Below are 72089 nucleotides of genomic sequence, written 5' to 3' on the forward strand. Positions count from 1 at the left end.
TTTTGCTGTCGAAATTTTTTAACTTGGTTCAAAATAAAATAAAGATACTTCATTTTTTTCCTCTTAAATGACCCACAATTCCAGAATATAAGGAAAGGCATAAACTTTTAATCTAATCTAGAGTTTGATAAGAACAAGTGGAAATTCTTACAGTTATACACGTACGAGACATGGTGCATCATCTTTTATTTTTTTCATTGGTCAATTAAATTTGGGGATACAACACCACCAAGTAGAGGAGCCCTCTTCTTCAATCATACTGTCATTTAAAAGGCGTACCAATTTCCTTCTTTTATAACAGAAAACAGACTCTACCATTTCAAATTATAAAATCCAGAACAAGTAAACTAGAAAAGCTATGTGGTCCACAAATCTGCTTTCAGTAGCACAAATACACGTATGTATCGTATTCGATACGGATCAATGACTTGTACACATATGTCAAAAGCTACTAAGACCAACAGATCATTTTTAGTGATCATCCATCAATTCTTGATCCTTCATTTCGATTTTCTACCTTTGCAACGTGTAAGTCTAAATCCTACATATTATTTCATCTCTTTTCCTCTGATTTTCCTCGCCCTCTCTAAAATCCTCTGATCTCCAACTTCTATCTCATATACCAATCAACATCATCAGATTCAATAAATGCTGAAGCTATGATAAAGGTCTAGGGAAACCCGATAAGACATCAGACCATACTCTTATTACAGGAAATAAGGAAGTTATAACCACTAAGACCCTCGACTCGAGAAAGAGCTACAACTAAAAACAAAAGATCCAAAATATGTCATAAACCATTAGACTACAAAGCGTAAAGTTAACATCAACATAGTGCTCCACAATTTACAAATAGAACTAGCTAATAGCTTACATGTTACAGTAAATTCCCTTCAGCTAAAAACAATGCTTGTGGGGATATCACATGGACCATGGTCAATAAACATGTGCAAGACAATTGTCCAGATGCGCTAGTTTATTACAATACACACAGAAAACAAGGAAATTTTGTAGATACTGTTGATCTTTTCTACTTCTTTTCTGGCTCACTACTTGCCAGTTCTTTTTCGAGCTCATCAAATTCCCAGCCACCAATTTCTTCAGATGTATAATCTTCACCAAGTTTACCGAATTCAGATTCCAGTTTCGCCAACTCCGCTTCATGATCAAGCGTTCGTTCTTTATTTACCGTTGAAGGCTCAATATGCTCTTTCTCAGCTTCTGGACTTACAGATGGTTGTGATACAGTTTCCTGCGGTTTCTCACCAGTTGGAATCTCTGGTACTCGACTTGGTGATTCCATCTCCAGAACTGGTCTTTCAATTGATTCAAATTCCCTTCTCAATTTCTCAATATCGTCAAGAAGCTCTTTAACTATCGAATCGTCTTTCCTGGATGGAAAAATTCAAGACATGGTATCTGAGCCAAGCTGAAACAAATATAAAACGGACTTGATTCCAGAACGACATTCTTCCTATGTTTTAAAAAAGGTCTATAATGAGTAAAAAATTATGAATAATAGAAATTCAACCTGACAAATTTTCCGTCTTTGGAATACATGTGCTCTTTCATGTTATCCACTACACTGAAAGTGGTCACGATCTGAAAATAACCAAACATAAATAAACCAACAAAGAAATATCACCTATTGGTATAGAGTCAGCCTCTCATATCCAGAAAGGCCAATAATTTTAGTCAATATTACAAGAAATAATGAGAAATTCAGGGACCTGGGCTTCATAATCCAGGTATTCCTCCTCCAAATTTCTTCTGGGGTCCGATATTCTGGAATCTTCATCATCTCCATGTGATGCTACATTTGACCTGTCTCAACAAACACTGAACAGTCAAAATCAATATTCTTTTACTATTCCTTGAAAAAAATGAAGAGACTGATAACAGTTTCGCCATCTAAGAAATCAACAGCTTTAAAACTAAAACATTACCCTCTACTTAAAGACTTAAGATTCTCCACATATTGCCCAATACGGCCAATGGAAGGCTCCAGTTCTTTCTATAGAAACAAATGGAAGAGGGCTTAGAGCGTAACCATTATTATTTAACTAACATTAGATACAAAATCTACTGAACTTCATAAAGGTATAAAGTTAAGCTAATTGATATACATGGGTAAACATTACAAACCAGAGTGCTGGAAGCTCAAATTTACCTTGTACCCGGAGAGAAGTTTAATGGCCAAGTCCATGAAAAAGCCCTCATGTCTCTCCAATTCATCACTTGTAAGCAATAACGAAGAAAGCATATAATCAGACACCACTCTTTAAAAAAATGAAAGCATACAATCAGACACCACTCTTTAAAAAAATGAAAGCAAACATCATAGTAACAAAAGGGATTAAAGGCAAAGGATGTGGACAGAGATTGAAATATAAATTCCTCATTACACATAAAATCCACCAGCAAGCCAGCCGATCACATTTTGTCATTCTAAGTCTGGTTATAACATTCCATTACCCAAATACCATTAGCTCCCACCTAAGCATTGTTTGGGAGGGAAGTTAGATGCACCAACCTTACCCATGTTAGTGATAACAAAGAGGTTGTTTTTTATTGACCCTTGGTAACAAATATCATCTACAACTTCACGTAAATAAGAAATGCACATGATTTAATGAGTCATTTTAATATAGTCCTATAAAAGAAATCTTTTAGTCCACCGAAATAAGGGACATGATACTCAGACTTGTTAGCAAAAGCAAAATCAACAGGAGAACTTTCTTTTGGGCAAATGGTATTAGTGATTTAGATTGTAGAGAGATAAATAGAATCTCGGCATCATATATACAGTCCGCCAGCACACTCACTGGTCAAATCCGTAATATTCAGTCTTTTCACAAAAGCAAAATCAGCAGAAGGAAAATTTTATATTGGGCAAGGTAATAAGTGGTTTAAATTTGACACATACTTCGTCTGCTTTTCCTTCGATTCCATGAATTTGCATTGAAGAGCCCAGGTATCTTCAAGGAAATTGATCCATGTTTTCAGGACATCAGCTTCTGCTTTACAAGAGCCTACTGATCTCGATAGCTCATCTTCCTGAGAAAAGAAACAATCAAATAAATATCTCTGCCTTTTTTCTAAACAACAGCATTGTTTAACATGGTGGGGTCAGCGGAAAAACCTTTGTTTTTAGGTGTTCCAGAATCTGATTGTTAGCCTCTTCGAATTGATCTCTCTCTTCCCTTGCAATTTGAAGACGTTTGCGAGCAGCAGTCAAGGAAATGTTCACCTGAATCATATATTCACATTCAAGCCCACATAAAGTACAGCAAACAATATATAAACATGGAAAAAGGGATTTCCGATATAGGAAGTAGATACTAAAAGAGACAACAGCAATATAGAACAGCAAACATTTTTCCCATGGTTTGAGTTTAGTTAAATTAAATATTAAATAACATAAAATACTTGTTCTTCCATACTATAGAACTAACGATTCACTTAATTGACGTCTCCACACAACTATAACTTGGAGGTTTTTTGCAGGGAAAAGTTAAAAAAAATCAATAAAGAAAAAATCATCAGTAGTACATTATAAGGAGAGAGATCCTAGGAAAGTTCAGCCATCTAACTACATTATGACGGTCCATTCTCCTCTACATAGCTTATATAAAGAACAATGTTCAAAGAGGCCATTGGCCTTCCCAAATAATTTCTAAGGACAAGAATCGATCGTTAAAAAATCGCCTATTTCTTTCCAACCAGATAAACCATAGAATTGTGTAAACACATCGATAATTTCTCAAGATCTCTATTGCCACCAAACCCACAAAAATTAGTGAATAAGAAATCCTCTATTCTTCTTGGAGTAACCCACTCTTCTTCGTCAATTTTAAAAAGCCTAGTCCAAAGACCCTTCGAAACTGCAATGCATAAAAAATGATGATCATCATTTTCTCCACCAATCAAACATATACAATGCATCTACGTGGACTCAAAGACTTATTAGGTTTCCTAGTCTGTAAATTCACCATCCTATTAATCTTCCCTAAGATAACCAACCAAACAAACGCTTAAACTTTACTGGGGGCTTTTGCTCTCCTAATCAATTTGACTGCTAAAAAGGAAGATGTTGGAGGAGAAACGAGGCAGGAATAGATTGAGGCACTGGAAAAACCTTTTGATAGATCAAAGACCAAATGCAAGTGTCTGAATCAGACGGATGAAATTTTGTAGAGAAAGAAGTTCAAATACCAATTTAACGTCCCTTTCTAGTAGATGGTGCCTAAAGAAAAGATTCCAAAACACTTTATTATTTATCACGTTGAAAAAATCACAGATAGGAGCTCCGTGGGTAGATAATAATCGATACAATATGGAAAAAGAAATTTAAAAAGTTCTCCATTCATCAAGCCTTTTAGACACTTTCTATTGGTGCCCGTGTGCCAGGTGAAGAAATATGGCTAGTAAAATTGATAGGTTTTTATTTGCACAATTGATAGAATTGGCATTTCCATATCCAATCTTTGGCCATGGGATCAAGGGTCATCGCTAATTATTATCCTTTATTTCTAGAGTACGCAAATGAGAAGTAGGGTCCTACTCCATTTAGATTTGAGAATATCAGGTTGGAGCATCATGAATTACAATCACAAGTGCAGAAGTGGTGGAAAGAATTTGAGGAAGGTTGAGAATTGGTTGGGATTTAAGCAAATAAAAGCCAAATTGAATTCATGGAACAAAGAGGTTTTTGGGAATGTGTTTGAAAAAATGAGCAATTACAAAAGGATATTGATGAATTAGATCTCAAAGAGATGGAAGACTCATTAACTAATGAGAAAATAGCAAAGAAGGAAGGCTGAAAGAATGAACTAGAGCATTTGAACTTACTAGGAGACAAAAGAAGGCAACAGAAGATGACGATGAAATGCGTAAAAGAAGGTGATGGGAATTCCATATTTTTTCAAGGTTGTGAATAGAAGGAGGAGAAAAAAGTTTTATCGGGGAAATGATAGGTAATGATAATCTTATTTCGATAGAAGACGAGATCAACTGATTAAGTAAATTGATTTCATTTATGGGTAAATTCAACTGATTACAAAACTTAATTGGTTGTTCTAAACTCACTTTTAGAACTTAAATTGCAAAAAACTAGTGAAATGTCACAAACTCACTCAATTGCAAAAACTATTCCAACAACTACAAGCAGCTTGCAACTTTCACAACACTAGTGCCCATCAAATACAACACTATCAAAAGGAGGTAGGAAGAAGTCATGTGCTATAAGATGAAGAAAACGTGGAGCAAGATTTGTTGCATTGAAGTGATTTCAATTCCACATTCCGCTATCAATGGTTGGTTGTGATTTTTAAAGTTTAATAATTGATACCCATTTCAAGTTATGATCTTTTTGTTTTTAAGTTGAGGGTTGAACATTGGTGGGTCTTGTAAAAAATTCTTTTGAGTTTAATTTTTTAGGGTTTTTGGTAGACTTGTGTTAGTATTAAAAAAAAAAGTTGATTCAATACTCACTTGTAATTTTGAATTTTTAGTTGTTTAAAAATGTTCAACTTTAGTGGTTTCTAGATTTTCTTTTAATTCAATTTGTGGGTTGTTTTGTTGATTTTGATTAGTGCTAAATACAGTTGTTTTACTCTTTCCTATTTGAAACCTTGAATTATTTTGTCTATAGTGAACTTAGATGGGTTTGAGTTAGATTTTATGTGGAATTTGAATTTTTGATTCCTCAACCCATGTAGTTGGGATTAAAGTTAGGCTTTAATTGTTATTATTGTTATTATTCAATTTTTGGGTTTGCTTGATTGTTTTTAAGTCAGTGCCTTGATTTAAACGACTCATTGTTGTTGAAAATGAGTAAAGGTTGGGAGGGAAGTGCCAGGTATGTGATGGTCAACCATCCAACTTAACGGTTACAAACAGAATTCGTTAAGTGGTAGTGTTTTACAAAGGAATATGTCATATAAAGTAGTTTTTTGAAAAAAAAAAAAGAAATTAGATTAGGTAGTTTTTTTGCAAAAATGATATACATTAGGTAGTTTCTTGTAATTTTCCTGAACAATAAAAGCAAATTTAACCAAAGGAGATGCAAATGATCCCTTATTATTAAATCTTATTAAAGATCGTTTCATTAAATAAAACTTATTCAAGATAAGAGTTGATAAACAACATGAACCTTTTTAAGTTCTGCTTCAATTTCATCTCTTTTCTTCTCGAGTGTAGCAATCTCGGCTCCAATTTCCTGGAGAGAAGAGCAGTCCCTCACATTAGGTAAGAGTGATTAATTGTTATGCATGCTAGAAGCAGACTCATTTACAAAAGATATCAAAAGTTATCACATCCAAAAAAGAATAATCCAAATTAAAAGATAATGTATAACATAACAACCTACTTTAACCCCACAATAGAAAAAACAATATATGAAACTTGAAACAGATAGATGCAACAATGAATACCACAAGACTCAAAACAGTGAATAAAGTTTAAAGCTTGAAAAATGCCCCCATTCTTCAGAATAACTGCTCCAAACAAATTAAAATAGTAGAAATATTCAATAAACAATCGCTTTTTGGCAATAGTATGATGAGTACCTTCTCCATCTCACCAACTTCACTTTCCTTTGACATGCGAAATTTCAGAGCCTCTTCCTTCTGAGCTCTGGCATAACATAAATATATACAATCAGCAATCAACATTTTAAAAAGTAAATATAACTATACAGTGAGTGGAGTGTGCATAACCACAACAAGAGAACAAATATGGACCAATTTGTAATACTTTCTCAGCTAGTAACAACGCACATTAAAATTACGAACCAATTTGTAATATCTCGTTGTGAGAACCAAAATATATTTCTTAATGTTGCCAGAGAAACACCAAAAACAAAGAACATACACTTGAACTAGAGAAAATTGCAAAAAAAAAAGGAAAAACAAAAGTAGCCGGAAAATCAAACAAAACGCCATAAACTAGCTGGTCACACCCAAAACTGTCGCTAAACATGAAATCCAGTTGCAAAAGCAAGTAAACACAAGTCACCCCTTCAAATGGTCACTAATTTAAGTTGGAAAAAAAACAAAAACAAAACATGAAACAATCAACATTAAATTCATGACATGACCACTAGTTACAAACGTGGACTTTGCATTCTGAACAAACCATTAAACAAAAATGAGGCCGTTACGGGCGCGTTATAAAGGATTTTGAGCTAAACATTCCGCAAAACCCTGTTAAGTAACTTGTGATTAAAATAATGGAGTAACAACCATTGTGAGGAGCTATTCTGGCATATTACCCATTATAACATTTATTTAATATGTAGTAGGTTTAAAAGGTTTATAATGAGCTTTAATTTAAAAATTTGTTCTAGAAGACTTAAACAACTATGATAAATTGGATACTTTTCAAGTTATCGATTCACATTGTAATATGGCAAAAAAATGAAGCAAGGAAGTGATAGTTAACCGGGGCGTGTTCTAGAACACTTTCATACTAGAAAGTTAAGATCAAGTCGGGTCACATGGTTGATAGAGCTGATTTTTATCCTAAGTGAAATTCATCCACGGGCACAAGTATTGTTCCATTTTAGGATGGGCAGAAGGACACCAAATCTAATCTAGATGAAGGAAACAAATTTATGCTTACAAATTGGCGCGTAGATATTAATATATCTCCAAGTTGCATCTTCAATTTCCTTTCTGACTTGTTTGACACCAAGCCAATAAGTTTCATAATAATTTTGAGTCACACAAGTCACTAAGGAAACAGAGGATGCAACCCGGAGATGAGGTCAACCTTTTTGCAAGCATAAGCATAACCTACAAAAGTTTGCACAATATGCAGTTTAAGTGAATGAACTACAGGAGAGAAAGAAGTGTCATATTGATACTGTCTAACAAAAAGTGAAACTGAAATATGAATATACTACCAAAAGCATTTTCAAAATAAAATAAGGAGAAAGAACAGTATGAAATATTAGGTAAATACATAAATACCAATTGTTACCTAGCATCTAATATTCTCTTCTCAGATTTTGTGGAAGAATTTGCAAGAGACTCGCACAACACTTTTAACTTATCAACCTGCACTTCAACATGGAAATAAAGATGCAAGGTATCAAAATGAAGAATTTGCAAGAAACTATATTGTTCCTGAATATGATTTTGCGTGTAAACAATTTATTTTATTAAATTGAAATGAGATATTGATTTCAGTGAGCAACTGAACCCACTTTTGGCGCATGCAATAAATTCTGCCTAATTTCACAGGGGATAGGACCACGTGCATTACCGCTCAAAAAATATGGGTTAAGATTGATGATGCAGTCAAATCAGTAGCACCAACAATTGAGTACAATATTTCAATACCAATGCCATCAAGTGGTTCCATCTCGGAGGAATGTGCATGTGTGGGGGGGGGGGGGGGGGGGGGGGGGAGGCATACATAAGTATGGAATAAAAACTCCCCCGTTACTTACGTAACGCCCGTTAAATAACCTGTTTGAAAGTTGCCGCGACGTTAAATCCTGTTATATAACGGTTCACGAAATTTCACGGCCAAAACGCCGCGTTGACTGTTATATAACGTGTAATGCCCGTTATTTTACCATTATGATATTTCACCGTTACTAAGTTATTTGTCTTCCCATTAAAATTTTATTAATACCCATTAGCTTTAATTATTATGATTACTTAACTTATAGTTACTCATGATTTTAAATGACAAACAAAACAATTAACTAAAAACTAATAAGTTAATTAATTATACACTAAAAGAATCAAATATTGCAATTATAATAGCTAGTTGCATATGATTGCATAATAATAGAAGTTCAACAACAAAAATGCAATTATAAGTTCAAAACCCTTTATGTGACCTTTTTTCCAAAAATCATACCGCATCGACCGCGATTCGCGTTATTTCTCCGTTATAGCCGTTTTCCGCGACCATTTCCGCAAACGCATCCGTGACCGCCGATTGTTTTCCATGTACATAACTTTATCCTCGTAAATGATAATAAAGACTTTGTTTCCGATTGGTCCTTGATAGCCAACCAAATGGAATTCAATTATCTGGTAAAACTAAATTCATCAACCCAAAACCCCTTAGCAAGATCCTAGCAGGAGAGAAGAAGAGCACATATTACTGGAAAACATAGACACCGTTTTCGGCTATTGTTTCCATGTACAGCATCACATCACAACTGAGGCTCAGGACTCAGGTGGAAAGAATAAGGATAACTCCCAAGAAATCGATACCTTGTATGCCTTTCTATAAGTTTTTTCCCTACTGATCACACTCTCTGTTCTTCAGTAATTTTCAGAAATAGGCTTTGACACATAATTATTATCAACAGTTTAATTAGAAAAAAATTGTCATGGGGCAGATTAAAAGCAAGAGCGCTATAAGGTTATGAACACAATGCAAAAACAAGGCCGCATTGCATCGCATCAGAAACGTGACGGTTTTATCTTGCATTGTAAAGGTGTAGAAAAGGCGTGTTTTGGCCATTTAAAGGGATATCTCATACTTTCAGGTGATAGTTGGCGCCGTCATAACCACATCACAGAGCCATTAACGCGATCGAGGCCGTTGCCACATTTTCGCACCATGGCTATGACTAAAGAATGGTCAAGGGAAAGGCAAAGGGTTATTTAAGGGCCAAGGGGTGGACTGAAATGAAAGTGTACTTTGGTAATATCAAAAAACTACACTGATACAGAAAAATATCCGAGTGTTATGTTGTCAAAACTCAAAACACTGCATAATGGAGAGAAATGGGAGGAAGAGGCAAAGAAGGTAGCGTAGACCTTTCAAAATCAGCCTCAATGATTTAAAATCGCATATTATTTCGAAAATAGTATTTGTCATATTCACAATTTCAAGAATTCAAAAGAAAACATTCTATCAGTCTTTATTCCACAACAGCCACTGTTAAATATAAACATTCTGGGGAGGAACCACTGATTGAGAAACTAATGTGCAAGAGTGCAACCTTTTCCACATTATAAGTGTTTCCTCCATTCCATAGAGGGTAGCGTCGAACTTTCAAAATCAGCCTCCATGTTTTTAAACTAAGTATTTATCCCAAAAAATAATCAGTATGTCGTATTCACTATTTTAAGAATTCAAAAGAATACATTGTATCAGTCTTTATTCCACAACAGTCAGTGTAAAAAACAACCAATCTAAAGAGGAACCACTGATTGAGAGACCAAAGTGCCAAACATTTTCCACATTATAACTGTTTCCTCCATTCCATCAACTCCCCGCTCCTTCTCTTGAGAGGTCAGAGAAGGTTATAAATTCAGAAAGAAAAAATGAAACATGATATCTTAAATGACATTTAAAAAAACAATTAAAAGGCGTTTAAATAAACAAAAATAAGAGAAAGCCTATCACAAAGGAGAAAGAGAAAGCCTCCAACCACAAGATCAACCCGTGATTATATATGATATCTTATAATGATACCAGACTGTCTTAAGAACACCACTGTTATATGCGTGTTGGACTTTCATAAGAGATCACTATAGGAAGATAGGGGTAGCAAAGATGTGTATAGTAAGAAAAATAAGTGAAATAGCCAACACAATCGAATTCAAAATGAAGACATAAGAAAGGCATCTGGAGTTGCAATTTTGAAGACAAAATGAGAGAATACTATTTATGTTGGTTTAGTCATGTCACATGCAAAATTCACCCGAAAATGCACCATGATTGGCAAGTTGAAACTTAAAAAAGCTTCGATAATTAGAGGCAAGTCCAAGATGATCTGGATAACGAGTGAAAAATTAGCATTTGAAAGAGCATATGACGATGCATAGGAATGAATGAAGGGAAATATATGTAAATGATCATTGGAATTGATTTTGTAGTCCTAGATTATTACTTTATTAGATAGTGTTGAGTAAAATATAATCTGAGTTAGAGACGATTTCCCTTGCCGATTTGTTTCGGTTCATGTAGACGATCACATAGAGTTGTAATTAAGGTTTTGGCATTGTTACATTCAAATGACATTCAGTGTCACAAGGAAAAGAAATGATCAGTGTCACATTAAGATGGCAACCAAAAAAAGGTCTCATGACAATATATTAACATGTAAAGTAGAAACAACCTGAGATAAACTATGTCAAGAAAGCAAGACAATAGTAGTAATGGTACAATGTAAGGGAACATAAAGCCATTAGGAAAACGAGAAAAATAATCACACCTTTTGAGCATGAATTTCAGGGGTGTCCCCAGTGTGCAGCAACTGCTTCCTACGTAGCAAACCTTCTAAAGTAGAACAAAGACGAATTTGTGCAAGTGCCAGCTTTAAGCTCTAAAAGAGATTATTACATGAAAAATATGATTAGTTATCTAATCGACGAATGACCATAGCCATAGAGCTTTTGTAGAAGAATACAAATAAAATATCAGGGAAAAAGAACAGCCCAGTTATGAAGGTGCAATGTGAAGTAGCTTAACATGCAAAGGGAGGACAAGGACACCCACATTTGATATAATTTGGTTACTACAAACTCATTCATATTTTATGTCAATCATTTGAAAGCATAAGACATGTAATTTTGTCAGCAAGGAATTATTTTTCAGCAACAAATTTAGCCAGCTTAATAAAGATTTAACTACAGATAAGAAGTTACCAATGCACCAAAGGTCAAAAAATTGAACCTAAAAGCATACATAAACTGTTCTATAGTTTAAAAAAGATTTTAATGTCCAAGGAGGCTATCAGCAAGCTGATATAACCCAGATAGTCACAATGGAATTGTAGAATTGCCACATCAAAACATACAGTATCGACCCTCACAAAAATTTTGAAAGAGAGAGATGTATATTTATCATGGTCATACACAACAATTAGCACATATATCTTTAGCCTGATGTCTGTTTAATAGTAGAATAGCAACATTCTGCAATCTAAATATATCCATACAGGTTGTCACGCTCAAAATTGCCACTAAGTGGAATCGACCATAGATTCCAACAAAATCACAAAAAAATTGTACATAATTTCACATACATTAGTATGATTCTAATAATTCTGCTTTTTTCTCTTAAATTACAAATATTTACACATCCAACCATTCAATATAGACCCTTTGTAGTTTATACTCCTCAACTAAGAGAGCAAGTATATTATTATTAAGTTTAATATGATTATATATTATCTCTTGAAATAGTGAACAACTAATTTTTTATTTTCAGTGTTATCTTTTGAGTGTAATACCATTATTAAGAAAATTTGTGAAATAACACAATTAAAAGCCACTTCAAATTTAAAGTAGGATCCCAAGTCAAATAACATGGATAACTTACTTTGACAAAAAGATGTGCATAAAGCTTTCATTTACATCAACATGCACATAAAAACTAGGTTAAGGCCGTACTGGCCCTAGATTCTCAAAAGACATGCATGGAAGAATCTAATAAGCTTAAAATGAAGCATAGTGCAAAATATCAGGAATATCACAAACACCGCAATGGGAATGCATTGCAAAGGAGACATTATCGTGTTGGCGATAGAGGCTTGTGATAACAGCAATACCATCTTCATTAACAACGAAAGTGATTTCAAGATCATTACAGTAACTGTATCCGAGGTTTTGCAGTATGAAATTAACAAATAAGTATCATATATTCAAGGGCTCTACTTAGCTCTCATATCCATAATAATTGAGTGTTTATCTAAATGATTTCAATAAAGAAACCTTAGCAATTAAAATAGAAAAATCATTCTTTGCAATATCTCCAAAGATTTGTCTTTACTTAACCAAACATATATTTAATAAATTCCATATAGTTGAGCAATATTCTCTTTTCAAGCATATTCAAGTCTCTCTTTCTCATGACGTAATACTCTATCAATTGCCTCATAAGAAGAATGGCTTTAGGTTGTCCTTGCATAAAACTCAATTGGTTTTTCAAAAAACTTGTACATCTTCAAAGGAAAATTTCGATTACCCTTTTTCAAACTTTCATTGTATGGTTCTATGTATCTCTTGACAACCTTAGTTGTTTTGAGACATAGGGTAAAACAAGGCCGCATCGCATTGCGTTGGCCATATTGTCAAGGTTTTCGAAAAAAAAAGGAATTGTTATTTCTCGCGTTGTAAAGATGTAAAAAAATCATGTTTTGGGACGTAGCAAGAAATATCTTATGGTTTCCATCGATATTTAGGCATTATGATAACCGCATCACTCATGTTACCGCATTCCCTTTCTTCACCACTATCACTATCATTACTGCCTTTTTACACTATTTGAGCAAATCCTTTGTTTCTTAGATAATGGATTAAAGAGCTTTTCCTCTAATTTCGCAACATATTGTTTATTTATTATGTTTTGTTGAATAAGGATGACAATCTATCAATACCAAAGTACTAACTTTCTTGAAGTATCCCTAAGGATACTATTACTCTCTTTAGTTTCAGTTTTTACAATGGCTTTTCAATCTCTATATTTGGTAATTACCACATATGCTTTTCTTCCCAAACATTGTATTTGTGGTTTATGTATCACCACCCCAAGTACTTACAAGAAACAACTAATAAACACATCCCCTTTAACTATCTTTATTCTCTTTGTCATGAATTAAAATTCATTGGTTTAATCTTTGACATACTTCCCAAATTCTTTGTCTTTTAAGCCATCAATATACTCATAAAGACCTTATCACGATCAGACACTATGGAAGAAGGAAAACCATGTAAACGAACCACATCTTTAACGAACCTACTAGCCCTTGTCAAAGCTGTGAAGGGATGCTTGAATGCTAAGAAATGGGCAAATTTAGTAAGACGATCCACGACAACCAAAATTGTATCCACCCCTTCGGACCTCGGTAGCCCCTCAATAAAATCCATAGTGAGGTGTTCCCACACCTGTGTTGGTTTAGGAAGATTTTGCAATAAGTCGGCCGGACTCTGATAAGAAGCTTTGGCTTGTTGACAAATCTGACATTCCCGTACAAAACGAGCAACCTGCCGCCGCATTCCTTCCTGAAACCACTCCGCCGCCAATTGAAGATATGTCTTTGATTCCCCCGCGTGTTCCACTACTGGTGAGTTATGATATTCCCTTAATAATACTGGAATGAATGGAGAGGACTTGGCGAACACATACCTGCCTTTGCAAAATAATACATCATTTTCCAACGTATACCCAGCTGGGACAGCCTCCTCCAATGCTACTGCCTCCCTGATTCGAACCAAAGTGGAGTCCCTTTTTACCTCCTCCTCAAGCAGCCCCCAATCGACGTCGTTTGAGCTCAACAAAGCCCCCAACTCAAACACTGTATGTGGTATTCTGGAAAGTGCATCTGCCACTGTATTCAATCTGCCGGGATTATATTCAATGACAAAATCATACACCATTAACTTCATAGTCCATTTTTGATAGTCTCCACCTATCTCCCGTTGCTCAAGTAAGTGTTTCAGACTACTTGATCAGTTTTCACCAAGAACTTCCTACCAACCAAATAATGTTTCCATTTCAAAATAGAAAAGACAATTGCCATCAATTCTTTTCATATATCGATTTCCGACTCGCACGTATCCCGAGTGTCTTGCTAAAGTATGCTATAGGGTGCTGATCTTGCATCAAAACAGCACCTAATCCACCATTTGACACATCCGTCTCAACTACAAATAATTTCTGAAAATTCGGGAAAATTCGGGAGAGCCAAACAAGGAACTCGCACTCGGCCTCCTCATTCCAAGCAAAGGAATCTCTCTTCAATTGATTCATCAAAGCCTTTGTCAACTGAGCATACCCCATTACAATCTCCTATAATATCCGATAAGCCCCAAAAATCCCCACAATTCTTTAAGATTCTTGGGTGTAGGCCAAGATTTCATAGAACCAATTTTTTCCTCATCCACCAATACTCCTTTATCAGAAATAATATGTCCCAAATACGCAACTCCACGCACTCCAAATTCACATTTGCCTCCATTCACCACCAAACTATGCTTTCTCAAACATTTAAACACTTGCTCCACATGGTCTTGGTGTTCCCCCCATCCCTTCCTATAAACAAGGATATCATCAAAAAAACCAATACAAACTTCCTAAGAAATGGTCGAAATACGTCGTCATTAAAGATTGGAACGTCGATAGGGCATTAGTCAAGCCAAACAGCATAACTAGGAACTCATAGTGACCTTCGTGAGTCCTAAAATTTGTCTTATGCACATCTTGGGCCTTCATAAGTATTTGATGGTACCCCGATTTGAGATCCAACTAGGTAAAAACCATGGCTCCATACAACTCATTAAGAAGCTCATCGATCATAGGAATGGGATACTTATTGGGCACCGTAGCTTTATTCAAAGCTCTATAATCTACAAAAAAACACCACGAGCCATCCTTCTTCTTTACCAATATCACGAAACTAGAGAATGAGCTAATGGAGGGTTGATGATTCCGGCTTTGAGCATGTCTTGCACCATATGCTCAATTTCATTCTTTTGGCTATGAGGGTACCGATAAGGGCGGACATTGATGGGGTCGGTTCCCTCCTTAAGGGGAATGGCATGGTCTTGGGTTCTTTGAAGAGGTAAGGGTAGGTTTTGGGTAAAGATGTCAGAAAAATCAGTAAACAAACTTTCCAAATAACAGGGTACTGCCAATTCCTTCAAGCAATTCTCTATCTCATTGAACTCCACCAAAATTCCTCTGCCTTCTTTTCGTAACACTCTTATCATTGCCTTCAACGAAACCTTCGATCTTTTTAAAGTAGGATCGCCTATCAACATTACACTCCTTCCCTTCCACATCAACTACATAGTTTGTGTCTTCCAATTATTAGTAACTATACCCAAAGTTTCAAGCTACTGAATGCCCAAGATTAAGTCCGAATTACCCAACTCCAAGGACAAATAATTTTGCACTATTTCCAATCCCTGTAACTGCAAAACCACATTCTTACAAATTCCTAGGCCAAGAATTTCATCTCCATTTGCCCAACCGAACCCCGAACTTCTCACATTCTTCCCAAGTGAGTCCAAGCTTCTCAACCGCCTGATTAGTAGCACCCGGGTCAATCATCACACTGAAGTTATTGGGAATTGTGGGTTTTATTCTGGTTAACATATTTAGAGGGGGTAATCTGGTAATTTCGCCCTGCTCCATATCTTCTTCCCAACCAAGACTGCCCTCCAAGCTTTCGCTCGATTTTTTCAGCCCATGAAATCACCTGATCAAGGATTGTCGGCCCCAAGATGCTCAATTCATCCTTCACCTTCTCCCTTAAACCATGCAAAAACGCCCCTAACATCACCGGTTCATCCACCAAGTCCAGGTAAGTTAGCCTTGTCACAAATTCTTTGCGATATTCGGCCACCGTTCCCGTTTGTTCTATCGACATCCACTGCTCATATATGTCCCCATCTCCACATGGCCGAAAATATTGAAGGATTAAACTCTTCAAGTCTTCCCAGTTTCTCATTGGCATTCTTTGCCTTTCCCACTTATAACACATCATTGCTTCCCCGACGAAACTCACCACTGAGGCCTCCATTTTTTCCTTCTCACTGAGATTGTAAAAAGAAAAATATTGTTCTGCTTTCAAGATCCAATCATCGACCCCTTCACCATCAAAAGTAAGCAAGTCCAACTTTCGCATCTTCCAATTCATTCCTCCACCACGAGACTCCCCTTCAGTGAAAGAATCTTGAAACCCACTATCCTTCCTTCAATTCCACTCATCTTGCCCCTGATTACAAGAAGGTGTTTGCCTTCTTCAATTCTTGTCTGCTTGTACTCCCATCTCAATCAGTTTTTCTTGCCCCTCCATTATAAAGGCTAATGCCCGATCCACACTATCATGTTTTTTTGCAAATCTTTCTTCCACCGCTACTACTTCAGTCCGTACCAGGGTGGTAACGACTTCCTTCAACTTCTCCAAATTCTGTTCCAACCGATCCATTCTTGTTTGTGGACTGTTGTCCGCCACGTTGTAATGAAATCCACAGAAAAAAGAAACCGCTCTGATACCTGTTGAGACACACCAAGTCTCTTGCTACTGTTAAGAGAAAGAAAAGAGCAAGATGAAAATACAAAATCTAAATGGTAACAACAGTTTCGAGCACTACAACTCCCATACTCCTCTTATTTATTTCTTTCACACCCCAAAGTACATTAGTACATGTCCTTATATAGGCCTCAAGACCCAACTACTAAAAATAGCCAACATAGAAATATAACAGAAATAACAACTAACATAACATCCTACTTACATTTCACTGTTCTGATTCTACCCTCACCCCTTTCTTGCGTCTTCTCTGATATGTCAGCATAGGACCCTTCTCTCGCGTAGTACTGGGCATGACAGAACAATAATTAGAAGAGATGATGGGAACAAAGGTAAACAACTTTCAACTTTCTACGGGCAATTGTTTGCAAAAGTTGTTCATAGACGGTCTAGAATGGAACCCGATTGATGCATCTAAGGTCGGGTGGTCATCCATTTTCAAAGAATGATATCCTACCCAACAATCCTCCCAGAAATTAGTTTTATTCCCCTCCCAACCATAAAACTCGTAAAAGGCAAAATTTTAGAGCGTAAATGTGATATCACTTTCTTTCATAGGGCCAAGGCAAGTAAAGGACGGTCCAGCAAGCACATCCCATTGAGTTGTCTACAAGCTATACATTTTGGAATTTCTCCAATGCACTATCAACAAACAATGTGTTATTATACAATACAAATTTCAGTGTAAGAAATTTGTGTTGCGTAGAACCATAGATATACCGATTCATGATACACTATGAACAGCTGATAGCCTTGCCAAAAACGTCTACTTGAGTGGCATTTGTTGTATATGGAACTAAAAAATGCTCTCGCTTTTTGAACATCATGCTTGCTATGATCAAGCAAAAAGATTACGCAAAATCTATGAAAGTCTCCTTTTCATCATTCCTTAACCTATATCCAACCATGGACCCTATCATAGACTTACTTAAACTTGTCCATCAATTGTAGGAGTGAAGAATCCCTTGTACCACTAACCATCTCATACAAATCTTTTTGAATTCCATTCAAGAGCTTCATCTTTATTACTTTGTTGAATGTTGAGCATAAATACAATCATGCTTTCTTTACCGCATATGATTTTATGTTTGATAAGCATGTCATTTTTTCTACGACCCATAGTTACATCACTACCCAATAAAAATCATTAATAATTCCAACCCAATTTATATTCTCGTCACTTCCCAAATACTTCACCTTATCTTTCAACGTCGTAAAAGTCTTGGTGTGTTCTACTCATAGTTTCCAAGAATGTTAAACGGTTCGAAACGAGTATGGAACGGGAACGTGGGACGTGGAAAGCTTCTTGTGGTAATTTCGTAATGGTTGGGTACGAAAATAAAAAATTATAATAAGATTGTGTTTTTAAAAAATAATAAAATCTAATATATAAAAGTAAAGCTATAAAAATTATTAAAAATGTTAAAAAGTTAAAGCGATTAACAAAAAGAACTATGAAAGAAAAAATTAAAATGGATCAGATATCTAATTTAATAATAAAAGTAGAAATTATTTCAGGAAAGAATTATGAAATAATAAAAGTAGAAAAAAGAGGATATATTAGGAGTGTGAAGGATAAAAAGGATTTACTGACAAATGTCGAGAGAAGAAAAGGGTTACATGGGAATTCAGAAAAAATTAAAAAAATTAAAAAAAAAAGGTTGAAATAGGGATGGTATATCTTTTCCTCACACGTCTTTTATTTCCTTTCATTCTCCTCTCTATAAGATAAGTAATTTCTCCCTCCATTTCCCTCATGTTTCTCATCAGTAATTTGTGATTTGAGGTTGCCCAACTTCTCACACTCATGTCATACCTCTCATATTCCTCCATTAAAGCACTAGATAAAAGCAGTTTTCTATGCCTCTCACTAAAGCAAAACCGTGGCTCACATACCAAAGGAGGTCTAAAACTAACAAAGGAGCATTGGGTGACGTGGCAGAATAGAGGGTGCTGGAACAACAAAATACAATTTTGTTATGACAATCTATTATAACAACAAATATTCCATTACTATTTCTGTTATAGCATATATTAGAATAAGAGAAATGAATTTGCTAGATCTTCTATGAGCTGGCATAGCAGCCAATCTAACTCTATATATAGGGTAATATTCAGTAGCTAAGTATGCTAAGAATTCTGTAAGAATGCCTTGAGGTAGGAGCAACTGTGCTCGAAAACAGTAGTTGTAATACGTTCTTCTTTTCTTTCTTCTAATACATACTTCTCTCTCTTCTTTTCTGTTTTACATTTCCAATCATAGCACAGTCCTACCGGATTCCTCACTCTCATCTCTCTCTATCCTTTCTTCTCTAGTTCATTTCTAGATCACGTATCACGTCGTTCCAAACACTGCTCACCTAGTCTTAAACATGAATTGTTTTGTATGAAATTGTTCATATTACCCTGTGAGGCATAGTTTTCAAGGAAGATAATTGTAATTTAGTGTTCAAGATAAATTCTTTCTTGATCATATACATCTACACTATAACCTTAACACCCAAGCTCATTTGACTGCACGTTTAGGGCGAGGCAACACCTAGCAACACTTTCGTACTTACCACCACACTAGGTTTAAGAAGTTATGAACCACTTCAAATTGAATTTCACTCGTTTTATTGTATGAGATTAAGAATTAAGTTGATTAAACAACTAATTACAAAAAAAATCTCCTTTACTCTAAATTGGAATGAAAAACAATGAAAAAGTAGCACCCATAGATAAGTTTGATAAAGGATGTTACCAATTTGTTTCCTTGCAAGCTTGGAGCGAATTAAGAGAATGTTGCAAAATTATCACTTCATAAAACACTCCATTAGAGTAAGAGTGACTGGAGCAATTAAATAATGCAAAAAAAATAGATTAAGCAAACATCACATTGCCCTATGGATAAAATCATGACAATGAACAAAGTGATGAGAGTAATACTTCCCCTTGCCTTGCAACACTTTCTCTCCCACCCAAAAAAATGACATGCAAGCTTAAAAGAAAAAACTAAATTGTTCATGAAGCATATCCACAAAGCCAAAAATCAAACCATATAAAAAGTACATGAAGCGATGATCTTCACAATCACGAAATAAAACTGTGTATGTTACCTTACTCACAGATGTACAATATTTATGAAAATATAATTTAATATCCGAAGAAATTGTTGCAAGATCTGTAAATGACATGGTACCATTCCAACTGAATAACTTAGATCACGTGGCAGGAGAGACAAAGAGCATGACTGACGAAGAAACACAACATTAGACATTAAGGACCATCACATTGACAGCTTGTCATCATAAGACACTTGATAATGTAGTACCTCTATTGTAGCACTAGTAGAGTCTGTTGCAGGCTGCTGCTCACCTCGAAGCTCAGGTGAGATTTTCATTTCATCAATTCTTTTTCTGAGATTTGAGGCCTGATTATCTACTCTGCAATCACATATCGTAAACAGGAAAACCAAGCACAGTCTATAAAAGATTTTCTCAAAAACAAGTTTTTCTTAACATATTCTTCACAATGAAGATAACAAGCAGACGCTAAAAAAGATTTTCTGTATCATAATCATGTAGGAACCATAAATAGTTATAATGAAGCTAACAAGTAACATTTCAAATATAAGCTTTTCCAACATTCAGTAAATAGTAATAATGAAAATAACAAGATATAATAATTTTCTTTTCAGAGAGCAAAATATCCCCTGCATCATTGCGACTGTCACATAACAAGATAACCAAGTCTGAGTGGTACTAAACAAGCACAGAATCATATCATCACCAAATCGTAAAAGGGACACGTAAATGTTCACTATACCACTTGCACCCAAAAAATATTTAAGAATCCAAAACATAAGCATCATGACTCCAAATTCTACTACTTGATAACATAAATCAAACACCTCTCTTAAAATCTTTTATCAACGAAACTAATAAACTAAAACGCTCATGAGTGTCGAGCAAAGAAGAATCATATCTCCAACCCCTATACTTCTAAGTTCTAACCTCATAAACTAGGTGCTAATGCTTCACTAGATGCTACACATATTCTTAATATATTATCCTACTCCAGAGTCCAGACCCTCACATGAGCCTCCTCCAGTCCACTGACAAGTACGAAGAGCACTAATGCATGCGGCCCTATAAGTACAACAAATTTCAAAGAAGCTAACTGCAGTTAAATCTTAACTGGAACGACATGTACTAGCTTTGACTACGAACGCAACGAAAAATTTGGATCCTTCCAAATTCCATTATAATGTGACCTCATAAATCTATTCTCCAATAGGGAAATGGAGACTATTTTAAAAATAAAGTAAACACGCAACCACTGACCAGGAAATGGAGACTATTTTTAAAAATAAAGCAAATTTTTTTTTTAAACAAAATAAAAAATAAAAAATAAAAAATAATAAAAAACTGAAAATTAACAAGAAAGTGACAACAAGAACCCTAAAACTTTCTCCTCACCTAAACAGCAAAGGGAACAAGGCACCATCATCTAGGTTTTATCAGCTAATATCGTCACCACCACCTCTCCCCTTTATGTTAGCAAGAGCTAGCTCTCTCTCTCTCTCTCTCTCTCTCTCTCTCTCTCCCTCCCTCCCTCCCTCCCTCCCTCCCTCCCTCCCCCTCTCTCTCTTTCTCTCTCTCTCAGCCCATCTTTGCAAACAAACATCATTTTCTTCTTCTTCTGTTACTCACCATCATCCATCATCTAGAAATTATACCAGTGCAGAAGGCTTAAATGTTCAATGGTAAAGTTTAACCACCAAGGTACCAAGAACCTCTTTGCACAAAACCCACCAAAAAAGGGTCTAGACTCTAGAGTCTAGACTTTGGAGCGAAGCTCAATTGACATAAAATTCTTAAGAAATTGATGCCAATCTTTCAACCTTCATTTTATATTTTTTTTGAGTCGAGAATGTATGATCATTTTTCACTCTGGGAAAGCCAAAGATGATGGCACCTTGAAGAGAGTTTTGAAAAAAGTGGAGGAGAAAGAAAAGTAGGAAGTGCTACAAGCAACGCAGGAAAACATCAATGACGCATGTGGGAACCGTTGATTATTGTTAAAAGGTTGCGACTACATGTAAACACCTGTCAAATATTTTTTTAACACAAAATCGACTCAAAGCCAAATTAGTGGGTCACAACTCAAAAATTTTTACAGCCTAATATTTTTCCGGTTCTAAGTCGTTATTTTTAGTCAAGACTCACTATAATTTTGGTAAATTAGTATTTCCATGTTGAAGCCTTAAAAGATATATATTGCTTTATCTTTATAAGAAAAGAAAATTATAAAAAATAAAAAAATTATTTAAAAAATCTTTCATAAATTTTAATGATTAGAAAACAAGTTTAAGACTTTGAACTGTTGAGACGACTCGAACCCAGTCAAATCGAAAAAGACCCACTCCAAAGTCAACCCAACTCGAAAATAAAACCCAAAATTTTCAATAAATCCACCAAACCAACCTGCCTTTTTCTACCTTTTTGACACGTCTAATTGTGACGATGCAACATGGACAAAAAGTGAGGACAACCGAGTAAAAGAAGGATAAAAAATTGGGGCTAAAATAATTTGTTTGTTAAGGATTTTCCTTGGGCTTTTTAACATAGGCACATCTAGCAAAGGCTCATAGATTTATATTTGTTCACTTTTCTCCCTTTAACACAAACCAAAAATTGGATACGTGATTCCAAAAACCAAATTCATCAACAAAATTTCCTACCAAACTCCCAATAGGTTCTAAATGCATATGTGCCACAAGCATTATACTACACGGGGACATATTTTTCTTCCTTGAGTGACACCGAAAGGGGAAAAACATAGAAAAAATATTTCCAAGCAAACAGCCAACATAAGGTTTTGTCTAATGGTCGTTCGATAAAACTTATCTTTTAGCTTTGCGGGAAATCCTAGTAGTCATTTTCCATTGTTGCTATCCAGACTTAATTCTATAAAGTGACATCTTGTTAGATGTCACTCTGAAATATGCACCCAATGTATTTGAAGAATTCACTTGGAGTGATCCTTTCTCTTTTGGCTTTATAGTGCCTCTCATTATCTCATATGTGCTAAAACTACATTTTATGCACCCAAAACAATGTCGTTAGTAAACAACATGCACCAATACACGTCTTCTTGTATTGGTCGAGTTATCTCATATAGGACCACTGCAAAAAGAAAAGAGTTTAGAGTTGAGCCTTGATAAAGTTCAATTGTGATCGGAAAATCCTATGTTGCCCCTCCACATGTCCTAATATTATTCTTTACTTCTGGATACATACTATGCACTATACTAATGTGTTTCTTAAGTACATCTCTATGTACCTTGTAGCATACTTTTTCCAACTCTATAAAAACCATGTGCAAATCTTTTTCTAGCCTTAAAGTACTCTATCATTTGTCTTAAAATATGATTTAATTCAATTGGAAATCTCCCTAACATAAATCTAAATTGATTTTTTGATATAATGATACATCTCCTTATACGTATCTTTATCACTCTTTGCCATAACTTCATAGAATTTTATTCCTTCCTTGGTAGTTGGAGCAATCCAAAACACCTCCCTTGTTCTTGTAAATGGGGCATTAGAGTACTTCTCCCGTCATTGAGCATTTTGTTTTTTCTTCAAATCCTGTTGAATACATTAGTTAGCCAAGTTACTACTATCGCTCTTAGGAATCTACATACCTTAATAGGTATACCATCAAGCCCAACGGTTTTCTTTAACTTCATTTTCTTCAAAATGCTACCACCTTTAATATTTGTTTTTTTCACATAATTCTCTATTTTCTTCTAAAGGAGTGATTATTGTGTCTCCTACAACATTTCATTGTTCTCCATCATATAGCTCCTTAAAACACTCCCTCCATCGATGTTTGATGTTCTCGTATTGAACAATGTTCTTATCCTTATCCTAAATAAATTTTACTACACCTATGCCATTAGTTTTTGCTTGCATCCTCTTTGCCATCCTATAGATATTTTTTCTCCTCTTTAGAAGTTAATTTGACAAACACCTCTTGAAAAGCTTTAATTTTCACTTGCGGTATTTTGTCTTGGTTTTAATTTCCAAAAAATTAACTAAGTTTTCTTTATTCCTGTATTTTCCTAATGCAAGAAAACATTTTCGTCTTTTCCTTGATCACTGCCTTGGCCTCCTCCTCATTCCAACAGATTGTATCCTTCTTTACCATGAAAGAACCCCTTGATTCTCCTAGAAGATTTAACATAGAACAATGGTAATTTTCAAGTAGCATCTCGTGATGGATTCCTAATCCGCCATATTGACTATAACTAACGACAATCTTTTGCAATACATTGCAGATAACTAATTCAATCATAATGGATTGCAATAATGAATGCATCAAAAGTTGAAACACAATGAAAGTTGAGTTTGTCAAGAACCTCAATAGCTCGGCATTTATTTTTAGCCCTGAAATGGCACCTTGGGCAAACTGTAGCAATTCCTCTCGCTTCACCTGCAAATCAGAGAACAAAAATTTAAAATTTTCACCAGAAGTTGATACAAGGAGTAGAATACCAAGAATTATAGAGGCAGTTGCTAGTGACAAAAAGGGTCATCATGGATAATATTGGTTGTAAAAAATTAGCACAGAAACCAACAAATCTCAATAATCCACTGCAAAGTAAAGAAAATCACCATAAACCTATAGCCAAGGAGGATTAGAAGGGTAAAAGAATCGGTAAAATATAAATCACAAAAGAAAGCATAGCATTTCACCATCGTCCTTACCAGTACTTCATCTTCATAGCTCGAGAAAACTTGTGCTAGATCCTGAATACTACTAACTATAGCATGATGCACTTCTTTTCCACCAGTGAGACAAAGCCTGCATGTAAGTAATTTTTATTTAGATAATCTCCAATTACAAATAAGAACATTTCACAAGAACAAATATAGCATAATGCATTATATAAACTAACAAGTCGAACCTATAAACCGAATGACACTATGGCAGAAAAGACCATACATTGGAAGACAGAAAAAATAAACCGACTACAATAAAAAAAAATTCATTTAACTGCACTTGTCTCTAAGGGATTGTGTCAAACAAAAATATATCTAGACGCTTTCATATAGAATTCAGTATTGGTTCTAGTACCGAGGCCTAGAGAGGAAAGCCACAGAGCTTGCTCTATATAGTCTGACGCATAAAGAGGACAGGCTCCATAGATGGGAACGAGTGTCGGAGGGGTAATTAGTAAATACAACTTTAGTAACCCACAAGCATATAAAAAAAGCTCCACTAGGAATATTTCATAACCACCATTATACAAGAGCTCATGTTTACCAAATTGTAGTTCGTAGACATTGAAATCAAAAATCGTACCTTAGAATTTTTCAGTTCATTCCATGATTTTGTGATGATTAGATGCGGCAAGTAAATGCAAATTCTTATAGTTACATAATATTTGGGCTTAAAACCAAATCACGAGCATTTTGATTCAGGGTCTCTTTTTCTAGAAGCTTAAAGCCAAATAACAAACAAAAGCCCCAACAATTTACCATATTATGTTAGACTTTTCACTTGAATTCAGAGGTCAAGGTCTTAGGATTTCTCTTTTCTTCTATTCTAAGGAAGAGTATGACACATTAATGGATGGGGTAAATTCCATACAGATCAGAATTCGTAAGGGTGTCAAGGACTTAGATAAACTGGAACAACTCAATCCCAAACCAGACGGAAGCACAATCCATTCCAAAACCAGCCTTACATATTTCCTTAATGGAAAGAGTGCATAGACATAAAAACGACTCAGTTTCCAATGTGCCCCAAGGGTATGTATATCCCACAGCTCAAACTACAACTTTACAGCAAAGCATCTTAAATATGTAGAGCTCACTGCTAAGGGTTCAAGAGGTGGCTCTTTGCTTGATCGTAGATGTCATCGCGATTGCGGTAACGGTCACGAATGCGACACCTCGCTAGTTTCATAGAAAACGCAATATGAATCATTAACTTGAAAATAACCAAATATTCATAGTAATTTATGTTCTCTAATAAATATATATATATATATATATATATATATATATATATATATGTGTGTATATATATATATATATATATATTTAAATTATAACTTCTACCAGACTTTTTAAAACCTAATACATATTAAATAAAATATAATGGATATTACGTTAGAAATAACAACTTACAATGATTGTTACCCCATGATTTCAAATCAGAAAAGACATAATAGGGTTTTGCAAAAAGATAAGCTCAAATTTCATCATGAAGCATCTAAAATTAAACGCAACAATCTCTTTTTCATTCCATGACTTCTTCACTTTAGTGTTTCACTTGGGATTGTACATAAAACATAGCTCTTAACAAATTTTAAATAACTAAATATAGCTTGAACATGAATGCATGACTACTACAATCACTTACTCCTAGGCCTTAGAATACTATAAATCCAGTAAGAACAGTGACAAGGTAAACTTAAAGCTTAAAAGTTGGTCAGATTAACTAATTCAAAACCTCACCCAAACATCTCAAGAAGCAAAGAAACCTCTTCTTCACTAGGTGCCTCAAGTATCTGAAACACAGAAAAAGTTAATTTGCCATTAGCTTCTTTCATTAACAAAGGAAATCCACAGGCTCACCCAAGGTATTAAAAGATTGTGTTCTCTTCACCTTCAATAACAAAATTCAGTTCATTTGAGTAAAACAAGTTCAGTGGAGCAAAATTAAGGTGTAGAGAACATGGCCAAGACCATGAGGCATCTAATTGACACTGCAAAATTTGCTATTAACATACCATTGATAGGGTTATGCCCTCAAGAGCTTGACTGAGAAGGAAAACATCCCGGAAGTTCATAGGTTCACTCTGGTCTTCAGAATCATAAAATAAAACCTACCCGTTCACAAAGAGTAAGACTGTCAAAAAATGCTTATGATTCCAGAAAAGATGCCAAAGAAATTAATAACACAATTTCGACATAAACAGCAAGGATTGACATATATAATTACCAATAAAGACACAAATACAACGAATCAATAAAAAGATACATAAGTGAGATATCAAAAGTTAATTTTAATTTTACAAGCTTAATAGTTAGCATGAATTGCCAATATGAACTCCCATACTCTTGACGAACACAGATAAATATATTTACCAAAAAGATTTTCTCACACATAATAATACTCCTTAAACAATAAATATATTAACCTAAAAAATGCAAAAGTGAGATATCATTGTAACCTTCTTAACGAACACATAGATAAATATATTTACCAAAAAGATTTTCTCATGCATAATAACATCCTTAAACAATGTGCTCGTTAAGAAGGTTACAATGAAGAGGATCACTGTATCTCCTAATCGTTCCTCATAATAAATCCACTAAACCAATAATGTACTTTGTTGACGATATAAATGCATTACAAGAGATCAAAATATTACATTTGAAGCAAAAAAGAAAAATACTAGAAGTGTGTATTATGTTTCAACCCTTGAGTCCTTACTAGAATAGTAAATCGACAAAACAAAAAGACAAAATGCAGATAAACAATGGAACTAGAAGCATCAAACCTCCAAATAAAATAATGAACCTGAAGAAATTTTTTTTTCTTTTTAATAACAAAAATTATTTTTTTGATAAGAAAATTTATATTAATGGAGCAAAAAAAGGTACAACAACAGAGATAAGAGATCTCAAAAAAAAAAAACAAACACTAGCTGCTAAAAGACATTCCAATCACTTCTGCATAAATCACTAAAAGAAAAATACTCAAAAAGGCCATTAGCCTCAACCCATAAAGTGGCTAGGAATTTTGCCTTGTTCCAAATGATTTCCTACGATAGAAATCAATTACAAAAAGTAATTTTGTTTCTTGCTAGCCAAATCGACCATAAGATCGCAAAATTTTCACTTATAAGGTCTCCCTTATACCATAAACCCCAATAGAAGTTATTAAGAAAGTCAACTACTGCTTTACAGAGTGATCCATAATTCACCTCCAAAATCAAAAATGTCTATCCCATAAGTCTTGCGCACAATTGCAGTTAAAGAAAAGTTAATCAATATCCTCCCTCCTCCAAACACATAATACACCTATTTGGATTCAACGTCTCATTTGGCCTTCTTTTTGGAAGATTCTCCATGGTATTCAATTTCCTTTCGGCTACCAACCAAATGAAAGCTTTGATTTTGGTAGGAACCTTAGCTTTTCAAATTAATCTTTCCACCGAAAAAGAAGGAAGAGCACTAGAGGAGGAAAAATTTATAAAGACTATTACGACCAACAAACGAAACCATCAAAATGGAGTCCAACCTAGATGTGTTTTTTTAAAGAATGTACAAAATTTCTTCTATAAAATAAAATCAAATTCGATATAAAAATATGGCAAGATGATCCCAATTGTCAACAATTGCAATGGCCATTCAACGGATGAGAACTTCAAAATCTTGTGTTAACTACGTAATCAAATCAACAGAAAAGTGTTGCATGATAAATTAGAAACAAAACAAGTACACCTTTATTGTAGAATATTAGAGCTTGAAATAAGTACGGTACAAGGTTGATATTGGAAACCTACTAAATCTTTGTGAAAGCAAGTGGGCCAGCCATAATCATCTCGTGATGCAAAGATTGAACAAAGTCTTAACATTTCTCTAAATCTCTAATGGGACACAGGCAGATGAGATAGGTTGGTAATAGTGACAGCAATACTAAACAATGGTCGCAAGTTTCTAGTTGTGATTAATAGGTCTGTAATTGAAGCAAATATTTGTGATACAAAAGAATGCATGGTGGTTTGGAATCATGTTTATGTGGTTACTTATGTGCTTACTTCACTTATTAGCTTTCAAATGTTCAAAGACTAAGAATCCTTACTGTAACAATAACATTTTATAATGTATTGCAATTCTCACCATTTCAATAAATCCCAGGAAAAAAAAAAAACTTTCATGTATAGCATGTTTAGAATTAAATACCTTTAATAAAAGAAATCAAATACCGTTCATAGATTGTTATCTTATGATTCCTAAATCCGCACTTCTAAGTTTAAAAATGGTCTAGTTAAATGTTTGATTAGACAACAAATTTGTGATGAACATTGGTAAGCAATAGTTAAACATAAGCCAATTCTAGTAAGTAATGCTAAACAGAAATAGTGAAACAGTTTGTAATGAATACGGCTTTCGTGATCACCATATAAACATATGGTGACCATTTTCTAGTAATTAGTAGGGGTGTAACTAATCTGGTGAAAAACCGAACACCGAACCGAACCAGACCGAATAAGCAATTTAGTTTGGTGATATTTTAAATATGGTTTGGTTTGGACAAAAAATTTTTTAAAAAAATTGGTTTGATTCGATTTCGGTTCAAGGTCCCAGAAAACCAAAAAAACCGAACTAGACCGAAATATTAAGGGAGTGAGTTAGTTGGCCCAAGCCCAAAAGGAATAAAACCCTAGCAACAGGTATCCAAAATATAAATAAGACATAAAAAGTCAGAGTTCATTTGAAACCCTAGGCTTACAGGGGACTGACGGCGCTCCCTAACTCCCTCTTCCATTCTTGAATTTGATACCTTCAATCGCTTCTTCTCCATTCCTGATATCTTCATCCCAGCAGTCATCTACTCATCTCAATGGAAAGCCAAAGGTAATATCCTTTATTTGCATTCGTTCACTAGGTTTTAGATTTAGATTTATTTGTTATTTTTCGTTTACTAGTTTAGATTTATCTCTTATTTTTCGTTTATTTTTCTCTCTTTTATTTTAGATCTAGATTTATTTGTTGTAATTTGTTATTTTAGATGTATTTGTTATTTTGTTTTCGTCTTCAATCGTCTGTATTTTAGATGTATCTATTTGATAGATTCGTCTCTATTTTTGATTTTTTTTGTTATTTTTCGTTTGTTTTTATCTCTTTTATTTTAGATTTAGATTTATTTGTTGTAATTTCTTATTTATGATATATTTGTTATATTTTGATTTAGATTTATTTCGTCTTCTTTGGATAGTTCGTCAGTAGTTCTGATTTAGATTTATTGTTTTTTGTTTCGTTTGTTTATTTTTCAGTATGTTCGTTAGCTTTGTGTATTTTTTGTTGTAATTTGTATTTTTGTTGTTTATTAGCACGTGATGTGTTGGTCCCGATCTCCACTATGGCTTCTGAAAGTGTATTTAGTACGGGAAGGGCTCTTGATCCTTTTAGGAGTTCTCTTACTCCTAAAGTTGTGGAGAGTTTAATTTGTGCTCAAGATTGGCTTTGTTCATCCCCTATTCCTAATGTTGAAGAAGCTTTGGAAGATCTTGAACAACTCGAAGAAGGTAACTTATTTACAAATTACATTATTTTGTAATATAGACAAAAATGAGTTTATTAATTCTTTTTTTGTGTTTTTTTTTTTTCTTTTGCAAGATTTGAGTAAAATGGTGTTGGAAGATCTCGGTGATGATGGCTCAACATATCTCAATACCATTGAAATTGAAGATTGATGAAGAGGAGGATGGTGGTTGAAGGTTTCATTGAGTATTGAAGATTCAAGTTTGTGTTTGATGTTGGAGTGAACTGTTTATAGAATTCATATTTTGTAATGAACTTTTAAATTTGTTTGAATGTTTGATGAACATTTTAAGTTGTTTTAGTCTATTTTTAATGAACACTTTAAGTTGTAATGAATGGACCTATTGTTGGAAATTTCTATAGGAATCGATTCTGTCAATGGAATGACCTACTTTTGGAGCTTTTACATTCGGCCAAAGTGGGCTAATTCGGTTCTATTCGGTTAATTCGGTGCGATTTGGACTGAAATTTTAAAATTCGGTTTGGTTCAATTTGGAATATAAAAAATATGATTTGGATTTGGACAGAAAAATTCAACACCGAATTTAATTCGGTTTGATTTGGATTTGTGTATAATCCAAACCAAACACCGAACTTTCACCCCTAGTAATTAGGCTTTTGAACTTTAAAAAGTAGCAAACAAGAAAATATTTCAGAAAACATACAGGAGTTATTTAATCTTTTTATCAAAAAACGCTTTTGAAAACAAAATTCATATTAACAATAATTTCAACAAAAAAGCAATTGTTGATAAACTTTCCATTTGTATTCTTGTCTCAAGCAATGCCAATGTAAGTATGTAACTCAATTTATTGTAGTCACGAAGGACTGCCTAAAATCTCTTCAAGCATACCCTGTAACTGTAAGGCTGCAACTGACCAAAATCGCCTATTTCAAGTATACCCCTCACAACTGATCAACAGAAAGCTAGCATGGTCCAAAAATGTTTTGCGCTTGTTAAGCAATTAAATATTAGTAATAGGACAGCTTCACTTACTAAAGATGGTTTCCTTGTGTTATCGTTGGTCTCGTCAGCATCAAGATGTTGCTCAAGAGACATAACATTATCTTCAGTCAAATCTCCAGATAGCTTCGCAATTTCTTTAAGCAGAGTCAACCATCTTCTTAGCAGTTGAACTCTTTCTGGACCCCTACAGCTAATAGAAGCCTCCTCCAATCTCTTGACAGCATGTGTAAAGCTTTTATGGTTTCGAGCTACCTGCAATTGTGTTTATAAGGAATTCAGGAAGCTTTCAATGCATAAGAATCAATAAATTAAAGCGGTCAGCTTCAAAAATCAACAGCAAAAGATCCACTAAAAAAGCTATTGCTAAACTACAATGACCCATCAGTGTACAATGATGAAAGAGAATGAATTCAAAGTTTATATTTTTTAACAGGTGACAATTCTCCACCACCACCACCACTCCGCCCACCAAATTTCGTTTCTAATATATTAAGACATATAAGGACAGTACACTGCTTGTTTATCAACTAATAGAAGGACCGTTCAATCATTAACTACATGATATTATTATCCAAACCATCAACTTACTAGTTACTACATCTTTCAACGTATGAGAGGCCATATTATAGCGACGATGTGGTGCATTAACACAAATGTGATCGTTCCTCAACCTACCAGCGCTGAAACTGAAACTAGACTTGAAAAGAAAATATCAACAAAAATTTGAAAGAAAAAAGGGTACGAAAGCTACATTTTTCTTCCAGTCACTTGCAAACTTCGTTTTAAAGGGACGAGACGCTATAAGATGCTAAGGGTCCCTAGAGCCTAGGCTCTAGCAAAAAAATCCAACAAAGAAGAGAAATAAAAGGAAGAGAAGAGAAATAAAGAGAAAACATATATAATGGGAGTTGGTATCAACCAATCAACTTTTGAAGGCAAAGATCAAAAAACGCTTTAAGACGCTCTAGGATGTTTGCCTTTAAGCGCTAAAAGGTGCTCGCCTTCAGGAATCGCCTCACTAAGCGTATCAAGGCGGCTAACCCATCACCTGCCCAAGGTGCTTGCCTTAGGTAAGATTTTTTTAAACTAAACTTGCGGACATGTCAAAACCCACATTTCTAAAAAGGTTCATTTTACTCGTCGAAATAAAAAATTGTGGCATACTCATCGGTAAGTAATGTTGCTGGCTAAAATTTAAGGCTATAGTTCATAGAAATTAAAGAATCATAGTTGAAAATCACATAGCACATCTACGTAAAAACATAGTGTAAAAACAAGATTGTCGTATCGGGGTCATATGGTAAAAATTTTTAATTATACCGTGAGGCCACATTGACCTCAAAATTCGATTCGTGATCGTTTATTCGACCGTGACCGAAACTGTATATTTTCACTATGCTTAAAAGAGACATTTTCTGTAGGAATTACTGATATGCACTACCACTTAAATCGCATTATATTGCCTCAATGCCATTAAGCGGTTCCATGTAGACATTGGTTTGGGGTCTATATATGCAATCTTACCCTTGTTGGTGAAATCAAAAAGGTTGTTTCTAATTGATCTTTGATAGCAAACATCATCTAAAACTTCACATAAATAGAAGTGCACGTGATTAATAAGTCATCTAATATAGTCCATGTTCAAAACTGAAGAACTTTTCATCCTTGTCCCCATTGAAATATGTGCAATCACTTGGTATTTAAAATTTAAATCTTTGAGTTTTGGCTTTCAAAAAGGCTATTTTTCTACCAAGTTACGCCATGTAAAAGATGGCACTCAACACACCCAATAAGGCTAATAAAACGACCATCGACCACTTAGTAACAAATCATGGTAGAGTCTATTTAATATTATGAAGTATATCTTATTCACCCTAGTAGCAATCATTTCTTGAAACCTACACCCTAGTAGAAATCTTCTGTAGCGCATATTGTTAGGCTACACCCTAGTAGTAACCTTTAGTAAAATCTACCAACCAAATAACCAAAGGTGGTCAACTTAAGGCTTAAATTAATTCCAATTTATCAATTTCAACACCTTACCCTAGAAATAGCGTATATGAACCCCCAAAACACCATTTTCATCAATACCACCCTAAACTATTACCCTAAATACAATTCAAGCAAAATAGCATAATCAATTGTAAGGAACAATAACAATGGAACCCTAAAGCAGCCTCATTGGCTGATTCCCTCGGCCAATTGGGACTTACACAAGAGAATATAAGGAAGTTTGGGATAATTTAACGAAAAAGGTGATGTATTTAAATTCACACAATTTTTCCTAAGTCCATAAATGACCCCTATTTTTCAAACCATTGACCACTTGATGTTTAGTTCATAATTCTAATCATTTGAAACCCCTCAACCAATTAAAGGAAAGAAAGTTATTCAAACCACATGATGGATGCTTTGATATTGCACAAACCCAAAATGCAAACCTACTGTCGTTTAATGTCATCCAATTCACTTTTACTATAAAATATAACCTCAACAAATCAGGCACACAAAGCTTTAAGGCTTAGACTTCCACAGTAGGATGGGACAACATATCTAATTCTTTATTCATCGTTATGAGATGCAGCTCCAATTATAATAGTAAGCAAAATGTGTTAGTTGTAGGCTAGGACATACACTTATTCCAAAATTATAGAAGACAAATTTTAAAACCCAAGCAAGCTTGTAATCTCGAAAGCAAATCAAAGAATTTGATTGCTCCGCATTCTTGAACTCTCCTTGTGGTGACTAGTTGAATTGGAATTGACTTCAATACGTTCCCCGATTCCCAAAGAAACACACGTTCTAAAGAACCTTGTAGAGCTAAGGTGATATGGCCTCAATTCACCAAGCAACCTAAAGTTGTGTTACATAGGCTCTTCGTTTCCCCTCAGGTACCGTGTCGCATTATCAGCACTAAAACAACTTTATGACACCTCCAAACTTTGATTTGGACCAAAAGCATAAAACCATTTCAAAATAGTCAAGTTTGACGATTGGACACGCGTCCAAGTTCAACACAAGTATCCCAAGTCCAAGTAACATAGAGCAAAAGTAATGGGTGCATAACTTTTGTGAGCCACCATAACATGCATCAAAGGGTGTTGCCTGAATGACTTCCAGTTACTTCCCTTTCCTAGTTCGTTACGCAATACAACAGCTGATGCTGATTATCCAAATAGTACACCAAAGTTTGTTACCTTGCTGACAAAACCCCTTCAATGTTATGAACACCAGATTTCGTAATTCAAAAAGGTCATACACTATAAGCTTAACAAAAGATTACCTTCTCATTGTTTTCCAATTACGCACTTCCATGCCAAATTCTTGAAAACACATTCGGCAAGTATCCATAAATTTTAAAATGATAGCAAAAGGGAAGAACAAAAGCCTCAACAAGATCAAGGAAATAGAAAAAGGAATTCAAGTCATAGTGTATAAACAAGGTATCATATCTGCCAAAACATAAATTTTTTCAAATCTATCGAGCTGAAACGCATTGTAAAGGTGTACAAAACCATGTTTTAGGTCAGTTTCAGGAATATCTCATTGCCTTTGACAAAAAAAGCATCAACACGCTTACAATCATTTTTGAACATAAACTATAGGCAAAGGGGTTGTTAAACCCAGTCCAAGGTTTCCTTAATTATCACGTGATGTTGCCCAACCCAAAGCTTCCTTAGTTATCACGTGATGTTTAAGAATATGTCAAAGTCATGTTTGTTAGGCCGCGTGTTAAATTCTGATAAGAGAAACGCGAGCAGCCCATTTTGAAAGAAGTGTGACTTGAGTCAAGTGTTAAATGACAATTAAAGTGTAGAAAAATTATGGCTTAAAGGTTAAAAGTAATAAAGTTACTATTAAATCTTAAGCATGTATGAGTGGTAAAGCACACTCCAAGTCATGAATCAATACAAAAACCAATTGTGTGCATAAACCAAAGCAATAGAATATTACAATGTTTCACATGGGTTTGCAATTGATAAATAAGGCAATGTAGTACACAAACAATCTAGATCAAGCTATGGTAGTATAGAGAACACAATAGGGGCTGTTGAATCACGTAAAAGCGGAACAGACAAGCAAACTAGCTGGACCTGTTGTTGGCTCGACCGAGCAGCTCGCTCGAGCGTGAGTCGAGCGAGGTATTTGGACGTTTCTGCCTGCTGTCTTCGGCTTGTACAATGCAGCCCTTTTGTCCCCCTTTGCTTATATATATGTGTACATGTTGTATGTAGTAAATAGAGCCAAGCTAAAAAGCTTGAGCCTTCCATCTATCCTTACCACTCTTTTTAATTATCTACTCAATGTATAGCTCACACATACAAACTCCATTGATGTAATTCCTTCAACATTATAATGAGCTTTCAAGCTCCTCTATCCTTTAAACACAAAATGATACACTAGCCTAGGCTGGTGGATGTAGCCTCATTAATGGTGAACCACCTTAAGTCTTGGTGTTAATGTTTGCTTTACTTTTATTGCTTAAATCACCTTAATACTTGCATGTGACCATGGTTCATTAGTGCACCTTCAAGCCATGGTCATTAACCTTTCGTGCCACCTTTAGGCCCACACTTCCGCATTCGTTAGCTTACTCTAACACATTTGTAATACAAGGACTTGTGTTGTTTCCTTTCCCTAACTCTAGTAGGAATTTATTTCTGTTAGCATTATAAAAGAGAGTGTGCAGCTTTGCACGAGACAGCAGATGAATAGCCATTGAATGAAAAACTTTTACCTGCTTAAACTTCCCCAATTTTGTCAGGGGACACTCTATCTAGTTTTCAACATCCTCAAAAAGCTTCATTCGGTCCACATTGACCTTTGTTTAAAGTGGTTCGGTTTCTCACCCTCAATATCAATCAGCATCAACAACAAACTATAAAGCCAAAAAAGAAATTGTTTGGCAGCAATAAAAACTAACCCAATTCCAGACTGAGGGGGAATTTGTGATGGTTATAGTGATATATATTAATGGTACTGATTCAGATTGTCATAATATAGTGTATATCAAGAACCAACGCTACCCTGAGCCACTTACACGGATTGACAATGTAATCATGTTTTTGAAATAACATTAACCTCCAACAGCAGAAATTTGTAAAATTAACCTCAACTAATGATAATAAAACAGCGAGATTGGCTATTTAAAATTAAACAAAATCAATAAAAACATATTTAAAAACCAAACTAAAATTGAAATTAAAAAAAAAAAAAAGAAAAGAGAAAGAAAGAGTTACTGACAATACGATCTTGAAGGAGTTTAGCACCCTCAGCAACCGCATGTCCAGCTTGCTGAACAACAGAATCAGCATAATTTTTGACGGTGCGAGTGATGTTGTTCTTGTTTCCAACCTCCACAGCCTTGCTCACCGCATTCTTTAGCCACGACATTTTCCTTTAATTTTGTCCCCAAATAACCTTATTTATTGCAGAAATCGTTAATGGAGATTACCAAAGAATGGGAATTGTAAAATTGACGGAGAAATAGGCAATTTATTAGGTTTAATTTGAGTTTTCCTAACTTGAAATGGTGAATGAAGGACAAAATGGTGGATTTTAGAGGTGGGGAGATAGAGCGCATATACATAGACAGGAGAAAATTTGGGGAAATGTTGAACAAAACAAAATTCAGCGTTTGAGGAGAAAATGACAAATCGAAAATACGACTAGTCCGACCCGGCCAGACCCTAAAGCCGGGTTTATCCACCTGGTCTTACAATTTGCCAAAATTTGAAAAAAAATAAGAATATTTAACAACTTAATTCCAAAAATAAATTTCGTGAAAACTTATTTTCCAAAATAAGCGTCCGTACATCCAAGCCTAGCCTCGGGTTAAGTCGCTTTTAATAACAACAAAAAAGAAAAAAATAAAAATAAATAAAACTCATAAGTCTAACAGCGACTTTAGCCTTTTATTTTTTTTTTTTTATGAACTAAAGTAGTCGTTGTTAATTAGAAAAATAGCCGTTAGGAACTTGAAAATAGCCGTTGTAATGATGTTCTATAAATAACTCCATTATTTTCCATACTTCATTATATCCAATCTACATCATTCTTCTTTTCAATCAATTTTTAAAGGTAACATAAGGTATTATGTTAGTTTTACTCTCAATTTATAAATGTTAATATTATTTTTGATTGTTCACTTACGTTACTATATTATATGTATTATGTAGATGTCAAAGGAGCATTGTATTAAAAAGCTTTGTGATTGTAGTTATGAACTTGAGATTAATACAGATTGGAGCGGCTTCGATCCTGAGCGTGAATTTATTGCTTGTCCTTTCTACTTGGTTGACGGATTATGATGCACATACTTTAGATGGATTGCTCTGAAGGGTACAAAATGGCAGAGAGACTTAATAATACGGCTTGAAAAGGAAAAACAAGAGCTTAAAGATGAGGTATTTAATCTAAAGAGACAAATGGATCATATGACACATAGGAAAGAAGAGACTGAATTATGAGAAAGTTTAAGAATCCTTCTTAGTTAGCGACGGTAGTTTAACTTAACCAATAAAGTATGTAATTTGATATGGATTTGTTAAACATGATTGAAATTCTGTTGAATGTTTGATAGCAACATTTTTATTTGAACATGATTGTCTGTTTGTTTTTTATTAAATTCATACTGCATTCTTGGCAGAATGATTCATCGCCGAAAAGTCTGAGTACTTAACATCATTTCATTCATAATAAACGTGTGATAATACGATAAAAATATATACATGTACATATATGTTACAATTTACACACAAAAGACCAAATGTTACAAATATTGAGTATGTACAAATGTTGAATATATACAAACAGTATTCTAATGCTAATCCTCCTCCTGTACCCTGTCTAACTGTGACGGTTTACGACGCCTCCTACGATAGTAAGAGGCCGTTGCATGACGCTCGGGTAGGAGAGGTGATTGATAATGTGATGATGTGGCACCCTGTGAGGATGGCATACAACCTCATTTATGAAGATCACTATAGATGACATACATTTTAAAATCAACAACAAATAAAAAAATTTATAATAAAAACGTACCTCAATAAGCTGTAGATCAACAAGAAGCATTAAATTGAAAGTTTATGAACCTACATTTATGTGAAAATTGATTAAAAGTTTGTAAACCCTAATTTTTTGAAAATGGAAAAACACAAAAAAGACGTACCTTAGGACAATGTAGGGAGATGACAGAACTAATTAGTCACTAACTTGAAATTTGATGAGTTTAATTGAAGAATTGAAGTTGATTTTAATGGTGGAATGAAGAAGGAGAACTCGTAAGGCTAGCAAAAGGAAAACGAATCCGAAAACTAAAATGAGAAAAAGGAAACTGGAAAAATAAAAAACCCATTAGTCGCTGTTACTAACAGGCAACAGCGACTTATGGGTTTTATTTTTATTTTTATTTTTTTCTCTTTCACTGTTACTAACAGTGACTTAACCCGATGCTAGGCTTGGATGTACGGACGCTTATTTTGGGAAATAAGTTTTCACGAAGCTTATTTTTGGAATTAAGTTGTTAAATAATCTTTTTTTTTTTTTTCAAATTTTCACAATTTGCCCTGCGAATCATGTGTCAATATTTGAAATAAACAAGTTTTTCGATAAAAGAATAAAAAAAATAAGTTTGTTTCAAACGTAATTTCTAAAATAAGTATTTTTGTGTTTGAGTTTAAGTTAAAGGATCTTGTTAGCAACGGCGGAGGTAACTAACATGTTAGGGTCAAAAAAAATTTTACCACGAGTTTGTTTGTTAGCAACGGCGAATAAAAAGAAAGATAATATTATAATTTTTAAAAGAAAAAAAACAAATTAAGGAGAAGCGGAGGTAACTATCTTCTCGATTCATCTTAAGTCTAGTTGCAGTTTACCTTATCAGAAAACCTCATGTGTGATGCCAACGGCCGCATACATACAACCTCAAGCAACTCAACCCACAGCAATAAAAAAAACTACGAAAAATTTATATATTTTTTAAAAAATTATCTTTTGAACTTGTCATGTTAAAACTTGGAATATGTATTTTAAACCTTGAAATTAATATCTAAAAACCAAGGACCTTTTAAGTCTTAGAGTAGATAATTTGAGTCTGGTGAAGTATGCAATTTTTCACCTTTTCCTCTTCTTCTCTTCCCTCCTATGATCCTATGCCATTTCTTTCACACATCAATCACTCATTAATCATTATTGAATGAAAAGCAATAAAAAAAATAAAAATAAAAAATAAAAAAGATGAAATTCGTTGAGTTAACCGAAACAAAAAAAAAAATAATTCAAACCATAGAAAACGCAATCTCAGTTTTCAAAGCACAATATGGAGAACATTCATAGAAGCCGATTTTAGTTGAAAACGCCACATTTTTATTTGCTCTCAGAATAAATCCATGTTATTTCATTATTTTTCGTCTCAATGTCATTGTTTAATGCATATCGAATCTGACATAAATTTATGCATTTCGTGTTATAAGGAGACAAAGTTCTTAGTTCGACACTCATCTAACTCTTTGCTTCTTTTAGCCTATCTCATAATCATCAAAATAAGTCCTCCAAGTTAAAAACTTTCTGCAGGGTAATGCAAAGCATTAAGTACCTGCTTGTGTACAAGTTACAGATAACCACAATATACAGCTCAGTAATTGGCACCAAAAAAACGTTGAAATCTTTCCATTGTAATAACACTCATCTGGATGAAGACCAGAGAGAGCCATAGTTTTAATAGGTAGGGAGATCACTTGATGATATGCACCTAATATCTCCATCAATAAACATGTTTCCAAAAAAAAGGGCTTACAAAGACCACAAGATCACATTTTATATCTGCAGAAAGCACTGTATTCTACTAGTTCGATAGCAGGTACAAAAACACAGCACATAATGAAATTACCACCCTCAAATGAATAGTAAAAGTAAGACTAAGAAGGCCTTCATATCTCATCATCCACAAAGTTTGCTGCCAAATCCCAGTAATGGCCAACACCTTTATCAATAAACACTTTGCGAGCAGCAGCCTCAGTTCGACAATCATGGACTGAAAACCGGTGAAAAGAAGGTTTTGCTACACTCCCTTGCCACACCAATACACATTTGTTTGCTGGTTTCTCTTCTTCATCTTCATCTTCTTCCTCATCCTCCTTTTCCATTTTAGCGGCCCAATTAATCCGTCGAAGCATAAGCTTCCCATATCTCTTGATGGATTTGACTCCACCCTCAACGACCACAACACTAAAGCCCTCAGATATTACTGCACAACCAGTCAAACGATTCTCCTGTGCGTTGATGTCAACTTTAAACCGATTTTGTTTGTGTGAAAGGTCATTGATCTTGTAAACTGAAACAATAGTCTCCAAGGTATTTAGATCTTCAAACAACTTCCTCTCTTTCTTTTCACGTCGCTCAGCAGGTGTTAGCTTTCGAGCAATGTTCCTGTCCACATGGGCCTGCTCACGCTCAGCTGCTGCAGCTCGAATCTCCATTTCCAATTTTGTTGGGTCTTGGGTTGCTTCAGAGCCCAAAACTCTCATGAGGTTACTCATTTTTACTTTAGGTTTGGGGGGTTCAATCAAACCTTGCTTAATCATCTCCTGCCTATCCTTCTCCTTAGCCAAGCGTCTCTGTGTACGAAGTTTCTTCTGTTCCTTTTTTGTAAGTTTCAATGGCTGTGGTTTTGGTGGGGCAGGCTCCGCAGGAGGCTCAATTGGACGAGGATGTTCAACATAGATTGTGATCTTCTCCATTTTCACTTTCTCTTCAAATGTGCCACCACTAGCAATATCAGCATAGTCACCGGAACGCAGAAGAGGTACATCCCTGATACATACATGAGTATAATTAATTACAGCTCTAATAACTTGCACAAAAACAGGTTAACAAGAAAATTGAATTCAACATCAAGTCCTACGGTGATAATCAGCACTTCAAATTTATCCTCATTTGGCAAAGGCTAGGGAAAGTAATTCATCCATCTAGGTCTGATTGGTACCCAGAAATCACTCGACCGTAAAAAGATTCACTTGCATTCACAGTACATCTTATTCCTTCTATCCCATTGTTTTTGCACCACTCATCAATTATGGTGAGTTTGCCCCACTACCTTATGTGGTAAAATGCCCTAGTTGCTCTTTTTGTCTCTCCTCTTCTCTTGTTCCCATCATATTACCTTATCTCATTAAATTATAGCCAGGGTCACGTGGAGCCAAATCACTAGGACTGAGAAGTAGTGAACAGGCAAATCAAAAGGGAACAGAAATAAACTCATGGAGTGGAACTCCCACCCTTACACCCTAGCTGAAACACATAATACAAAAATGGAACAAATTCAAAGAACAAAATGACATCTCTATATCCCTTATCAACGAAGAAACACATGAGGAAATTCCATGACCTATCAATCAAAGGGTTTTCCAGAGAAAAGATTTAATTAGAGTGGAGAAGGGACACTGGCACACTGCAAATGAAAATAGCTCAGCATTCAGTTCCACTTAATAAAGCAGCACGTTAATTTCCCCTCACTAGACAAAAACAAAGGGAAGCAATTATTACCATATCCAGTAGCAAGCTAACCACCAAAATGATGGCATCAATCATGTCTAGGTTCAATAGCCGACTAACACAAAGGCGATATAGAAAATTGGAATCAGTATAAAGAAAATTTCTGACCAAAACTGTATGTTGCAAGAATGGGCCTTAATCTTGCCAAACTTCAAAGTAATCTCCAAGCAAACAATCTTAAACAATACAATATTCTCTGCATCTTTCTATTCTTTGCACATTGACAGTGCAAACATTATCTTTAATCATAGTTTACTATTATCCTCGGTTATTTCTAACGGTTAAACTTCCCTCTTTTACGTATGAGCTTTTATGAGAAAAAGGGTAGCTATTGAAAAGGAACAAAGGAATAAGATGTATAAGTTTTGATAAGTGAAGATCATAACAATTCAAAACATATCCCAAAGCTTTGACAACAAAATCCTCCCCCCCCCCCCCCCCCCAAAAAAAAAAAAACCAACGCAAAAAGAAGGAAAATTAATTCAAACAATGAAACTTGACATGTAGACAACAAGAAAATAACCATATCCCAATTTCAAAGAAGACCAACAGCTTGCAACAGTGGAAAGGTTAAAAAAATAAGCAGCACCATAAACCACAGCAAAAATCAGGGGGGAAAGAAGGTACTAGCCTCCATGAAAAGAGGCAACGAGAAAAAAGGAACGCCTGACCTGTAAACGATATTCTGGCACCATGATAAAACTACAAATCCCAATTTCAACAAGAGCAACTGGACTTTCAGTTGCTCAAAAACTAGAACATGTGACATATCGCTTCACCAACCCACCCACACCCCAAAAATACATGGCCTACCCATTTAAAGCATGAAGTGAGATGATAAGATTCATATGCAGGAAAAGTGATTGGAGAATTCTACAATCTATTAGCGCACACAAACACAATAAAGAGAAACAATACGAACAATAAAAATTGTTTATGCCATTGTGAGAAACTACTATACCCTGAGTTTTATGAAAGCTGATTGAGCTAGTAGCTACTCATTAAATACAACTAAAAGAAAAAATATAATTTAGGCGATAAAGGTGGGAAGTGATCCCCTATGTAATAAAACTAATACCACAGTCACATAATCTAGTGACCCCAAGAGCGCAAAGGAGGGCAAACAGATGGTACATGTTAAGCAAATAACAATTTCATACCACGCATTAAGGTGATTTTTTTTAATGTTTTTAAAGATATACAAGGCTAACAAAGATTACATAGAACCAGCAAAGTTCATAATTAACACAGCATTCAATCTCGGGTTCTGAAAAAAACATACAGCCAGTTCTGAAAATTATTGTACAACTTACCACCATTCAACTTCAGGAATGGGCTCCTTTGGCTTCTCTTTAGTGATAACTCTTTCTGACACCTCGATCAAATTTGGATTTATGTTTGGTTCGGCCTTTGCCTTAGCCAGTTGTGCCTGCTTAGCCTTGAGCTCCTTGGCTTGGGCTTCTCCAAATTGACTCTAGACATGATAATTATATACATATAAAGGCTTACACAAAACTGAAAACCAATGGGCAGCAAAGACATTATTGCTTCAAAAAGTAGATACCTTCAATTTGATACTTTCTGCGTCTCTTGACCATTTTCCTTCCTCAACGAACTGGAAAGTCATTCTCTTTGGCCTAAGAAGTTTGTTTTTGTCAATACCCATCCTTGGATCAAAATGAGGATTCTTCTCAGGATCAACTTCCAATTCTGGCTTTTGAATCTGGAATGCGTCTTTTTTTTGTTTGTTTATATTCACCTGCAAATTAACACAAGTTATATCCACTAGCAAATAGAACCACACACGATACTAAAGAATGATAATTAACTAAACAAACCTTTAGGGTGCTTAGATTGCTTGGTTTAGACACATTGATAACATTTCCATGCTCATCAATTTCCCTACCAAGAGCATCCAAGCGAAGCACTGGAGCCTTAGCAGGCTTTTGAAGTGCTGCAACATCTGGTAGCATCTGACCGGGGAAAAGGTTAATTAAGGGAGCAAATTCTGCATCCTGGCGGAACCCCATTTTGGCGGCAAGTTCTTGTGCACGCTTTACGGCCTCATATTTTGCAGGATCTATTGCACCAATTGGATTACCAGAAGCAGTGGCTGCTGCAGGGAAGGTAGATGTACTTGCCATAACTCCAGCAGTTGTATATGGTGTCGGTAGAACCCCAGCAGCATTGGGTGCTTTATTTCCTTCTTTTGAGCCCAGTTGTGAGACAGTACTGTTTAAACCAGTTCCTTTGTTCAACTAGATACACACACACACACATCAATTCGATACATGTAGCTGAACCCTACTATACAAATGGAGGCTCTTTCAGAATTATGACAAGGAAAGCACTTAAAACTTATATCGTGAGCATATTGAACTACTAAAGGGGTAAGAAAATAACAGTATACAATTCCGCTTAGCATGAGTCTTAAAGACAAAAAGGACTTACCAAAGGAATCTTCTTCAACTTTTCAGCCAGTTCCTTCTGCATCTGTAAAGCTTTCTTTGCTTTTGCTAAAGCATCAAGAGATAGATTTCCACTCTTGCCAGCAATTGAATGTGTCCCATCTGTACTAGATTTTCCAGTAACCGCATGAGATCTGGTAATATTAACTCCCTTATTTTCATTGGTGGTAGAAATCGAAGATACCTTGGTGGAAGTATGGTTATTTCCATGTTTGGTTTCAGAAGCAAGTGTCGATGACATGTTGAGAGATTCCACATGCCCATCCTGGTGGAGAAAACAAATAGAAAGTCAGCAACAAATACACCATGGTACCTCATAATTATGTAAATACATCAAACTATCCCACAACCACGGAACCACCCCCAAAAAACAGCTACAAGCACCTTCTCACACTAATATGTACAGGGAATAAGATTACAGCACCTCCAGAGATCACAAGTAGCAAAGATATTCATCAGAAAACTAGCAATTGATAGCAAGATCAAACAACACCCACATCATAACAGCCAATCTGTTATTAAACCACTCAGCAAGCCATTATAATACATATTAAAATACATACCAAAGGCTCAAAAGCAAAACTAACATACTAGTGGCAGAATAGGGGAAACAGCAGCGCAAGCACCATATATAGCCCTTCAGATGACAGTGTGTGCTGCCCAGAACACTCAAAAGAAAGACAGGCTTACACATACATATATTCATACCATTAAACACACTCCAACATTTGGATTTCATAATAGCAAATTAAAGTGCTAAAAATTTAATCACATATAATTGTATAGTTGTAAATGAATATAAAAAATCCACACACATCATTTTATATCAAAACAACAACAATAACAAAAACCTTAATCTAAATTTGCATACCACCTAAATGAAACAAAACAAATCAATGAGTAAAATATTATTACAACTCCTGCATCAATTCATAACCAGACAGAAGTAGATGTCTATAAATAGTTTATACATCAATAGAGTGTCGTATCTTTGGAGCACAGAAGTTCCATATATCAACTGCATTCGCAACACGATAATGATAAAACATTACAAGCACCATTGCCAATGGAAAACAGATTATCTTCAACATAAACCACACTTTATTCATACGAAAGTGTGAAACTGTAAATTGATTACATAACGCAAGTCATCAGCGTAATCAATCAATTAATGAAAAACAAAGAGAAAAATTTACTTACATTTAGAATGGAACCACTCTTTGTAGTCGAATTCTCAACAGTAGCACCGCCATCCTCAAACCTTCTCCTCTCTCTCTTCCTACTACCATTACTAGACTCAACACTTTCTTTCTTCACCTTATCAACTGATTCATCCTTAACCCTAGCAACACCATTTTCAGCATCTTTATCCTTACTCCTATACCTCCTGTCATCATCCTTATCATCATGAACCCTAATCCTTTTATCATCATTAATCATATCCTCACTTTCTTCTTCCCTATCTTTCCTCTTCTTTCTATCCCTATCACGACTTCCTTCTCTCTCACGATCTCGTTTGGAATCGCGATCATCTTCAGAGGATTTCTCTCTCCTTGATCGGCGGTAATCGTCATCATCATCGTCATATTCATGGTGGCGATGTTTGGAAGATCTGTGGTGGTGACGGTGTTCCTTTCGATGGCTCTTCTTATCCTCCATTTCTTCCAATAAAGTCTATCTCTACTTCTGCTGGCTTTTGTTAGGGTTACGGAGGTTCCTAATTTTAGAGAAGTTTGGGATGCGGTACACTTAGCCCAGAGACACCCAGCCGTTTATGAAAAAGCAATGTTGTTTGCAAATTCCACATGAAAGGTAAATCGCAAGACATTTCTTAAAAAATGGTATATTTAAAACAAGAAATATAATATATTTTAAATGGTGAATATATTATTATTATATTATTAAATAATATATTAATAAAGAAAAATTGAAATCATAAGTATTAAAAAAATATTAAAATAAAGTTAGAGAAAAATATAAAGATTGTAATTATTAAAAAATATTTAAATAAAAGTAAAGAAAAATATGTGGGAATCATAAGAATTAAGAAATATAAAAATGTTAAAATAATATAAATGATAAATACTCCTATAGTATCATAAACATTAATATTAATAAACTATAAAAACAAGGATGAACTAGATTAATTATGTCTAAAATTGTGATATAGATAAAAAGATTTTTTCTGAGAATAACAAATGCAACGTCCGAAAATAAAAAATACAAACAACTTTAAGAAATAGAGAGTAGTCGATTCACCCATTAATTACCACGTTTATTGTAACATTTGAGAAATTAATTCGGAATTTAAAATAAATAAATAATAATAATACCCAGCAAAAACTGAAAATTTGAAAAAAATAACATTACTTAACAACTTAATTCCAAAAATAAGCTTCGTGAAAACTTATTTCCCAAAATAAACTTCCGTACATCCAAGCCTAGTCTCGGGTAAAATCGCTGTTACTAACAGCGAAGGAGGAAAAAAAAAATTAAAAACAACTCCTTAAGTCGCTGTTACTAACAGCGACTTATGGGTTTTATATTTTTCCAGTTTCCTTTTCCTCATTTCAGTTCACGCATGGTTTTGCTAGCCTTACGAGTTCTCTTCTTCTTTCCTCCTTTAAAATCACATTCAATCCTTCAACTAAACTCATCAAATTCCAAGTTTGAACCACTAATTAGTTCTGTCATCTTCCTACATTGCCCTAAGGTACGTTTTTTTTTTTGTTTTTTCTATTTTCGAAAAATTAGGGTTTACAAACTTTTAACCAACTTTCACATAAATGTAGGTTCATAAACTACTAATTTACTACTTCTTGTTGATCTACAGCTTATTGAGGTACGTTTTTATTATAAATTTTTTTATTTGTTGTTGATTTGAAAATGTATGTCATATATAGTGATCTTCATAATGAGGTTGTTTGTTCATGAATTTGTTGTTGATTTTAAAATGTATGTCATCTATAATGGTAATATATTTATGAACGTAATGGTGATGTTGATTTTGTATGTATTATTGTAGAAATGGATTCATTTCGTGTGACTGTTGTATGATTTTGGAATGGTCCCGTTAATTACAAACTCATACATGGATTTGAATGAATTTAAACATTTTATATGCTCTAAGATTGACATTGACACTACAAGAAGTACTGTTAATTTAAGTTTTAAGTACAATCTTAGTGAAGATTTGTTAGCTTTTCTGGTTGAGGATGAGGAGGCTATAGATGCAATGTGGGAGTATTCAAGGTCTACCCCTAGTTATTGTTGAATTGTAGCAGAGATGGATCCAGCAGCTCCAGGCCTTCTCGATCCTAGTGCCCTTACGATGCAGGCGAATCATAGGAATAGTGTGCTATGGGATGTACAGGCCCTATCGTAGAAGGCGTCGTAAACCGTCACAGTTAGACAGGGTACAGGAGGAGGATTAGCATTAGAATACTGTTTGTATATACTAAACATTTGTACATACTTAATATTTGTAACATTTGGTCTTTTGTGTATAAATTGTAATATATATGTAGATTTATATATTTTTATCGTATATATTTCATTCATGTTCAACAAATACATATCAAATTACATAATTCATTCGTTAACTTAAACCACCGATGCTAACTAAGATTGCTTCTTAAACTTTCTCATAATCCTTTCAGTCTCTTCTTTCCTATGTGTCATATCATCTATTTGTCTCTTGAGATTACAATCCTCATCTTTAAGCTCTTGTTTTTCTTTTTCAAGCCGTATTATTAGGTGTCTCTACCATTTGGTACCCTCCGGATCATTCCATCTAAAGTATGTGCATCCTAATCCTTCAACCAAGTAGAAAGGACAAGCAACAAAATCACGCCCAGAATCGAAGTCGCTTCAATCTGTATTAATCTCAACTTCATAACTACAATCACAAAGCTCTTCAATACAATGCTCCTTTGACATCTACATAATACATATAATATAGTAACGTAAGTGAACTTTCAAAAAAAGTATTAACATTTATAAATTGAGAGTAAAACTAACATAATACCTTATGTTACCTTTAAAAATTGATTGAAGAGAAGAAGAATGATGTAGAATGGATATAATGAAGTATGGGAAATGATGGAGCTATTTATAGAGCATCATTACAACGGCTATTTTCAAGTTCCTAACGACTATTTTTCTAATTAATAACGGCTAATTTAGTTCATAAATTAAAAAAAATTAAGGGCAAAGTCGCTGTTTGGCCTTGTAATATTTTTTTTTTCTCTTTCGCTGTTTGTAACAGTGATTTTACCCGAGGCTAGGCATGGATGTACGGAAGCATATTTTGGGAAATAAGTTTTCACAAAGCTTATTTTTGCAATTAAGTTGTTAAATAATGTTATTTTTTTCAAATTTTCGCAAAAACTTCAATCACCTTCCACCTTAAAATTCCAAACCCATTTTCGAAATTCTTCCTCCTCCTTCATTTCTGGTTTTCGAAATGCTTAAGGCATCAACTGTAACACCTTCTTCCTCTTTCTGAAAATTTTGAATGCCAACACAAGCAGGGTTCATTCTCAGTTCTTACTCTTGATTCTTGATGAAACAGATCCTTCATCCTCTTCCTCTTGATTCAAAATCATGCCTTCCCTTTCCTTCTTCTCTGAGACCCAACATTCATTGAGGCCACGAACACCACTTCACACGGTGGTTCTGCAACCCTAACCGGCGTCCCCTCTCTTGATTCTAGCATTGGAGTCTCTGAAATATGGTAAGGAAACAATCTCCATCTTCAATTCTTGTCTAATTCTTGAAATAAGAACAGTAGGCATTTCAAAAACTCCTAATGATTTACTCAATGAAACCGAAACAGCTGCAGCCTCGAGCAACATTCGCAATTTCGTACCACAATCGCAACTTTTAATTTTCTGATTTTATCGCCTATCAAGATTGGTAAGTTTTATTTATCAGATTTCCTATGTAATTCTAAGAGTTTTAGATCATTATTTCTGTTTTCATTGCATTTCTTTTCTGAGCAAAAAGACATGTCAAAAAGGGACCAAGTTATTCATTCATGATTTCTTAATTATAACTGATTTAGCCTTTTGATTAAACAAATGAGATCTAGTAGCAAATTATTGAATGTTGAGTTAAGTTTGTCGAGTCTTGAAGGTTAATAAGAAATTATGAAATAAGGAAATTATGGTTTTTGTTGAAGAGATGTTAGATACTGGTAAAAAAAATTAAATAATTAGTGTCCGTAATTGAAGTATGAGATCCTTTGGAAATCATTGATATTGGTAAGAATATTGGTTGTTTTAGTAATTGAACAAGGTGATATTCGTAAAGGATCATTATATTCTTTTGTGGATTATTGATTTTGGATATCAATGAACAAATTGTATTTAATTAATAAAGAGGGTGATGATTGTTGAGAAACTTTTAGCAGGGTGTGAACAGTCCTAGATTCTTGGATCATAAAGTCTTTGTGGTATATGATTGGACTAAGTGATGAACATTTTCGGTTTGCCTAGATTCTTTAATATGTGTAGAAACGAACTTATGACAAGAGATGTTGCAACGCTAGAATAGAGTTATAGTTAAACCTTGGTGGTAGAAGCAAATGTAATAAGATATATAGTAGTATCGAACGCCTTTTGTGATATTGTGATTGTTATGCTTCAGGAGGCGACATCATCGAAGAACCCTTCTAGTTGACAGCTGTGATCAGGATTTAACTCTTTGGAGAGACATTGTAGGTGAGTAGCAGCAGTCCTTTAAAGGGTTTGGCCAGACTACATTCTTGAACATAAACTTTTTACTAAAACTCTTTTGAAATTGGAAATTGTTGTGACAAATATTATTTTGAATGCTTATGTTGATATTATGATATTGTCAATGGATCGGGCTTGCGAGCTGGTCATTGACAGAGTTGAGGAACATTGTTCCCCGCTCCCTATTTTTGAATCGAGTTGTCATTCAGATATTGACTAGCTTCACCCGAAAGCGACATAGCCTTAGAGCTATGAGGCACCTCTTAAACTAGACTCCCTGTGCGCACATAGACCTAGGAAACCGATGTTGCTTTTAAACCTTTGATTGGAAATTACGGTGTTTTGTTGTTTTGGATTGTTACTTCTCATTCAGTTTAATCTAACCCTCTGTTGTTTCCAACTTTTAGCTTATTTGCAGATCGGAACCGGTCGGGAAGGATGGTTTAGCGGTGTTGATTAGCGTCCCAAGGATGTATATTGAGCTGAGCACGTGGGAATTTGTAGTTTTGTATTAGGAATTTGGGTAAATGTATATTAGAATTGATTGTGTTGGTTATTATGGACTTGTAGAGAATTGTATGATTATCTTGTGTTTTAGTTAGATGTTTGTTTTGAGATTTAGTTGAGTTAGTCACGGTAAAGAGCTGGTGACCCCTTTGCTCAAGTTTTAGAAGTGTGATTTCAGAAACTTTGGGAAATGAACCTCGTGATGACCCTATCTACTTAGTCAACGTTAAGTCGGGTTTTTACAGTTGACCCTGTTTACTTAGTCAATGGTAAGTCGAGTTGTTATATTTATCACCTCAAATTTCTCCTTCTAAATATATAACTCTCTCGCTTATTATTAATTACCCGTCCAACCTCAAAGTAGAAGCCAATAAGCTTGAGGCCTTGAGCAATACAAACTTTAAGGTCCAAAGTCGAGCCTAAATGAAGAAATGGGTATAAGTTTGCTTGAGGAAGAAAGGAACTCTAGCACATTCACTTAACCCCTCAGGCCCATCTACTTTATCGAGAAGTTCTACATGCTCTCTTACTTATTATATGCTCCAATCAGTGTTGTCTTAAACATTTCGGAGGCCCTGTTTTAAGTTTGAAAATTGGGCCCTCAATATCAAAATTCAATTTTGATAATTTATTTCAGAATACTTTGTAAAAACCGCTCATAACTTATCATTTATTTTATTGGAAATTATATTCTAATATTATTTAATTTTATGTAAAAGGTCATCCTTCTACACTTTTACAAATAATTTTTGTAAAGATCTTTAGATGAAATGGCAAACCAAAATTTTTATATGCACTTAGCAACTTAATAATACAATAAAAAAGGAAATATAAAGTATAAAATTTAGCACGTCAATAAGAAATATTCCTTTGAAAAAAAAATACTAGTCAATAAGAAATATTATTTCACTATTTCATAACCATTATACTTGCTATATTTGACTTTTTATACAATTTAATACATTATTTTGATTATTCGTATTTTTAATTATGCATAATGAAAAATTATAAAAAGTAGATATTAAAGTTGTTAGCAATTAGATAATTCAAACAAGACGATCCACTTAATTGTGCTTACATAATTACCCCTATATATATAAATAAACTTGCAGATGAATAACACCGATAATCGTAATATAGCAACAAAATTTAAATGGTGGAACTTCCACTTAAACTAAAATTATGTGAATTTCTTAAACAAATGGAACAAAACACTTTAACTAAAAATATTTGAATTTCTTAAAAAAATGGAACAAAACACCCCTCGTTGCTCTCTCTTAGTCTTTTTGCTCTTTACAACCACAATTAATTCAAATGGACAACTATAATATAGAGGGCCTGTGCCAAGCCACAACTTGCACTGGGAATTAGTCGGCATTGGCTCCATTGCACATCCCACACCATGCGTTAAACACCCAGACATCTAGACTGCGAGTTAACTTGTGATTTTTGTTCATGTTTTTATCCTTTTCTCCATCCTTCTTGACATTTTCCTTTTTATGTAAGCTCTTTTTCCTTGCTCATTATTATCCTATTTGGCCACCTTCATGCTCAAGCTTAATTTGAAATCTTACCCTTGACTTTGGCGATTTAGGTTGAATTTATGCATCCATTTTGATAGGTGATGGGTTTGCTCTTTTTGAAACATCTTATGTTTCTGATATTGAAGGTAAACTTATAATCAAGTATTTGCAAAACTCTAAAATCAAAGACAATATTATATTTTAATTAAGTAAATACTAGTCTTAGGGTAAGTGTCAATCCAATGCAATGAATGGTAAATCTTTTATAACAAATTTGAGTGGACAATGCACATAATGAATATAGACATATAGTAGTGAAAAATAGCATGAGACTATATTCTAGACTTAAACTGATAAATGCCAATACAAGACAATATAGGGATCAATTAGAATAATGACTAAAATCATTTATAATTTTTGTAACAACCCGAGATTTTAATGACGTACTTATTTAATATTTTAATAACTTTTAAAGATTTTACAATTATATTAAATTATTTTTGAATTAGTTTTAATGAATTTCTCTCTCTCTTTATATATATATATATATATTAAAAATATAGTTACGATTTCTAAAATAAAGAAGTTCAAATCAAAAGGATTTTTTTTGTTTAATAAAATGAGTGAGTACACGAAGGTGAGTCTCTTAGTTGGACCTCGTAACAAAATGAATCTAGATAAATAAATAAATAAATAAATAAATAAAATAAAAAGGGATGGATTAGGGTTTATGTGAGATACCCTTACTCCCTCGTTCAAAACCCACGGCTCCCAATCCCTCTCTTCCCTTTGTCTCTCACGTTCCACTCCCCTCACCCACAGCCGGCGGCACAACCAAGCCCAGCCACGAGCTCCACCACCACCAACAACCACCTCTCCCTCCCCCACGAGCAACCGCAGCGGGCTAGCCTTCCCACGTGCTGCCGCTAGGGATGCAAACGGGGCGGGGCGGGGCGGGTATTGGCTTTACCATCCCCATCCCCATCTGGAAAATCAATCCCCATCCCCGCGGCGGGTATAATTTTTTTCCCCGTCCCCGCCCCGATGGGTTTGTACCTAATACCATCCCCATCCCCATCCCCATCTGGGTATCCATCCCCGTCTAATACCCATTTTACCCGCCCCACCACCCGTCAAATCCCCGCTTAATACCCATCTGTGTCACATATTTATTTTCAATTATTTGGGCCTTAAAACCCATAATACATATCCAAACTCCAAAGTCTCAAAGAAAAACACATATCCAAAGTCTCTATTCAAACAAACATATATCCGAAGTCCTAAACGAACATAATCAAAGTTTCAAACAAATATACATGTCTAAAACAAAAGTATTTCAAGTTTCAACATGTGCTTCCAAATCATCTAAAGTAAATCAATCCAGAATAATTTCATCACTATCAAATTTCATTTCGCATTCTTCTTCCAGCTCTCCAACAATTTTAGCAAAATCCTTGTCCTTGAATTCTCCACAATCTGCAAACACAAATGTTTTTATAACCGAAATTTATCAATGCATAAAAATAACACAATATTGATAGGATTAATGCATACTTTTGAGGGCAGCCCAAATCCAATTTTGAGAACACATTAAAGCTTCAACGGCTTGAGGTAGTAGTCGACTACGATAAGGATCAAGAACTCTACCACTTGTACTAAAAGCTGATTCGGATGGAACTGTAGAAATAGGAATACTCAAAATATCCCGTGCTACTTGTTGAAGAACGGGATATGTGCTTCCATTTGTTTTCCACCAATTTAAAATATCAAAATTATCTTCAAGTGGTATGTTAGCATTTTCCAAATACTTGTCCAAATCAGATTTTTCATAAGTTTGATTTTTGTCTTGCTCTAGAAATTGTGCAAACTCTTCCATATCAACATCATCACAAGAACTCCCACCACTTGCTAAATTGGAAGGTAGTTGCCTCTTACTTTGATTATTCTCACTCCTAGACTCATATTCATCAACTAATCTCCTTAATAGATTGCTAATTCTACTAACCTCTCTATCATACTCATATTTATCAAATAACTTTGCAAAATAAAATCGAATAAGAACCATTTTATACCTAGGATCAAGTATAGTTGCAACTCCCATCAAACCATTCATACTATCCCAATATTTCTTATATTTCTCTAACATTACTTCCGCCATCTTCACAACATAATCATATGGAGATGAAAGCCAAGTAGATAGAGTAATTTTAAGTTTGCAAATTTTAGAAAAGTAAATATTAGCCGTAGGAGTTTTTGAGGCAGAGAAATCAAGGGTAAGTTTAGCAAACACTTCTAATAACTCACATATTTTCCCAACTTTTTCCCAATCTTCAGGAGTTGGTGGGTTGTTGTATAGTTTTTCTCGACCACTTAAAACAGCAAACACTTCCTTATAATTAATAGCAACACAAAGCATTTCATATGTTGAATTCCAACGAATTTTACAATCAAGGGTTAATTTCCTTTTGTAACCGGAGGCTAATTGATTAGCTACACCTTCAAACTTTTGCACTCTCTTATCAGAACCAGTCCAGAACACAACACTTTCCCTTATTCGATTAACTCCATCATACACTACAGCATTTAATCCATCTTGAACAATTAGATTAAGTATATGTGCACAACAACGCATATGTAAGAACTCACCATCCAAAAGTAGAGAACCATATGGGAAAGAGTCCTTTATGATGTTCATCATAGCATCATTAGTCGTACAATTATCTACTGTGATAGATGCCAATCTCAAATCCAAGTTCCATGATTGAATGCATTGTTTTAATGCATCGGCAAGAACCTCGGCATTATGTGGGGCAGGGACATAAAGAAACCTAGTCAAAAAAAATAATTGTATCAGAAGTAAATAGGTAAGTAAAGTATGTTAGCACAAGTACAATTATTAGTTGATAGTAATACCTTATGATTCGACTTTGCAACTTCCACGCATTATCAATGAAATGTGAAGTGACTGCCATATAGCCTTTCCTTTGATTACTTGCAGTCCACATGTCCGTAGTTAATGAAATTCGACTTTTGACTTTCCTCAACAAAGCTAGAATATTGTCCTTCTCATCCTCATATCTCTTCATTATATCCTTCCTAGTAGTGGTACGACACGGTACTTTAAAACCAGGTTGTAAAGTCTTAGAGTACTTCCGGAAGCCATAGTGTTCAACCATGCTAATGGGGTACTCATGCAATATAATCATCTCGGCCAAGTTCTTTCTTCCCTCTTCTTGACGGAATTCATAAGGAGCCAAAGTCAAAGAATCACTATTATCATTCACATTATGTTGTGTACCGAATAATCTTGTTTGCCGAAGATCTTGACATATTCGTTTTCGACAACTTTGAATGTGGTCCTTCAAATGAGAAGTTCCCGCCTTTGCACCGGCGGAAAGTAGCTTATTACAATGATTGCACTCAGCCTTCTCTACCCCACCAACTCTCTTTCTCTTGAAATCATTCCAAACCGCCGAAGTGTGCTTACTTGTTATAGGTAACACGTTAGGATCGGAAACAACATGTGTTGGACTTTCATACTCATCGACGCTAATAGGAGTACAACTTGCAGTAGATGATGGGTTTGAAGCCATATTTATCTAACAAGTAAGAATGATTAATGAGTATGAAAATTAAAATATTATTTAAAAGTATAAAAAATAAAATTAATACTTCATAAAAATTTAAAAACTTTTAAGAAAAATAAAAAGAGATCATCATTTCCTTCCACACCAATAGCCATCAGAATCAGAACTGATATTAAAACACCCAATATTAAAACTTTTAATACTGCATTTTATCTTGAAATATCCATTTCCAGTACAATAATTTTCATGGACCAAGTTAAAATGGGTCACTAAACTTACTACTCTTGTCAATTTATTATGAAGTTCTCCTAACATATAATCCTTGTATATCTAATATCATGACAAATTGCTACCAGTATCAAATATGCAAATTTAAATAGCATGAAGTCATTGAAGTACAATTTCATTAGCTCTATCATTGTCAGATCCTAAAAGTTGAGGGAAAAAATAAATCAATGATTCCCATTGATATAAAGGAAAATGGGTATGTTTGAAATAAGAAACTTGTTAAATCTCCATAGTCCGAACACTCCACACCTAAATCAGCAATAATTGACCCAAAAAAAGTACCAAAATTTCAGTCCTTTCAACAAACTAACATTAAACAAAGAAAAACATGTCAAAACCCCACTTAAATCAAACGTTTTCATTGAAGACTATGAAGAAAAACTCAAGAATTGGGATATAAAATTCTTGAACAAAATTGGATATCATGGATTCAAATTTCTCAACTAACTGCAAGCACATAGTTCCATAAGTTCAGAAAAAGCATGAACAACAATAAAATTAAGAGTGGAAGAAAGAGTGGCATTACAAAGCAAAATAATCAATGATGTTATCATCAATAACAGCAATAACAACGACACCGACACCGACACAGCAATAACAGCAATAATCAAGGTTAGGGTCATTCGTTTCATACTCTATCACATATTCAGATTCAATTAATCTGGCATGGTAAAGAAATACAGATTGGAGAAAATCAGAAACTTACCTATTGATGGTTTCAAGATTGAAGAAGATGACGATATGTAGCAAGATTGAAGATGGGAATGGGAATGGGAGTGTTTCAAGAAGAAGAAGAAGATGGGAGAGAGTGCAGCAGTGAATGAGTGAAGGAAGCAAATGAGAAATGAATGACGGCTAGCAATTAGCATTAGGGTTTTGAAAAATTTTTGAGGCAGTGATTCAGTGAGGAGGCCCAATCCAAAAATTTTTTAAAAATTTGAAATAATTCAAGCTTTAAAAAATTCAGAAATTTGAAAAATAATTTAGGGTATTCCAATTTTCAAAATTTGTACATTTTGTGAGGCGGGGCGGGGCGGGGCGGGGCGGGGATGGGGCGGGTATCACCTAAAACCCATCCCCATCCCCATCCTCGTGGTGGGTATGAATTTTATACCCGTACCCGCCCCATGACCCATCAAACCGGTCCCCATCCCCGCCCCGATGGGACGGGGATGGGGCGGGTCTCCTATTAGACCCGCCCCGACTGCATCCCTAGCTGCCGCCTGCAGGAAGGTTGCAGACACTCCAGCCGCCAGCATCAGAGGCTGGGACAGCAGATTTTGGCCCCGTCTTCCAGCCAGTCTTGGTCCTTTGCACCACCACGACAACCTTCATCCACCTCTTCACCATTTTTACTAGTTTTAAACCTTGTAAGCCATCTTCTCTTCTTCCATTTGATTCTTCTTGTTTCAGTTAAAAGTTTTATAAAGTTTATGTGTGTGATGTTGATTTTTGTGTTGTATTCATTGAATCTTTTTGTGGGTAAGAGTTTGTGTTCTATGACACATTGGCCTTTGGTCTAATGTCGAGCAGCAGGAGGATTATAGACAGGCGTAGCAGGTATTAGAGCTTCTTTTGCATTGCATTGCATTGGGGGGAGTGATGAGGGCGAAGCATAACCTGTGTCATATCGTTATCTTTCGATTTTGTAGCTCTTGTTATCTTTTGTAAACTTTGGTTGTATATGTTTTGTTATGAGGCCTTGTGTCCTTCCTTGTATATTTGTATTTCCGCTGCGTAGATTATAACTTTGTATGGTTTTAAGGTGTTAAGTCATTTCAAAACGCAAGCGTCGACACTGGAACCACGATCCATGCTTGTCATGTTAATTTGAGTAGTCGGCGACGAATCATTCCGCCGTAGTGTGAGATTTTAAAGGCAATGATGCCTTAGATTAGTTCAATGTTTTTATTGTGCTAATTACTATACCACATGTTCGATTTTTAAAAGAGATGTTGCCGAAATTTCCACTCACCTTTTTAAAGTTAATATTTAACATTTATCCATTTCCTTTTCTTTTATGTAACATCCGAATTTCCTCCTATCTTTTACGGTTTTGATTTCGTACAAGGGGTCGAAAATTTAAAGGTGTTACAATCTTTTTGCAAATGTTTATTTTCTTGCTATCCTATGTAAAATTCTAGTTGAGAGTGTTTCAAGCAATATCGTGTATAGTTGATTTTTGAGAATTTAGGGTACTCCGAAAAATATAAAAGGAAAGGAGTCTTAGTTCATACTCAATATATGTGCATCTAAGATCTTAACCAAATTATTATGACTAATCACTCTACAAGTAAATACTTCCATTCTTGAAAGCCCGCTTTAACAAGGGAGAATACTACTATTACTGTCTTTTTTCATTTTGGTTTTCATAACAATAATAACCGAATATTTGAACGAGATATTGAACTGTTTAGTTTATTTGTAAAACAAAAAAAAATAAATTATAAAGACTATTTATTCAACAAATTGTACCAAATAGACTATAAATATAAATAATAGGAAAATTGAGATTAATAAACTCAATTTTCACCTCCTTTCAAATAATTTCAATTATAAAATATATTTACTCAAAATAAACCCACAATTTTTATCGCATGTCATATAAAGTTGTTTAAAATAATATTATTTTTTAAAACAAATAAAAAAACACACTCATATTCGACCTTATTTTTTAAAATGTTTTTTTTGTTGAAATAAAAATGTTATTAAAAATACTTTTTCTATAATAATACTCCTAAATACTAACCGGCTAGTCTTCTTGAGAGATGTATTTTAAGTCCAATCCATTAAAAATTAATGCCTACTTACCATATTCTTAATATCTACTTATATTATTCTTAATACATACTTATCGTATATTTAATGCTTACTTTCAATATTTTTAAAAATATACAGTGGGTCGGCCAATTAGAGATCTCTCGCAAAAATTAGTGAATACTAAATTAACCCATTATGCTAATAGCATGTTATGGAGTCGTAGTCTCGTAGAGCATATTGTGGGTAAATTGGGATTTAGGATAATTATTAATCAGTGTGATCACACTTTCTCCGGCTAAGGTGGTCGTCGACTCGTCGTTCCTTTCTCTAGACTCACAGGTCTTAGAGCCAAGAAACAAAAATGGTTGGCATCGGAGAATCGCAGGTCGCTGCCAATTGAGGGAGAAATCGAAGGAATAACTCAATAATGTCTTGCAATACACTCTTATTTATCTCTACAAAAAGTTCATATGCAGCCGAACAAACGTAGTTCGGTTCAGCGGTGAGTTCTTTTTATCAATTTCGCTTATTTCTTGATTCTGGAAATATGATGACATATATTTGCCCTATTTCTGCTGTTTTATTCTCATTTTTCATGTACTTAATCGCCTTTTAATTGCTTCTACATCACGATTTAATTTTAATGAAATGCTTATCATTTTAAGTATCATTTGATCCTTATGTGTGTTTGAATTCTGGTGTTTTAACATCATATTTCCCGATTTGCCTCTCTGTGTTTGTATTAGCTTTGTTATTGACAATTTTAGATTGCTAATTATTACTCCTCATTTCATATTATTTGTTACATTTGACCCAAAGACTCTCAAATTTTGGTTAATATAAAACAAACAATATGAAGCACACACTGACAAGTGTATGTTACAACACAATTAGTTTAGTGTTTCATATTGTATGTAATGGCATGTCTGCATTTAGCTAAGGGTTAAATACACTCTTGTCAAAGCCATTGTATAGACTTTGTCAATGGCATATTAGTCTTTGGTAGCTACTCAATATGCTAAGTTACCATGTTTTTTGGATAACATTATAGGGGAAGAAAGGATGTGAAAGCAGTGGAGGGTAAGGGAGGGGAATGGGGGGGCTTAATTGCTCTTGGAGATGAAAAGAATTTGGAGGACAATGGAGGTATGGTTGATTAAGGAATCCATTTTTGGTTGTTTGATTAAGAATTGAGTTGGCTTAGGAAAGAATAGGGAAGGTTTGTAACATATCTTTATCTTCCCTTATTCCATAAACAAAATCTTTGAGGTTGGGAATAGTTGGGAGGAAAATAAAGGTCTTTCTAACTTCTCACCATTTTTTCTTTCTTGTCCTTGGTGGCTGCTAATTGTAAAGAGGCATTCGGTTAGCTCATCTTATGCTCTAATTTACACTTTGTTTGGATTGAAGAAATCACAAGGAGAGGAACGGGAAGAATTTGGAGGGATATTTTCTATTTGAATAACAAATTTTGAGGGAAAGGATTTGGAAAGAAGGGATTTGAAGGTATTAGTTCCCTTAATTTTGTTGATCACCAAATCTCTCAAAAAGTGGAAATATTTGGAAGAAAAATATATTTTTCACTTTTTTCCTTTCTCTCCTTTCCTTTCCCTCTAAAAAACACAAAGGGAAACTTTTCTTGCCACTTTTCAATTCCTAATGAATGAGATCGTTAAATCTTTTTTGAGGCATTTTATATTGGTGTTGTTCGATGACATTTTGATGTATAGCAAATCCCAAGAACACATGAACAACACTTAGCTATTGTCTTGGCCAACTTGGTGGAGCACCAACTTTTGTGAAATGAGAAAAAATGCGAGTTTACGTGAAATGGCTTATTTGGGTCATGTAGTTTCAGGAGAAGGAGTTGTGGTAGACCAAGAAAAGATTCAAGCCATGCTCAAGTGGCCGATTCCGAAGAATTTATTGTTGGAAATACTTCACATGTGAGGAAGATCCCACATCACTAAAATAGTGGGTTGTGGATTTGCATATAATGCTTAGTGGGTAATCCTCCTAATACCATATGGTTTTGGAAAAGAGTGAATCTCATTAGGCGTGTATGCAATCTAAACGCATTGCTCGTTGGTTTGTGGGCTTGAGCCCACGGGTGCCCCGTGGGTGTGTCTACACGAGTGGGCCCATGGGGTGATTATGCGACCAATTGTCATGGCCAACATTTACGACAACTTAGTGGGTCTTTGGGGCTTATTGGTCATTATCAAAGATTCATCTAAGGTTATGCAGGTATTGCAACGCCATTAACACAACCACTTAAGAAGGAAATTTTTTGTTGGTGTGAGGATGCTACTCAAGATTTTGACAAGTTGAAGACAACTTTTAGCAATCAGTTCTTTGTATGCTGAATGGTGGAAGCGGATTCATTACTATGCAGGTATTGCTACGCCATTAACACAACAACTTAAGATGGAAAATTTTTATTGTTGCGACTTGTGAGGAAGCTACTGAAGCTTTTCACAAGCTGAAAAAAACTTTGAGCAATCATTCCTTAGTATGCTGAATGGTGAAACCGTGGAAGCTGCTTCTGGTTATGGTTTAGGGGATATTTTGATGCGGAATTCGCACCCTCTTGCTTACGTTAGTAAGTATTTAGGGACTTATGGGCAATCAAAATCAAGGCATGAAAAAGAGTTGATGGCGATTGTTCTTGTTGTGCAAAAGTGGAGGCACTATCTCTTGGGCTGAAGATTTACCATATAGACTGACCAGAAAAGTTTTGAAGTTCATTATAAAACAGTAGGAGATGGATTCTGAATACCAACGGTGGGTGAGCAAACTTATGGGATACAAATATAGTGGCTGAGTCTCTTTCCAAGCATCTCTTCTGAACTTATTGCAATTGGGTTCATTGGTTTTTAAAAGTAATTTCTGGTGGGATAAGAGGAGGTGCAAAAGGATCCATTGTTAAGTCGTACAATCTGATATTGAGCAGCAGGTTGGTTCACAGTTCACACCCAAGCTTTCATATGAAAATGGTGGTCTCTATTACAAGGGTCGGCATGCTTTGTCTAAAACTTCAAACCATTTGAAGGAGCTGCTTCATGAGTGCCATAACTCTGCAGTTCAAGGGCATTCGAGCGTATTGTCAACTTACAAACACATTGCCATTGATAGGTATTGGTAAGTTATAAGGAAACAGAGGACGTGGTTTGTATGTGATTATGTGGTTTGTCAACTGCAGAAGGTGTCGCATTTGCAAATAGTTTGCTTCTTACAGGCACAGCCACTTTAAATTCCTTTTCAAGTTTTGGAGGATGTGACAATGGACTTCATCGAAGCTTTGCCCAAGTTGGGAGGGTTTGACCTTCTCTTAGTGGTGGTGGAGCGCCTTATGAAGTACGAACACTTTATTGGCCTAACACACCTATTTACGGCTACATCAGTGGCAGTTTCTCTTACTAAGGAAATAGTTAGGCTACAAGGATTCCTTATTTAATAATTTCTGACAGGGATAAAAGATTCTTGAGAATTTTTGGCGTGAACGTTTAACTTGCAAGGCGCAATTCTGAGTAGAAGTATGGTGATGGTTAGTCACACTGAGGAGACCTATTTGAGGTGTTTTGTGAACTTGCAAGGCGCAATTCTGAGTAGAAGTATAGTGATGGTTAGTCGCAATGGGCTGAATTATGCAACAATACAGACCCACATTTCGCCATTAAGATGAACCCTTTCCAGTCACAATATGACAGAATGTCTCCTTCCACAATCAAGTTCCGTCATTAATCCACTTCTTTCGATAGTTTGGAATCACTGCTGCTGTAACGTGATGCTTTGGATGAACTGGAAATCTGATCTGTGCTCACTCAACACTAAAAGAAGACTGCCACTGATTCCCACCGAAGGGAGGGAACTTTTGATGTTAGGGTTCGTGTGTTTCTGAAGTTACGTGAGAAATTGGCAGCAAGGTTGTATGGCCCTTTCACGGTGTTGGCTAATGTGGGTGCAGTAGCGTACACGCCAGAACTACCCCCATCTAGCAAGGTTCTTTGTCTCGTGTTTTATTTGTCTCGTTAAACGTGCTCATGGTTCTCTTCTCACTCCAACTTTCCTTCCACTACAATGAATTCTAAACTTAAAATGATTACTGTACCAGATGATATGTTGGGTATCAAATATAATGTGTAGCATACGCAAACTTGTTAATAAGTTTTGATTCAGTGGCAGAACCATCCTGCTTCAGAGGCTACTTGGGAATGGATAATGTGCTGCTCATTTTCCATCTTTCCACCTTGAGGATTCGTTGAAAGTTTGGGCGCCGGTAATGTTGTGAGTTGTGATTCATTCAACAACCCCTCCCATTCATTACACCTAGAGTTGAAGGAAGAAGCTCGGGGGCACGTGACTTTTTTGGAGGGTTCTTTTTCTAAACTTTTGTTGTTTGCAGTTTTTGAAAAAGTTTGTTATGCATATTCAGTTCTGATTTAATTAGATTTGCTTACTGTATATATAGAAAAGGAGAAGGTAGTTACATTGCGCCCGACTTGTGATGAACTAGTGTTTTTACACTGGAGTATTGAGCCACTCTCTAGGCGCTGGGTTTAATCCATACGAAATACAATACAAATAATCCTTTTTCTTTTCTAGTTGTCTCTGTATTCTTCTTCTGCACTCTTCTGATTCTTTCTTCTGTAATCTTCTGCTTGCTCTTGTCTTGAGTTTCTTCTGTGAATCCGTGCTGATCAGAGAACTTTCATAGAATCGTATTTATAGACTCATGGACATACTCTTATGTTCGTCTATATCATAACACAATGGGAGTCCAGATACTTGTTTAATTTTTTTATATAAAATTATAGAGGGATATTTAATTTTTGATTGTAAGCAACATAAACAAACAAATAGACATCATGTTTCTATGTAGTGTAGACTGTACGATACTGTTGTGCTCGATGCTTTTTAAGTCTACCTTGGAATGGGGCTGTCTTAACAATTATCAAGGCTAGGCTGTATAACTCTACGCTCTAACCTGCCCTCCTCAAAACCTCAGTAATATGTGAGCTTTTTGAGACAGTTAGGTGCATTGGTTTGGTATAATGATTTATTAAATGTATTCATATCAATATGCTTAAAACTGTTGAACTTGACAGATGGCCTGAGCATCCCTTAGGATTATGCTAACAAGGAAAATATTACTTGTCAAGTTATGATTTGAGTTGAGTTAATAGTTTTTAGGGATTAACTAAGGGAAACCGAAGAGGCCTCTGAGGCTCCGACTAGGGGAAGCGCGTGCTGCGCTCCAAGTTAGACACTCCTCCCTTGTTCTAGCTACATAGAGCGAGCACTCCAAGAAAAAGAAGAGAGCAAGTGATCCCCTTTAAAACACCTAAGCAGGCTTTAAATCCAACAAATTTGTCATTCTATTTCAAAAAACACATTGAGCACATGACAAATTTCATGAATTATTATTATTATTATTATTATTGTTGTTGTTGTTGTTGTTGTTGTTGTTTCATGAATGTATTGAGTCTTGGTGTTTCAATTTCAAGTTCATAGTGATAACTGATAACAATGAAGAGGCCATTTTCATCTCATTATATGTAAGTATTTTGTAGAGGCAAGTAGATTGGTCACGAGAGACAAGAGCGAAATGCAAGCCATGATTTCTGGAAAATATCAGTGTTCTTGTGTTAGATTTATTTGACATGTAAGGAAGACTACACGTCTACACGTCACTAAAATAGCGAGTTATGAACTTTTATATAATGTTTGGTGGGTAATCGTCTTACTATCATATGGTTTTGGAAAAAAATGAACATCATCAAGAATATAAGCAAGTCAATGCTCATTACCTGTGGGTTTGTAGGCCTGAACCCACGGATGCCCCGTAAATATGTCTACACAGTGGGTCTATGGGTTATTATGTGACAAATTGTTTTGGTCTAACATCTTGGTTTGTGTATGTATTAAGCAGGTGTAGTTTTCAGTTGGATTGTATGCTTTGGTGGAATAGGATGGGTCATTTAACGTCTTGTTTCAAGAGGGAGGACGAGATAGAGACCTGTACAAAGGAACAACGTTAATGTTGTAGTATTTGTCTTACTATTACTATTAATAAGACAAATTGGAAATGCCTAGATATTTTTGCAATCATACATTTTTTATGGTTGCAATTTTTAATAAAGTTTGTATTTTTTAATTAAATAAATAAGGAACTTTATGAGAAAATGAATGATATTTTGGGTCCCAATCGGCAATCCCAAACAATTATTGTATAACGATATTCTAGTTCATCTTAATTGTGATGTTTTCAAGAAAAATGTAATATTTAATAATAAATAAAAAGAGAATAAATTATCCGATGAAATTATGAGTTAAAATATAGTATGTATGATTAAAAGCAAATGATCAATTATTGTGTAAAAGTAAAAATAATACAAAAGTACGATGTATCAAAATAAAGTGATACTAAATGAATGCAGAATAATTTTATTGAATTGAAATAAAACGTGATTAAATAGGTTTTAGATAAATAAAATAGTCTTTTTAAAGTAATAACGCAAAAACTATTGAATCCTACTCATATGACTTCATGGAGTTAAATAATTAACCTAATGTTTTATTACTTTTTTTTTTCATCAAAGTCTAAATTTACTATCTAAATTTACTAAAAAAAATCGTGGTTTTTCTAGCTGCATATAATTATAAAATTTTTGAGAGTTCACAAATTTTTCAATCTGTTGAATATGGTCCTTTGGCGTAATCCTAAAACTAAAAAAAAAAAATGGTTATGAGCAACTTGAATTGATTTTTTATGAGCAAAATGTTTTTGTTGATTTCAACTCAATTGAACTTTTATCGTCAATTAAACTGATTTTTTAGTAAAACAATTTTATTTATTTTTTATTTTCCAATTGTTATCGAATGAGAATGGATAGATGATTGTGGGATTAGTCTCCATTTTCCCATATTAATTATTTTTATGGATCGAACTTTTAATTTATTAGAATTTAATTAAAGTTAGTTTATAATATATATTGAAGTGACTGTTATAGAAAACAATAGGTCAATGAGAAAGTTGTTAGAATTCTGAAAATGGGTTTGAGCCACCTAAACAAGGAAAAGAAAAAGTAACTCATATATAAATTAAAAGATGTTTATTACTAAAATCAATTGGTATATATCATTTTCTCTTTCTCCAATGTGTCGTAAGATCAAATGCCTATTCATAAAGATCCAACAATAAATCGAACTCTGATATCATATTATAATTTAAAAAATGGGCATGAGCGACCCAAACAAGAAGGAGTCATGTAATCAACATTATTCAGATCCAAAGGATATTCGCTACTAACTAATTGTTAGTTGTAGGAGTTACACCTCAAGTTTATAAAGTGACATATCATCTTTCTTTCTCTGATATGAGACTACTTACATGTGGGTAATAATATACATTTTGCCAAAAGTCTTGAATGAACTTGATTTATACTATTTAAGTGTGCACCAACCTTAAAAGGTACTACAAAAATAATACTCCATATTTTTTCATTTGACAAATACAATCAAGCACAATAATTAGAAAGTACTCTTTGTTATTTTTAGATTGGTTCACACTAGAATTCTGTAGACCAAAGCCATGCAAAACTTTTGCTCAGATAATCATAAAAAAGAAAATGATATGTAAAATCTTAAAGGTTGTATAAAAGAAAAAATCTTGTATTTTTTTTATGTTAATTAATATTATATTTGATTTGAAAACATAAAAATTTAATTATAATATTTTATTAGTTTACTATTTATTCTTTCTTGGAAAATTAAATTAATTATATAAATATTAATTGTTTTCAATTTTTGTTAGATTTTCTTAAAAAGTTAAAATTATTGATAACGAAGAGAATTTATTAATTTTTATATACAGCCCTAAAGACTATAAATATCATTATTTTATATAATTTATTTACTATTTTGGAGCTTTCATACGTGTGCAAATAGCATATTCTTAAAATCAACGATGTGGTGATCTAACTAGGGACAAATTCTCTTTAAATATCTTTTTAGAACATGGAAGCAAAAATCCCACAAGTGTAGGACATTGTTTTGATCTCTATCTTGCCAACCAGTTAAGGTTCATAATCACCACGAAAGGACTAGGCAATAAAAGGAAAGAATCAACACAAATTCTTAAATCAGACCATGAATTATCTTTTATTATGTGCGGTCTTAAAGTAATCACTTATCAATTTAAAGTGGTCAGTTATAAAATATATAACGCTACGTGGCAAACAATTATTGGATTAAGTAATATCCCTTTGTTGCTAACACAATTTTCCAATAAAGTCTATCTCACTCGTTTCCATCCTCGTTTCTTTGCTAACGGTTTCATTCTCGTTTTATGATTTCTCTTCATCTTAATCGCTCATTTAATCATTTATTTATTTATTTTTTCTCAATTTTATTTTCTTTTGCGCTGACTTCAATCCAAAAAGCAAATAATGCTAATTGAGACCATTACGACAGTAACTTAGTGTGGTGATAAAAAAAAAAAAAGATATGTGAATTTATTTTCTTTACAAAATAGTGTTAAATTTCAAATTTAATTTTCCACACTATTTTACACGAAATAAATTTCAAAATCATTTTCATAGCTAAGTGAACAACTTTAATTATTTTGTTTATGAAAATACCAACATCATTATTGTGGTGTTACTAGTTTATATATTCAACCTTTTAAGAAAAAAAAATGCTAATAATACTAGTGGTTTTCAATGATTAAAATTTAACAAAATTAATATTTATAATTTTTCAAAATAATATACAAACTACAACTTTTAAATCATGGGCAACTTTCATTTTATTTTTTCTTTTTTTAAATTACATCCATCAACTTGTTAATTTAGGCGATTTCACCAAATTCCGACAAAATGACCTACTAATAGCCATTAACCAAGCGTGATGACTTATGACTTTCTACTTATTTGATTTTACTTAATAAAAAAAACCCTTCCTACCATCCGTTACACCACCCTTTACGCCACCACCACCTCCCACTCATCGCCCATGGACCCCTACAGAGCCACGTGTCACCTCCTTCATCATTGGAACCACCAAAGCCCCAGCCTTTAAAACCTCCACTTGAAATGTCGCTACCTTTACATCTGCATACCACCATCAGAACCACCAAAAGTACAATTGTCAAGGAGGGGGGATTCATGGGCGATGAGTGGGAGGGTGGTGTAAAGGTGGAGGGGAATTTTTTTAATTATAAAATCAAATGATTAAAAAGTCAAAAGTCATTAAAGTTGGTCAATGACCATTAAGCTCATTTCGTGGGAATTCAGTGACTTAGTCTGAATTCACAAGTTGGTAATTGTATTTTGCAAAAAAACAAAAATTTGAAATTGTAATTCGCAAAAACTCCTTAAAAAATATAATTACAATTTAAACAAAAATAAAGAGAAAAAAATGAAATTGATCCTATTCAAACAAACGATAAGTAAAAACTCTGGTCAGATTTTACAAACTTTGTTAAAATTATATAGAAAAAATTGGGATACGTGTGTTAGCATTGTCAACTCTTAAAATGGAGCATAAATGCTAGAATCAAATGGTTACAAATGGATTCTATGACCCACCTAAAAATACAAAATTTGAAAAAAATAAGCTTATTTAACAATTGTATTCAAAAAACAAGCTTCGTTTAAACTTTATTTTCAAAATAAGCGTCCTTGCCTCCAAACCTAGGCTTGGTGTATAGTCGCACTTACTAACAACGAATTAAAAGAAATGGTCAAAAATTTAGTCAAGAGATATATAGTTGTTAATAACAACGACCTAATGTTTGACTGGTCAAACATAATGTCGCTGTTACTAACAACGACATATCCCTTGACTTGATTTGACTTTTGTTGATCTTTTTGTATGATTTAAACTAATCGTTGTAAAATTGAAAAATTGTCGTTATGAAGTTGAAAATAGTCGTTGTTATTATGTTCTATAAATAACTCTATCATCTCCCTACTTCATTGTATCCAAACTCCATCATTATTGTTCTAGTTAATCGATTTTGAAGGTATATAAAGTATGTTAGTATTATTCTCAATTTATAAATGTTAATAGGAGTATTATTTTTGAATGTTTACTTATGTTACTATATCATATGTGTTCCGTAGATGTCATAGGAGCATTCTATTGAAGAGCTTTGTGATTGTGGTTATGAAGTTGAGATTAATACAGATTGGAGTGACGTCGATTCTGGCTGTGATTTTGTTGCTTATCCTTTCTACTTGGATGAAGGATTCGGATGCACGTACTTTAGGTGGGTTGCTCCGAAGGGCACCAAATCGCTTGAAAAAGAAAAACAAGAGCTTAAAGATGAGGTATTGAATCTCAAGAGACAAATAAATGTTATGGAACATAGGAAAGAAGATACTGAAAGAATTATGAGAAAGTTGAAAAAGCAATATTAGTTAACGACGGTGGTTTAACTTAACGAATGAACTATGTAATTTGATATAGATTTGTTGAACATGAATGAAATTGTGTTGAATTTTCGAGAGTATTTTCCCTATTTGAATATGATTGTCTGTTTGTTTTGATTAAATTCATTCTATTTGAAGAAGCAATATACAAAATGTCACTAATGTTCAATATATACTAACAGTATACTAATGCTAATCCTCCTCTTATACCCTGTCTAACTGGGAAGGTTTACGACCCCTCCTACGATAGTAAGAGGTCGTCGCATGACGCTCGGGTAGGGAAGGTGATTGATACTGTGATGATCCAGCACCCTGTGAGGACCCGGCACCATAGTTGGGGCACGTTAAGTCTACCTCCTCAAGATGAACGTCGGCATGATGAGGAGATGACCCCTGCTCGTACATAGTCGTGTCGGGCACAGCGACTTCTGGAATGACGTGCTGAAACTGTGTCCCTACGAGTATGCTTTGGGCAATCTCCCGTACAGGCTCCTCTTAGGCGGAGCTGATGACATATGCAATGCCCTGTGCCTGCATTAAGACTGAAGTATTAATTAAATGTATAACATGTAAGTTCTATGGATAATAATCAACGTTGAAGAATACTTACAAAGTGTGTCATCGTCGGTGTTGCGGGAGCGTACTAGGCTGCTACGATGATACCTCGTGGTGTCATCCATCGACGAGTGATGGAGAGGAACCACGACATGTAATCCGCCGAAGTAGATGCGCCTACAGCCTCGATTGGCGCACCTTGGGCCAGCAGCTCCAGCATGTGATCCCAACGAGCTATATGGCGCCAGTTGATCTCCAACCAGTTCTTGGGCTCTCGTCCCTTGCGTTGCGGAAGCCCAGCTGTAACCGGTACAAAATCTGTTAATGCAAAAAATATTCAAGATATTCACAAAGTTAATATCAACTATAAGAATAAGATGAGTACTTCTTTTAAGGTGATACCCCATAAGTATGAACCATAAATCATTAACAAATTTGACATTTAAATGATTATTTTTAGCATCCTAATATAATTTGAAAATTATATATAGTTAATGAAATATAAACTTAATAAAGTTTGCGATTTATGGTTAATTATTTTATCAATTAAAAAAAATATATCTATAAAGATAATTATAGCATATAAGATACATCTCGATTATTTTGCAAAGCACCCATCAAAATATAAAACAAATCGTTCATAAAGACAACTTTTTTATTTTAATTTTCTGGACCAATAAAATACTAGGCACTGCAAATGGCTGCTATTGCGTAATCCGTTACGTATATAACTAATGTAACAATAGTTTTAATAAAGGGAAATCATACTTAAATTAACTAAAAAATTTATTTCATCTAGAATATGATTAAAAATAAAATAAAATTGCAGAAGGCACGTAAAAAACAGAAAACGTTAGACAACTTCCAAGTTCCAACGACCAAGAATGTGTCATTACTCATTAGCATTGAATGATAATGTAATATAATACATCATTTTAGACCGTTAAGAAAATATATGCATACTAGTATAGAAATATCTACATATAAAAAATTTAAAATAAATAAAATTGGATATTATAGTGAACATAATTTGAATGTCCCACAATCAAAATTTAACATGTAAAAATAATTTCATTTGGTAAATGTCCTTAAAATCGTCATTTGTAATTTTTCTATCCTTTTATAATATGATTGAATGATTTGATCTGATAAAAATCTTTTTGAAAACTTACCTTTAATACTTAAGATCATAATCAATGCAAAACTCTATGAAATAGCCATGTGTAATTTTCCAGTTCTTTTATAGTATTGTATGATATAATATGATATGATATGATGGATGTAGCAGAGATGCCATTTACGTAAATGTGTCACGTGTGAATATATTTGGATGAATAAATTAGAGATCATGTTTTAAGAGAGGACCTCGGAGTTGCACTTATCTCTGTAAAGATGTATAAAAGTAAATTAAGATGGTTTAGACATATGCAAAGAAATAGAAAACATCATCATTGATGGAAAGAGGCGTTGTAGAAATCCTAATAAAAATCTTGCGGATGGAAATTAGGAATGCCATAAGCAGGTTGTACCTCACTGTAGACTACACTAGGGAAAAAACTAGTTAAAGGGGAAAACTATATCCTACATCTACACCTATTTCACACATGTCATGTATGGTTCTAGCCGTTATGATTGCTTTTATACTTCTCTGGTCATGTTATTAGCCATAATTTTTAGGTTGCATAGCCTTGTCGTGTTTTTTTATCATGTCTAGTATTGCCATGTTTTTCTTTGTAGGTCTATTTTGAGCCAAAGACTTTTTTAATCATATTCTTCTTTATGAGTATAGTTTGTTGTATTTCATTTCTCTCTTACCTTGATCATAGTTTTTACGAGAGCGAGATACGGTGGGTATGATGATAATGATAATAATGACAACAATTAGAACTGTAAATACATATTAAATTTAATTCTTAAATAACATAAAATTATAATTTCGATGCAAATTAGACAAAAATCATGCAAATATTTCTTATTTTTCACCAATTATTATTATTCAAATACAATTTACTCAAGTAATGATGTAAATAATACTTAATTTTCACCAAATAATGTTAATTTTAACTACTTATATACACAATGGCAGATTTAAAAGAGATTTAATAATATCAGTTGACGTAACTTAAATTTAAAAAACTAGTTGTATTTCTTTTTGGGGACAAGAGGAGACATATCCCAACTACTTTAAATTAATTACTTTAATTTTAGGGAAGAACATTAGATTTACAATTAGATTGGGCATCGAATAACACACAATTGATGGCCACGTTATTTATGCATTTGAAGTGAAATTAACCTTCAAAGAAATGAGTAGAAATGAATCATGTGATACTTCATTGCTTCACCATACCAATT

General features: G+C 34.4%; 2 protein-coding genes across 4 annotated transcripts; both read right to left on the minus strand.

The window, feature by feature from the left end:
• Nucleotides 1–777: 777 nt before the first annotated feature.
• LOC130804418 (uncharacterized) lies at nt 778–36981 on the minus strand. Of its 2 annotated transcripts, none has more exons than XM_057668841.1 (18): nt 36563–36981; nt 31349–31570; nt 26808–26903; nt 26533–26585; nt 24775–24871; nt 24426–24499; nt 20331–20442; nt 11192–11302; nt 7984–8060; nt 6570–6636; nt 6155–6220; nt 3143–3250; nt 2927–3057; nt 2171–2237; nt 1947–2014; nt 1731–1824; nt 1532–1602; nt 778–1391 (listed from the first exon to the last, which is right to left on the minus strand). In XM_057668841.1, the coding sequence occupies exons 1-18, from the start codon at nt 36710–36712 to the stop codon at nt 1031–1033; spliced, it is 2025 nt and encodes a 674-aa protein (XP_057524824.1). In that variant the 5' UTR covers nt 36713–36981; the 3' UTR covers nt 778–1030. The 2 variants fall into 2 exon arrangements, with proteins under 2 accessions (XP_057524824.1, XP_057524825.1); XM_057668842.1 differs by having other exon boundaries at nt 778–1429.
• Nucleotides 36982–39850: 2869 nt separating this feature from the next.
• Nucleotides 39851–46152, minus strand: LOC130804157 (protein RDM16). Of its 2 annotated transcripts, none has more exons than XM_057668498.1 (6): nt 45541–46152; nt 44324–44605; nt 43711–44130; nt 43437–43631; nt 43186–43346; nt 39851–41131 (listed from the first exon to the last, which is right to left on the minus strand). In XM_057668498.1, exons 1-6 carry the CDS (start codon nt 45997–45999, stop codon nt 40249–40251), a joined length of 2400 nt encoding a protein of 799 aa, XP_057524481.1. In that variant the 5' UTR covers nt 46000–46152; the 3' UTR covers nt 39851–40248. The 2 variants fall into 2 exon arrangements, with proteins under 2 accessions (XP_057524481.1, XP_057524482.1); XM_057668499.1 differs by lacking the exon at nt 45541–46152 and having other exon boundaries at nt 44324–44442; nt 44525–44605.
• Nucleotides 46153–72089: the final 25937 nt, after the last annotated feature.

Source organism: Amaranthus tricolor, chromosome 17, assembly GCF_026212465.1.
Source record: "Amaranthus tricolor cultivar Red isolate AtriRed21 chromosome 17, ASM2621246v1, whole genome shotgun sequence".
Lineage (NCBI taxonomy): Eukaryota > Viridiplantae > Streptophyta > Magnoliopsida > Caryophyllales > Amaranthaceae > Amaranthus > Amaranthus tricolor.

Bases quoted from the DNA above. Each gene is read 5' to 3' on its own strand.
- LOC130804418 (XM_057668841.1), bottom strand. From the start codon at position 36,712: ATGTCGTGGCTAAAGAATGCGGTGAGCAAGGCTGTGGAGGTTGGAAAC. The intron at 6,637-7,983 runs GTAACAATTGGT...ATGTTATGCCAG, and splicing joins AAGAGAATATTAGATGCTAG to AGCTCAGAAGGAAGAGGCTC. The intron at 1,603-1,730 runs GTCCCTGAATTT...GGTTATTTTCAG, and splicing joins ACCTGGATTATGAAGCCCAG to ATCGTGACCACTTTCAGTGT.
- LOC130804157 (XM_057668498.1), bottom strand. From the start codon at position 45,999: ATGGAGGATAAGAAGAGCCATCGAAAGGAACACCGTCACCACCACAGA. The intron at 43,347-43,436 runs GTATCTACTTTT...TATCATGTCTAG, and splicing joins CAGAAAGTATCAAATTGAAG to AGTCAATTTGGAGAAGCCCA. The intron at 41,132-43,185 runs GTAAGTTGTACA...TGTATGTATCAG, and splicing joins ATTCCTGAAGTTGAATGGTG to GGATGTACCTCTTCTGCGTT.